General features: G+C 48.9%; 1 long non-coding RNA gene across 1 annotated transcript; it reads left to right on the plus strand.

The window, feature by feature from the left end:
• Nucleotides 1-12,947: 12,947 nt before the first annotated feature.
• Nucleotides 12,948-32,170, plus strand: LOC308187346. Its single transcript, XR_013944622.1, has 3 exons — nt 12,948-13,454; nt 24,324-24,572; nt 31,895-32,170. It is a non-coding gene; the product is annotated as an uncharacterized lncRNA (long non-coding RNA).
• The last annotated feature ends 39,919 nt before the right edge of the window (nt 32,171-72,089 follow it).

Raw genomic sequence — 72,089 nt, forward strand, 5'->3', positions numbered from 1 at the left:
TGAGTCCAGAGAGTGCTCTGGCACCACTGGGGATGCACTGCAGTGAGTCCAGAGAGTACACTGGCACCACTGGGGATGCAGTGCAGTGAGTCCAGAGAGTTCACTGGCACCACTGGGGATGCAGTCCAGTGAGTCCAGTGAGTGCACTGGCACCACTGGGGATGCAGTGCAGTGACTGCAGAGAGTACACTGGCACCACCGGGGATTCACTGCAGTGAGTCCAGAGAGTGCACTGGCACCACCTGTGATGCAGTGCAGTGAGTCCAGTGAGTGCACTGGCACCACTGGGGATGCAGTGCTGTGACTCCAGAGAGCACACTGGCACCACTGGGGATGCAGTGCAGTCAGTCCAGTGAGTGCACTGGTACCACTGGGGGTGCAGTACAGTGAGTCCAGAGAGTGCACTGACACCACTGGGGATGCACTGCAGTGAGTCCAGACAGTGCACTGGCACCACTGGGGATGCAGTGCAGTCAGTCCAGAGACTGCACTGGCACCACTGGGGATGCAGTGCAGTGAGTCAAGAGAGTGCACTGGCACCACTGGGGATGCACTGCAGTGAGTCCAGAGAGCGCACTGGCACCACTGGGGATGCACTGCAGTTAGTCCAGAGAGTGCACTGTCACCACTGGGGATGCAGTACAGTGAGTCCACATAGTGCACTGGCACCAGTGGGGATGCAGTACAGTTAGTCCAGAGAGTGCACTGGCACCACTGGACATGCAGTGCAGTGAGTCCAGAGAGTGCACTGGCACCACTGGGGATGCACTTCAGTGACTCCACAGAGTGCACTGGCACCACTGGGGATGCAGTGCAGTGAGTCCAAAGACTTCACTGGCACCACTGGGGATGCAGTGCAGTGAGTCCAGAGAGTGCACTGGCACCACTGGGGATGCAGTGAAGTGAGTGCAGAGAGTGCACTGGCACCACTGGGGATGCACTGCAGTGAGTCCAGTGAGTGCACTGGCACCACTGGGGATGCACTACAGTGAGTCCAGAGAGTGCACTGGCACCACTGGGGATGCAGTGCAGTGAGTCCAGAGAGTGCACTGGCACCACTGGGGATGCAGTGCAGTGAGTCCAGTGAGTGTACTGGCACCACTGGGGATGCACTTCAGTGAGCCCAGAGAGTACACTGGCACCACTGAGAATGCACTTCAGTGAGTCCAGAGAGTGCACTGGCACCACTGGAGATGCAGTACAGTGAGTCCAGTGAATTCACTGGCACCACTGGTGATGCAGTACAGTGAGTCCAGTGAGTGCACTGGTACCACTGGGCCTGCAGTGCAGTGAGTCCAGAGAGTGCACTGGCACCACTGGGGATGCAGTGAAGTGAGTCCAGAGAGTGCACTGGCACCACCGATGATGCAGTACAGTGAGTCCAGTGAGTGCACTGGCACTACTGGGGATGTAGTGCAGTGACTCGAGAGAGTGCACTGGCACCACTGGGGATGCAGTGCAGTGAGTCCAGAGAGTGCACTGGCACCACTGGGGATGCTCTGCAGTGAGTCCAGAGAGTGCACTGGCAGCAGTGGGGATGCAGTGCAGTGAGTCCAGAGAGTGCACTGGCACCACTGGGGATGCAGTGCAGTGAGTCCAGAGACTTCACTGGCACCACTGGGAATGCAGTGCAGTGAGTGCAGAGAGTGCCCTGGCACCACTGGGGATGCAGTGCAGTGAGTCCAGAGAGTGCACTGGCACCACTGGGGATGCACTGCAGTGAGTCCAGAGAGTGCACTGGCACCACTGGGGATGCACTGCAGTGAGTCCAGAGAGTGCACTGGCACCACTGGGGATGCACTACAGTGAGTCCAGAGATTGCACTGGCACCATTGGGATGCAGTGCAGTGAGTCCAGGGAGTGCACTGGCACCACTGGTGATGCAGTTTAGTGAGTCCAGAGAGTGCACTGGCACCACTGGGGATGCACTTCAGTGAGTCCAGAGAGTGTACTGACACCACTGGGGATGCGGTGCAGTGAGTCCAGACAGTGCACTGGCACCACTGGGGATGCAGTGCAGTGAGTCCAGAGAGTGCACTGGCACCACTGGGGATGCACTGCAGTGAGTCCAGAGAGTGCACTGGCACCACTGGGGATGCACTTCAGTGACTCCAGAGAGTGCACTGGCACCACTGGGCATGCAGTGCAGTGAGTCCAGAGAGTGCACTGGCACCACTGGGGATGCACTTCAGTGACTCCAGAGAGTGCACTGGCACCACTGGGGATGCAGTGCAGTGAGTCCAAAGACTTCACTGGCAAAACTGGGGATGCAGTGCAGTGAGTCCAGAGAGTGCACTGGCACCACTGGGGATGCAGTGCAGTGAGTCCAGAGATTGCACTGGCACCACCGGGGCTGCAGTGCAGTGAGTCCAGAGAGTGCACTGGCACCACTGGGGATGCACTGCAGTGAGTCCAGAGAGTGCACTGGCACCACTGGGGATGCAGTACAGTGAGTCCAGAGAGTGCACTGGCACCACTGGGGATGCACTGCAGTGAGTCCAGAGAGTGCACTGGCACCACTGGGGATGCACTACAGTGAGTCCAGAGATTGCACTGGCACCACTGGGGATGCAGTGCACTGAGTCCAGAGAGTGCACTGGCACCACTGGGGATGCAGTGCATTGAGTCCAGAGAGTGCACTGGCACAACTGGGGATGCACTGCAGTGAGTCCAGAGAGTGCACTGACACCACTGGGGATGCAGTGCAGTGAGTCCAGAGAGTGCACTGGCACCACTGGGGATGCAGTGCAGTGAGTCCAGAGAGTGCTCTGGCACCACTGGGGATGCACTGCAGTGAGTCCAGAGAGTACACTGGCACCACTGGGGATGCAGTGCAGTGAGTCCAGAGAGTTCACTGGCACCACTGGGGATGCAGTCCAGTGAGTCCAGTGAGTGCACTGGCACCACTGGGGATGCAGTGCAGTGACTGCAGAGAGTACACTGGCACCACCGGGGATTCACTGCAGTGAGTCCAGAGAGTGCACTGGCACCACCTGTGATGCAGTGCAGTGAGTCCAGTGAGTGCACTGGCACCACTGGGGATGCAGTGCTGTGACTCCAGAGAGCACACTGGCACCACTGGGGATGCAGTGCAGTCAGTCCAGTGAGTGCACTGGTACCACTGGGGGTGCAGTACAGTGAGTCCAGAGAGTGCACTGACACCACTGGGGATGCACTGCAGTGAGTCCAGACAGTGCACTGGCACCACTGGGGATGCAGTGCAGTCAGTCCAGAGACTGCACTGGCACCACTGGGGATGCAGTGCAGTGAGTCAAGAGAGTGCACTGGCACCACTGGGGATGCACTGCAGTGAGTCCAGAGAGCGCACTGGCACCACTGGGGATGCACTGCAGTTAGTCCAGAGAGTGCACTGTCACCACTGGGGATGCAGTACAGTGAGTCCACATAGTGCACTGGCACCAGTGGGGATGCAGTACAGTTAGTCCAGAGAGTGCACTGGCACCACTGGACATGCAGTGCAGTGAGTCCAGAGAGTGCACTGGCACCACTGGGGATGCACTTCAGTGACTCCACAGAGTGCACTGGCACCACTGGGGATGCAGTGCAGTGAGTCCAAAGACTTCACTGGCACCACTGGGGATGCAGTGCAGTGAGTCCAGAGAGTGCACTGGCACCACTGGGGATGCAGTGAAGTGAGTGCAGAGAGTGCACTGGCACCACTGGGGATGCACTGCAGTGAGTCCAGTGAGTGCACTGGCACCACTGGGGATGCACTACAGTGAGTCCAGAGAGTGCACTGGCACCACTGGGGATGCAGTGCAGTGAGTCCAGAGAGTGCACTGGCACCACTGGGGATGCAGTGCAGTGAGTCCAGTGAGTGTACTGGCACCACTGGGGATGCACTTCAGTGAGCCCAGAGAGTACACTGGCACCACTGAGAATGCACTTCAGTGAGTCCAGAGAGTGCACTGGCACCACTGGAGATGCAGTACAGTGAGTCCAGTGAATTCACTGGCACCACTGGTGATGCAGTACAGTGAGTCCAGTGAGTGCACTGGTACCACTGGGCCTGCAGTGCAGTGAGTCCAGAGAGTGCACTGGCACCACTGGGGATGCAGTGAAGTGAGTCCAGAGAGTGCACTGGCACCACCGATGATGCAGTACAGTGAGTCCAGTGAGTGCACTGGCACTACTGGGGATGTAGTGCAGTGACTCGAGAGAGTGCACTGGCACCACTGGGGATGCAGTGCAGTGAGTCCAGAGAGTGCACTGGCACCACTGGGGATGCTCTGCAGTGAGTCCAGAGAGTGCACTGGCAGCAGTGGGGATGCAGTGCAGTGAGTCCAGAGAGTGCACTGGCACCACTGGGGATGCAGTGCAGTGAGTCCAGAGACTTCACTGGCACCACTGGGAATGCAGTGCAGTGAGTGCAGAGAGTGCCCTGGCACCACTGGGGATGCAGTGCAGTGAGTCCAGAGAGTGCACTGGCACCACTGGGGATGCACTGCAGTGAGTCCAGAGAGTGCACTGGCACCACTGGGGATGCACTGCAGTGAGTCCAGAGAGTGCACTGGCACCACTGGGGATGCACTACAGTGAGTCCAGAGATTGCACTGGCACCATTGGGATGCAGTGCAGTGAGTCCAGGGAGTGCACTGGCACCACTGGTGATGCAGTTTAGTGAGTCCAGAGAGTGCACTGGCACCACTGGGGATGCACTTCAGTGAGTCCAGAGAGTGTACTGACACCACTGGGGATGCGGTGCAGTGAGTCCAGACAGTGCACTGGCACCACTGGGGATGAAGTGCAGTGAGTCCAGAGAGTGCTCTGGCACCACTGGGGATGCAGTGCAGTGAGTCCAGAGACTGCACTGGCACCACTGGGGATGCAGTGCAGTGAGTCCAGAGAGTGCACTGGCACCACTGGGGATGCAGTCCAGTGAGTCCAGTGAATGCACTGGCACCACTGGGGATGCTGTGCAGTGAGTGCAGAGAGTGCACTGGCACCACCTGTGATGCAGTACAGTGTGTCCAGTGAGTGCACTGGCACCACTGGGGATGCAGTGCTGTGACTCCGGAGAGCGCACTGGCACCACTGGGGATGCAGTGCAGTCAGTCCAGTGAGTGCACTGGCACCACTGGGGATGCAGTGCAGTGAGTGCAGAGAGTGCAATGGCACCAATGGGGATGCACTTCAGTGAGTCCAGAGAGTGCACTGGCACCACTGGGGATGCAGTGCAGTGAGTCCAGAGATTGCACTGGCACCACTGGGGATGCAGTGCAGTGAGTGCAGAGAGTGCACTGGCACCACTGGGGATGCAGTGCAGTGAGTCCAGAGAGTGCACTGGCACCACTGGGGATGCAGTGCAGTGAGTCCAGAGAGTGCACTGGCACCACTGGGGATGCAGTGCAGTGAGTCCAGAGAGTGCACTGGCACCACTGGGGATGCACTGCAGTGAGTCCACAGAGTGCACTGGCACCACTGGGGATGCAGTGCAGTGAGTCCAGAGAGTGCACTGGCACCACTGGGGATGCACTTCAGTGAGTCCAGAGAGTGCACGGGCTCCACTGGGGATGCACTGCAGTGAGTCCAGAGAGTGCACTGGCTCCACTGGGGATGCAGTGCAGTGAGTCCAGAGAGTGCACTGGCACCACTGGGGATGCAGTGCAGTGAGTCCAGAGAGTGCACTGGCAAAACTGGGGATGCACTGCAGTGAGTCCAGAGAGTGCACTGGCACCACTGGGGATGCAGTGCAGTGAGTCCAGAGAGTGCACTGGCACCACTGGTAATGCACTGCAGAGAGTCCAGAGATCGCACTGGCACCACGGGGGATGCAGTGCAGTGAGTCCAGAGATTGCACTGGCACCACTGGGGATGCAGTGCTGTGACTCCAGAGAGCGCACTGGCACCACTGGGGATGCAGTGCAGTGAGTCCAGAGAGTGCACTGGCACCACTGGGGATGCAGTGCAGTGAGTCCAGAGAGTGCACTGGCACCACTGGGGATGCAGTGCAGTGAGTCCAGAGAGTGCACTGGCACCACTGGGGATGCACTGCAGTGAGTCCACAGAGTGCACTGGCACCACTGGGGATGCAGTGCAGTGAGTCCAGAGAGTGCACTGGCACCACTGGGGATGCACTTCAGTGAGTCCAGAGAGTGCACGGGCTCCACTGGGGATGCACTGCAGTGAGTCCACAGAGTGCACTTGCACCACTGGGGATGGGTTTCAAGCCAACTGCATTAACCGCTCATGCTTCTTTCTTATGAGACGTTAGTAAACCAATTACATAGCCTTGTCAAGACTAAATCACAGGTAAAAATCCTGTACATCTCATGTGGCCAACCACTCCCAACTAGGATTCCAAGAACCAGGAGGTTCGGTGAAAATAGGGATAGTGCTATTAGAGGGATGATTATTAGGGTAAGCCCTAAGCTGTCTTTAATGGAGAAGTATGGGTGGAATGGGATTTTGTTGCAGTCTGATACGATTCCTAGTGGGTTATTTGAGCCTGATTCGTGTAGGAAGTTTAGGTGGACTAGGGTGATTCCTGCAATTAGGAAGGGCAGTAGGAAGTGGATGGCGAAGAATCGGGTTAAGGTTGGATTGTCTACTGAGAATCCTCCTCAGGCTCATTCTACTAGAGTTTGCCCAATGTACGGGATGGCTGAGAATAGGTTGGTGATTACGGTGGCCCCTCAGAATGACATTTGTCCTCATGGTAGGACATACCCTACGAAGGCAGTTGCTATTAGGGTGAGTAGGAGGATTACTCCTGTGTTTCAGGTTTCTTTGTATAGGTAGGAGCCGTAGTAGAGGCCTCGTCCGATGTGTAAGTAGATGCAGATAAAGAAGAGCGAAGCACCGTTGGCGTGGAGGTTGCGGATGAGCCATCCGTACTGGACGTCGCGGCATGTGTGAGCTACTGAGGAGAAGGCGAGTGAAGTGTCTGCGGTGTAGTGTATGGCTAGTAGCAGGCCTGTTAGGATTTGTGTGGCTAAGCAGATGGCTAGAAGGGAGCCGAAGTTTCATCAGGCAGAGATGTTGGAGGGGGCGGGTAGGTCGATTAGGGAGTTGTTGATTATTTTTAGTAGGGGATGGGTTTGCGGATGTTAGGGGCCATTAGTGAGTCTGTGTGTTATTAGGATTATTACCAGGATGGAGAGGGCGAAGGATCCTAGGTAGGCCTTAATTAGCCCTGTGTGTATTGAGGTTGCGGCTTTGCTTGCGGCTACTTGTAGTTCAGCAAGGCCCTCTGGCCCTATTTTTTTGAGTCAGGAGAGGTCGATCAAGTGTAGGGCAATGTTTTGTCCCTTTTCTAGTAGGTTTTTGGAGAAGAATCGGTGTACTAGGGGGTTGAAGTACCCTAATGCAGAGGAGAAGTTTATGAGGGGGGTTGGTTTGGGGTGAGTGAGGGTGTGTGTTATGTTCGATAGTTCTAGGGCTAGGGTGATTCCTAGGATTGTTATGAGGATGGCAGCGGTTTTGGTGATAAGGGGTATGGTTATTGGGGGGGTTTTGGTTGGTGTGATGAAAGAGGTAATGATTATTCCTGCTGTAATGCTGCCTAGGGCGAGTCGGGTTAGGGGGGCGGTGATTAGTGGGTTGTTTTCGTTTATTGATACTATTGGGGGGATTCGGGTTTGTCCAGCTTGGACTAGGATGGTTATGCGGATGCTGTAGGTTGCGGTGAATGCTGTGGCTATAAGGGTTAGGAGTAGGGCTCAAGTATTTAGGTATGATGTGTTTAAGCTTTCGATGATGAGGTCTTTTGAGTAGAATCCGGCTAGGAATGGGGTTCCTATCAGCGCCAGGTTTCCGATGGTTAGGCAGGAAGTAGTGACTGGGAGTATTTTCTGTAGGCCTCCTATCTTTCGGATATCTTGTTCTCCGTTTAGGTTGTGGATGATAGACCCTGAGCATAGGAATAGTATGGCTTTAAAGAAGGCATGGGTTGAGATGTGTAGGAAGGCTAGTTGTGGGAGGTTTAGTCCGATAGTGACTATTATTAGTCCTAGTTGGCTGGATGTTGAGAAAGCAATGATTTTTTTGATGTCATTTTGGGTTAGGGCGCATGTGGCAGCGAATAGGGTTGATAGAGCACCTAGGCATAGGCAGGCAGTTAGGGCTGTCTGGTTGGTGGCTAGCAGGGGGTGCATGCGGATGAGCAGGAAGATTCCGGCTACTACTATGGTACTGGAGTGCAGTAGGGCTGATACTGGGGTGGGGCCTTCTATTGCTGCGGGCAGTCATGGGTGGAGTCCAAATTGGGCGGATTTTCCTGCGGCTGCGAGGATTAATCCTATGAGGGGGAGGATTGGGGTTTGGTGGGGGTGTACGGCTTGTTGGATCTCTCAGGTGTTGAATGTTGAAGCTAGTCATGCTATGCTCAGGATCAGTCCGATGTCTCCGATTCGGTTGTAGATTACGGCTCGTAGGGCGGCGGTGTTGGCATCTGCTCGGCCTTGTCATCAGCCGATGAGAAGGAAGGACATGATTCCTACTCCTTCCCAGCCTACGAATAGGAGGAATATGTTGTTTGCGGTTGTTAGGAGGAGTATGGCGACTAGGAATGTCAGTAGGTAGGTGAAAAATTTTGTTACGTATGGCTCTGAGGCCATGTATCATATGGCGAATTGTAGGATTGATCATGTTACAAATAGGGCGATTGGAAGAAATGTTATTGAGTATTGGTCTATTTTTAGGCTCAGGGGGATTTTAAAGTTTATAATGAATTTTCACTCCCAGTGGCAGGTGACAGATTCTACTCCCGAGTAGATGAATGCGGTTGTAGGGGCTAGGCTAATTAGGAATGCGGTTTTAACAGCGCGGGTGGTGGCTTGTGGGGTGTTTTTAAAGTTTTTAAATAGAAATGGCAGGATGATTGGGGTTAGGAGGATTGTCAGCGTGAGTAGTGTGAGGGAGTTGATTAGTAGTGTGGGGTTCACTCCTTTTACTTGGATTTGCACCAAGATGGGTGGTTCCTAAGACCAGTGGATTGCTGTTATCCTTTAAAAGTAAGGGGGCTGAGGTTTTAGGCTCAGATGTAAGAGTTAGCAGCTCTTGTTGGTTAAACCCTCCCCTCGGCAGGTAAGAAGGTTTGAACTTCTATTCTTAGAATCACAGTCTAATGTTTGGTTTAAACTATACTTGCATGAGGGGATTCCGGAGATCAGTTCGGGTTTGAGGATTAGGAGGAATATTGGGATAATGTGGAGTGTTATGAGCAGGTGTTCTCGCGTGGTTGAGTTTTGCATAGATGTGATGTGGGAGGGGATTGAGCCTCGTTGGGTCATTAGTAGTATGAATAAGGTGTAGGAGGCGGTTAGTAGGGTTGCGATTCCTGTTAGGATGATCGTGAAGGCAGATCAGTTGAATAAGGTGATTATAATGGTTAGCTCTGCTATGAGGTTTGTTGTTGGGGGTAAGGCTATGTTTGTTAGATTGGCCAGCAATCATCAGGTAGCTATGAGTGGTAGGAGAGGTTGTAGGCCTCGTGTGAGTAGTAGAATTTGGCTGTGCGTACGTTCATAGTTTGTGTTGGCTAGGCAGAATAGTATGGAGGAAGTTAGTCCATGGGAAATTATTAGCATCATTGCCCCTGAGAATGATCAGTGGGTTTGGATTATTCCTGCGGCGATAACTAGGCCTATGTGGCTAACGGATGAATAAGCGATTAGTGATTTTAGGTCTGTCTGTCGTAGGCAGATTGAGCTAGTCATTAGGGCGCCTCATAGGGCCAGGGTTAGGAAGGGGTAGTGCAGGAGGTTGGACAGTGGGCCCATAAATAGAGTGACTCGTATAATTCCGTATCCTCCTAGCTTTAGTAGTAGGGCGGCGAGGAGTATTGAGCCTGCGATGGGTGCTTCTACGTGGGCTTTTGGCAGTCAGAGGTGTAGGCCGTATAGTGGGGCTTTTACTATGAATGCTATGAGCAGTGCTAGACCTGATAGTATTCCTGTCCATGAGGTGGATAGGGTTGGGTGGGTTAGTTGTAGGGTTGGCAGGTGCAGGGTGCCAATTTTCACGTATAGGTGTATGATTGTGATTAGCAGGGGTAGAGAGCTTACTGGCGTGTAGAATAGCAGGTAGATGCCAGCGCTTAGGCGTTCTGGTTGGTTCCCCCATCGGGTGATTAAGATTAGGGTGGGAATGAGGGTTGCTTCAAATGAGATGTAAAATAGTGCTAGTTCTGTGGTGGAAAAGGCTAGTAGGATGAATGGCTGGACTGTGACTAAGGTTGAGATAAAGATTCGTTTGCGTTGTAGGGGTTCTTGTTGCAGGTGGTTTTGGCTTGCTATGATTATGAGTGGGAGTAGTCAGCAGGATAGTACTAGGAGGGGGGATGAGATTTGGTCAATTCCTGTTCAGTTGGATAAAAATTTGTAGGGGTAGTAGGTTGGGATTAATCACTGTAGGCTTAGGGCAGCGATTAGGAGGCTGTATAAGGTGGTGTTAGTCCATAGAAATTTTGGTGGAGACAGCAGGGCTGTTGGAAGAAGTATGATTGTGGGTAGGATGATTTTTAGCATTGCAGGAGGTTTAGGTTGTGTAGATGGTCGGAGCCATGTGTGCGGGTGGAGGCTACTAGGATGGCCAGGCCTGTGCCCGCCTCACACGCTGAGAAGGTTAGCATGAGAATTGGTACCATGGTGAATGAGGAGACTTGGTTTTCGATGGATCATATTGATAGGCCTACGAATATCGATAATATTATGCTTTCAAGGCATAGTAGGGCGGATACTAGGTGGGTTCGGTGGAAGGCTAGTCCTAGTCCGCTGAAAATGAAGGCTGAGTAGAAGCTTAAATGTAGGGGCGACATAAGAAAGTTACAGGGTTGGCTGTAATCTGCTGGGTCGAAACCAGCTATCTTTTTGGTTAGACTAACTTTCTGTTATTCTGCTCATTCTAGGCCCCCTTGAATTCACTCGTAGGCCAGTCCGAGTGTTAGGAGAAGGAGGATCACTACAGTTCAGGTGAGGGTCATTAGGGGGGATTGGAGTTGGACGGCTCATGGCAGGGGGAGTAGGAGGGCGATTTCTAGGTCGAATAGGACGAACAGGATGGCTACTGAGGAAGAATCGGACTGAGAATGGTAATCGAGCAGATCCAAGTGGGTCGAATCCACATTCGTACGGTGAGAGTTTCTCTGAGTCGGGGTTTATTTGGGCGAGTCAGAAGTTTAATGCGGTTAGGGCGGCGCTTAGGATTGATGATAGGGCGAATATGAACATGAGTGCGTTCATTGCTCTCCTCTGGGTTTATACCAGATTCTAGAGATTGGAAGTCAATTGTAATTAATATACTAGAAGAGCAAGATCCTCATCAGTAGATGGTTATGTAGAGGAATAGTCAGATGACGTCTACGAAGTGTCAGTATCAGGCTGCTGCCTCGAATCCGAAGTGGTGGTCTGATGTAAAGTGGAACTTGATCAGTCGGAAGAGGCAGACGGTCAGGAAGGAGGATCCGATGATTACGTGGAGTCCGTGGAATCCAGTGGCAACGAAGAAGGTAGATCCGTAGACGCTATCGGCGATTGAGAATGGGGCTTCGTGGTATTCTATTGCTTGTAGGGCTGTGAAGTAGAATCCCAGGAGGATCGTTAGGGTTAGGGCGTGGATGGCGTGTTTTCGGTTTCCTTCTGTGATGCTGTGATGGGCTCACGTTACGGTAACGCCTGAGGCTAGTAGGATGGCTGTGTTTAGTAGGGGGACTTCTATCGGGTTGAGTGGTTTAATTCCTGTTGGGGGTCATTGGCCTCCTAGTTCTGGGGTTGGGGCCAGGCTCGAGTGGAAGAACGCTCAGAAGAACCCTAAGAAGAAGAATGCTTCGGATGTGATGAAAAGGATTATGCCGTATCGTAGGCCTTTTTGGACTGTGGGAGTGTGATGGCCTTGGAAGGTGCTTTCTCGTACAATGTCTCGTCATCATTGGAGTATTACTAGGAGTATTGAGATGAGGCCTAGGGTTAGTAGTATGGATGAGTTGTAGTGGAATCACATGATTAATCCTGAGGTTGTGAGTAGGGCGGCGGCTGCCCCGAAGATTGGTCAAGGGCTTGGGTCAACTATGTGGTATGAGTGTGCTTGGTGTGCCATTAGATGTTTTCTTGTAAGTATAGGCTTAGAAGGAGCACGAAGACGTAGGCCTGGATTATGGCTACTGCTACTTCTAGGATGGTTAGGAGTAGTAGGATGATTATTGTTAGGATGGATACTGCAGGAAGGGTGGGTATTAATGCAATGGAGGCTGTAGAGATGAGTTGGATGAGTAAGTGTCCTGCTGTAAGGTTGGCTGTAAGGCGGACTCCGAGGGCTAGGGGGCGGATTAGTAGGCTGGTTGTTTCGATCAGGATTAGTGCGGGGATTAGGGGTGTAGGGGTACCTTCGGGTAATAGGTGGGCTAAAGAGGCTGATGGTTGGTTTCGTAGGCCTGTTAGTAGTGTGGCGAGCCATAGTGGGAAGGCTAGGGCTATGTTCATAGATAGTTGGGTGGTTGGGGTGAATGTATATGGAAGGAGGCCTAGAAGGTTGATTGTAAGAAGTATGATTATTAGGGATGTAAATATTATGGCTCATTTGTGGCCATTTTTGTTGAGTGGGACTATTAGTTGTTTTGTGATTAGGTGAAGGAGTCATGTTTGGATAGTAGAAAGGCGGTTGTTGATTCATCGGTTGTTTGGGGACGGGAATAGTAGGGCTGGGAAGAGTAGGGATAGTAGGATTAAGGGGATGCCAAATAGATTGGGGCTGGAAAATTGGTCACAGAAGCTTAGGTTCATGGTCAGGATCATGGTGTGGGTTTGGTAGTGAGGGAGGTCTTATTTGATGGGGGGTTGGTTGTGGTGAAGGCTAGTAGTTTTGGTTGGATGAGGAGTGCTAGGGTTAATCAGGTTATAATTATGATTGAAAATCATGGTGCGGGGTTAAGCTGTGGCATATCATTAAGGAGGGGGAAGTCCCTCTTTGGCTAGCTTAAAAGGCTAGTGCTGTTGCATAGCTTCTTAATGATTAGGATGATGATAGAAGGGACGATCAGGCCTCGAAATGTGGGAGTGGGGTTGATTCTACTACAATGGGTATGTAGCTGTGATTAGCCCCGCAAATTTCTGAGCATTGTCCGTAAAAAATCCCAGGCCGGGTGGTAATGAATGAAGTTTGGTTTAGTCGGCCTGGGATTGCGTCTGTTTTAACTCCGAGCGTTGGGACTGCTCAGGAGTGGAGTACGTCTCCTGCAGTAATGATCACGCGGATGGGGGATTCTATTGGGATAACTACGCGGTGGTCAACTTCTAGCAGTCGGAAGTGGCCGTTGGGTAAGTCTGGGGTGGGCACTATGTAGGAGTCAAATGATAGGTCTTTGAAGTCTGTGTATTCGTAGCTTCAGTATCATTGGTGGCCGATGGCTTTTAGGGTGAGGTCTGGTTCATCGATTTTGTCCATTATGTAGAGGATTTGTAGGGATGGGAGGGCGAGGAGTACCAGGACGATAGCAGGTAGGATTGTCCAGATCAGCTCTACTTCTTGGGCGTCTACAGCATTGGACGAGAGTTTTTCTGTTAGTATGTGGGCTAAAAGGTAGAGAACTAGGCTGCAGATAGCTAGGGCAACGATTAGGGCGTGGTCGTGGAATTCAACGAGTTCTTCTATGATGGGTGATGAGGCGTCTTGGAATCCTAGTTGGGAGTGGTTGGCCACATGAGATGTACAGGATTTTTACCTGTGATTTAGTCTTGACAAGGCTATGTAATTGGTTTACTAACGTCTCATAAGAAAGAAGCATGAGCGGTTAATGCAGTTGGCTTGAAACCAGCATGTGAGGGTTCGATTCCTTCCTTTCTTGTACTTGGACGAAGGCCGGTTCCTCGAAAGTATGGTATGGGGGAGGGCAGCCGTGGATTCATTCAACGTTTGTGGTAGTTAGTTCTGGTTGTAGGACTTTTCGTTTGGCCGGAAAGGCTTCTCAGATGATGAATATTAGTATGATTACGGCTACTATTGAGATTAGGGAGCCGATGGAGGAAATGGTGTTTCATAGTGTGTAGGCGTCGGGATAGTCCGAGTATCGTCGGGGTATTCCTGCTAGGCCTAGGAAGTGCTGGGGGAAGAACGTTAGGTTTACTCCTGTAAATATTACCCCGAAGTGGGCTTTTGCTCATGTTTGGTGTAGGGTAAACGCAGTGAGTAGTGGGAATCAGTGAGTAAATCCTGCTAGAATGGCAAAGACGGCGCCTATGGATAGGACGTAGTGGAAGTGGGCAACTACGTAGTACGTGTCGTGCAGGGCGATGTCTAGGGAAGAGTTTGCAAGAACGATTCCTGTTAATCCTCCGATGGTAAATAGGAAGATAAATCCTAGAGCTCATAGTATTGGGGGGGTCTCATTTGATTGTTCCTCCGTGCAGGGTGGCTAGTCAGCTAAATACTTTGATTCCGGTAGGGATGGCAATGATTATAGTGGCTGATGTAAAGTAGGCTCGGGTATCAACGTCTATTCCTACTGTAAACATGTGGTGAGCTCAGACGATGAATCCTAGGAAGCCGATGGATAGTATGGCTCAGACTATTCCCATGTAGCCGAAGGGCTCCTTTTTGCCTGAGTAGTACGTGACTACGTGTGAGATGATTCCGAACCCCGGTAGGATCAGAATATAGACTTCTGGGTGTCCGAAGAATCAGAATAGGTGTTGGTACAGGATTGGGTCTCCTCCTCCAGCGGGGTCGAAGAATGTGGTGTTTAGGTTTCGATCAGTTAGTAATATTGTAATACCGGCGGCGAGTACGGGGAGTGATAGAAGGAGTAGGATGGCGGTAATTAGTACGGATCAGACAAATAGTGGGGTTTGGTATTGTGAGAGTGCGGGGGGTTTTATGTTGATGGCTGTGGTGATAAAGTTGATGGCCCCAAGGATGGAGGAGATACCGGCTAAGTGGAGTGAGAAGATAGCCAGGTCTACTGAAGCTCCGGCGTGGGCAAGGTTACCTGCTAGGGGAGGGTAGACAGTTCAGCCTGTGCCGGCGCCAGCTTCTACAGTGGATGAGGCTAGTAGGAGGAGGAATGATGGGGGGAGGAGTCAAAAGCTTATGTTGTTTATTCGCGGGAATGCTATGTCGGGGGCACCGATTATGAGGGGGACTAATCAGTTGCCGAATCCTCCGATCATGATGGGTATGACTATAAAGAAGCTTATTACAAAGGCGTGAGCGGTAACGATTACATTGTAAATTTGGTCGTCGCCTAGGAGAGTTCCTGGTTGTCCTAGTTCTGCGCGGATTAATAGGCTGAGTGCGGTGCCGACTATTCCTGCTCATGCCCCGAAGATGAGGTACAGGGTGCCAATATCCTTATGGTTAGTGGAAAATAGTCATCGGTTGATGAAGGTGACGGGTAAGATGGCTGAGTGTTGAAGCGTTAGGCTGTAGTCCTTTTTACAGAGGTTTAATTCCTCTTCTTATCGGCTCTGTAGTGAAATTCATGTTGAGTTGCAAGCTCATCGATGCGCACTAGGGTGCGTCAGGGTCTTTGTAGGCAGAAGCCAATTGGTTTAGGCATTTAGCTGTTAACTAGAGTTTTGTGGGATCGAAGCCCATCTGTCTAGGGAGGCTTTAGCTTAATTAAAGCGTCTGACTTACATTCAGAAGATACAGGTTAATATTCTGTAAGTCTTAATGTGCAGAAACTAAGAGGGTTTAACTCTTATTTAAGGCTTTGAAGGCCTTCGGTTTGGGGTGTTATCCTAAGTTTCTAGACAATGGCATGTATTATTGGGGACAGGGGAAGTAAGAGGATTGATAGTGAGGCAAGGACCGCAGTAGGTGTGCTTGGGGCTTTGCTAGTGTATCATTGTTTTATGTGGTTAGAGGAGTTGGGGGGAAGGGTAATTGTTGAGTGGTATGCGAGGCGTAGGTAGAAGAAGAGGCTGAGCAGTGATAGCATGGCAATTGCCATGGCTGCTGGTGTTATTTCCTGTTTAGTTAGTTCTTGGATGATAAGTCACTTTGGTATAAAGCCTGTTAATGGGGGGAGGCCTGCTAGGGATAAAAGTACTAGTATTAGGGTGGCGTTTAGCACTGGGGTTTTTGTTCATGAGGTTGTGATCATGGATAGGTTAAGGGCTTTGATTTTGTTAAGGGCTAGGAATACGGCTGATGTTATGATTGTGTATAGGTAGAAGGTAAGTAAGGCCAATTTGGGGCTGTAAACTAGGATGATGGCGATTCAGCCTAAGTGGGAGATGGACGAGAAGGCTAGGATTTTGCGTGTTTGTGTTTGGTTCAGTCCTATTCAGCCTCCTAGTGCTGTTGAGGCTAGGGCCATGGCGGTGAGTAGAGCTGGGTCGAGGGATTTGGATGTTAGTAGGAGCAGGGTTAGTGGGGGGAATTTTATGAGGGTCGAGAGTAGCAGGGCTGTTATTAGTGGCGATCCTTGTAGTACTTCTGGGAATCAGAAGTGAAATGGCACTAGGCCCAGTTTAATAGCGATTGCTGCTGTCAGTAGTAGACAGGAGGTTGGGTGGTTTATTTGTGTGATGTCTCATTGGCCGGTGACTCAGGCATTGGTTATGCTAGAGAATAGGACCAGGGCGGAAGCAGCTGCTTGGGTTAGGAAGTATTTCGTTGCGGCTTCTACTGCTCGTGGGTGGTGGGATTTGGCTATATGGGGCTATTGGATGAATGCTCGTTGGACATAGCACAAAACAACAAATCATTAAGCGCAACCCCTGCGCTTCACAAACTAAACCAGTAAACTTTCGCTAACCACCATGTAGCATAAACCTTCATCGCCCAATCCCAGCAAACTACCTCTAAAACTCCATTAATCATCCCTTCCATGACATCATCGGAACGATGTACATATACACACAAACACATACAAAATAACTTAAACTTATTAGAGAAACTCCAGTACTAAAAATAGTAAACACAAGCAATAATTTCATATACTTCACTCTCACTCACCACTCAACTATCAGCTAACCACACCCCCGTCCACATAGCTTAACACAAAGCATGGCACTGAAGTTGCCAAGATGGCATAAAACATGCCTGCGGACAAAAGACTTAGTCCTAACCTTACGGTTGGTTTTTGCTAAATATATACATGCAAGTATCCGCGCCCCAGTGTAAACGCCCTCGACCACCTACCCCCATACAGGCCTTGAGGAGCGGGTATCAGGCACACCCAAGTAGTAGCCCAAGACGCCTCGCTAAGCCACGCCCCCACGGGTATTCAGCAGTAATTAACATTAAGCAATGAGTGCAAACTTGACTTAGTTATAGCAACAGCCTAACTTCAAGGGTTGGTAAATCTTGTGCCAGCCACCGCGGTCATACAAGAAACCCAAATCAACCGTCCTATTGACACGGCGTAAAGAGTGGTAAAATGCCTATCCTAGCTAACTAAGATCAAAATGCAACTGAGCTGTCATAAGCCCAAGATGCACCTAAACACACCATTAAGATGATCTTAGGAACTAACGACTGATTTAAACCCACGAAAGCCAGGGCCCAAACTGGGATTAGATACCCCACTATGCCTGGCCCTAAATCTTGATACTTACTTTACCGAAGTATCCGCCAGAGAACTACGAGCACAAACGCTTAAAACTCTAAGGACTTGGCGGTGCCCCAAACCCACCTAGAGGAGCCTGTTCTACAATCGATAATCCCCGATTAACCCAACCACCCCTTGCCAACACAGCCTACATACCGCCGTCGCCAGCCCACCTCGAATGAGAGCACAACAGTGGACACAATAGCACCCCGCTAATAAGACAGGTCAAGGTATAGCCTATGGAGTGGAAGAAATGGGCTACATTCCCTATTCATAGGGCACACGGAAAGAAGCGTGAAACCACTTCTGGAAGGCGGATTTAGCAGTAAAGTGGGACAATAGAGCCTACTTTAAGCCGGCCCTGGGGCACGTACATACCGCCCGTCACCCTCCTCAAAAGCCACATCCCACATAACTAATACCATAAATACGCTGAAGATGAGGTAAGTCGTAACAAGGTAAGTGTACCGGAAGGTGTACTTAGAATATCAAGACGTAGCTATAACACCAAAGCACTCAGCTTACACCTGAAAGATATCTACTAGACCGGATCGTCTTGAAGCCCCCCCTCTAGCTCAACCACACAAATAGTACACCAAAACTAAAGAATTTACTAAACTAATTAAACTAAAGCATTTTACAGTCTTAGTATAGGCGATAGAAAAGACACTTAGACGCGGTAGAGACCCCAGTACCGTAAGGGAAAGATGAAATAGCAGTGAAACAATCAAAGCGACAGACAGCAAAGATCAACCCTTGTACCTTTTGCATCATGGTTTAGCGAGAACAACCAAGCAAAGTGAACTAAAGTTTGCCCCCCCGAAACCCAAGCGAGCTACTTTCAAGCAGTTAAAGAGAGCGAACCCGTCTCTGTTGCAAAAGAGTGGGATGACTTGTCAGTAGAGGTGAAAAGCCAACCGAGCTGGGTGATAGCTGGTTACCTGTGAAACGAATCTAAGTTCCCCCTTAATCCTCCCTACCGGACATCCTGAACCCTAATGAGATGATTAAGAGCTATTTAATGGAGGGACAGCTCCATTAAAAAAGGACACAACCTCGACTAGCGGATAATTCTTACTACTGATCCTACCGTGGGCCCTAAAGCAGCCATCAAAAAAGAGTGCGTCAAAGCTCCACCACCTAAAAATACCAAAATAAGATGATTCCCTTATCACAAACAGGTCAACCTATGAATATAGGAGAATTAATGCTAAAATAAGTAACTCAGGGCCACACCCCTCTAACGGCGCAAGCTTACATAGAAACATTATTAACAGACCTAGACAGATACAAAAACCCCTACAAGACCACGTATTAACTAACCCTGTTAACCCGACTCAGGAGCGCCTATAAGAGCGATTAAAATCTGTGAAAGGAACTCGGCAAATTAATAAGGCCCGACTGTTTACCAAAAACATAGCCTTCAGCAAATTAAACAAGTATTGAAGGTGATGCCTGCCCGGTGACTTAGGTTTAACGGCCGCGGTATCCTAACCGTGCAAAGGTAGCGCAATCAATTGTCCCATAAATCGAGACTTGTATGAATGGCTAAACGAGGTCTTAACTGTCTCTCACAGATAATCAGTGAAATTGATCTCCCCGTGCAAAAGCGGGGATGTGAACATAAGACGAGAAGACCCTGTGGAACTTAAAAATCAACGACCACCGCGAATCCTCAATCAACCCCACTGGGGCCACTACCATCGCAGAGCCTGGTCGATATTTTTCGGTTGGGGCGACCTTGGAGGAGAACAAATCCTCCAAAAACAAGACCATACCTCTTTACCTAGAGCTACCCCTCAAAGTGCTAACAGTGACCAGACCCAATATAATTGATTAATGGACCAAGCTACCCCAGGGATAACAGCGCAATCCCCCTCAAGAGCCCATATCGACAGGGGGGTTTACGACCTCGATGTTGGATCAGGACATCCTAATGGTGCAGCCGCTATTAAGGGTTCGTTTGTTCAACGATTAACAGTCCTACGTGATCTGAGTTCAGACCGGAGCAATCCAGGTCGGTTTCTATCTATGACACACTCTCCCCAGTACGAAAGGACCGGGAAAGTGGGGCCAATACCACAAGCACGCCCCCCCCCTCTAAGCAGTGAAACCAACTAAACCGTGAAGAGGGCCTTCCCCCACCACTTTCAATCCTAGAAAAGGACCAGCTAGAGTGGCAGAGCCCGGCAAGTGCAGAAGGCTTAAGCCCTTTCCCCAGAGGTTCAAATCCTCTCCCTAGCTTCACCCATGATTCAAATAACAACACTAAGCTGCCTCGTTATATCCCTCCTATACATCATCCCAATCCTGATTGCCGTAGCCTTCCTAACCCTAGTAGAACGGAAAATCCTAAGCTACATACAATCCCGCAAAGGCCCTAACGTTGTCGGGCCTTTTGGCCTACTTCAACCATTTGCGGACGGACTGAAACTATTTACCAAAGAGCCCATCCGACCCTCTACCTCTTCCCCACTTCTATTCATTCTGATACCAATACTAGCCCTTGTCCTAGCCCTCACCACTTGAGCACCACTACCACTCCCATTTCCCCTAGCAGATCTAAACCTCGGAGTTCTCTTCCTAATAGCCATGTCAAGCCTAGCCGTCTACTCAGTCCTATGATCAGGCTGAGCCTCGAACTCAAAATACGCACTAATCGGAGCCCTACGGGCAGTAGCACAGACCATTTCATACGAAGTGACACTGGCCATAATCCTGCTATCAATAATCATACTAAGCGGAAGCTACACACTCAGCTCCTTTGCCGTCGCACAGGAGCCTCTATACTTCATTTTCTCCTCATGACCCCTAGCAATAATATGATACGTATCCACCCTAGCAGAGACAAACCGAGCTCCTTTTGACCTCACAGAGGGTGAATCTGAGCTAGTCTCAGGGTTTAACGTTGAATACGCCGCAGGACCCTTCGCCTTATTCTTCCTAGCTGAATATGCGAACATTATGCTAATAAATACACTTACAGCCATCATATTCCTAAACCCAAGCGCCCTAGGGCCACCCACAGAACTATTCCCCGTCATCCTAGCCACAAAAGTCCTCCTACTATCTTCTGGTTTCTTATGGGTCCGAGCTTCATACCCACGATTCCGATATGACCAACTAATGCACCTACTATGAAAAAACTTCCTACCCCTCACACTAGCTCTGTGCCTCTGACACATCAGCATACCTATCTGCTATGCAGGCCTACCTCCTTACATAAGGAAATGTGCCTGAACTACAAAGGGTCACTATGATAAAGTGAACATAGAGGTATAACAGCCCTCTCATTTCCTGTTGACCTTAGAAAAGTAGGAATTGAACCCACACAAGAGAAATCAAAATTCTCCATACTTCCCTTATATTATTTTCTAGTAGAGTCAGCTAATCAAGCTATCGGGCCCATACCCCGAAAATGATGGTTTAACCCCCTCCTCTACTAATGAACCCTTACGCGACCCCAATCATAACCTTCAGCCTCATCTTGGGCACCACCATCACAATTTCCAGCAACCACTGAGTTCTGGCCTGGACAGGACTGGAGATCAACGCACTAGCCATCATTCCCCTAATTGCCAAATCCCACCACCCACGAGCAGTAGAAGCCGCAACGAAATACTTCCTAACCCAAGCAGCTGCTTCCGCCCTGGTCCTATTCTCTAGCATAACCAATGCCTGAGTCACCGGCCAATGAGACATCACACAAATAAACCACCCAACCTCCTGTCTACTACTGACAGCAGCAATCGCTATTAAACTGGGCCTAGTGCCATTTCACTTCTGATTCCCAGAAGTACTACAAGGATCGCCACTAATAACAGCCCTGCTACTCTCGACCCTCATAAAATTCCCCCCACTAACCCTGCTCCTACTAACATCCAAATCCCTCGACCCAGCTCTACTCACCGCCATGGCCCTAGCCTCAACAGCACTAGGAGGCTGAATAGGACTGAACCAAACACAAACACGCAAAATCCTAGCCTTCTCGTCCATCTCCCACTTAGGCTGAATCGCCATCATCCTAGTTTACAGCCCCAAATTGGCCTTACTTACCTTCTACCTATACACAATCATAACATCAGCCGTATTCCTAGCCCTTAACAAAATCAAAGCCCTTAACCTATCCATGATCACAACCTCATGAACAAAAACCCCAGTGCTAAACGCCACCCTAATACTAGTACTTTTATCCCTAGCAGGCCTCCCCCCATTAACAGGCTTTATACCAAAGTGACTTATCATCCAAGAACTAACTAAACAGGAAATAACACCAGCAGCCATGGCAATTGCCATGCTATCACTGCTCAGCCTCTTCTTCTACCTACGCCTCGCATACCACTCAACAATTACCCTTCCCCCCAACTCCTCTAACCACATAAAACAATGATACACTAGCAAAGCCCCAAGCACACCTACTGCGGTCCTTGCCTCACTATCAATCCTCTTACTTCCCCTGTCCCCAATAATACATGCCATTGTCTAGAAACTTAGGATAACACCCCAAACCGAAGGCCTTCAAAGCCTTAAATAAGAGTTAAACCCTCTTAGTTTCTGCACATTAAGACTTACAGAATATTAACCTGTATCTTCTGAATGCAAGTCAGACGCTTTAATTAAGCTAAAGCCTCCCTAGACAGATGGGCTTCGATCCCACAAAACTCTAGTTAACAGCTAAATGCCTAAACCAATTGGCTTCTGCCTACAAAGACCCTGACGCACCCTAGTGCGCATCGATGAGCTTGCAACTCAACATGAATTTCACTACAGAGCCGATAAGAAGAGGAATTAAACCTCTGTAAAAAGGACTACAGCCTAACGCTTCAACACTCAGCCATCTTACCCGTCACCTTCATCAACCGATGACTATTTTCCACTAACCATAAGGATATTGGCACCCTGTACCTCATCTTCGGGGCATGAGCAGGAATAGTCGGCACCGCACTCAGCCTATTAATCCGCGCAGAACTAGGACAACCAGGAACTCTCCTAGGCGACGACCAAATTTACAATGTAATCGTTACCGCTCACGCCTTTGTAATAAGCTTCTTTATAGTCATACCCATCATGATCGGAGGATTCGGCAACTGATTAGTCCCCCTCATAATCGGTGCCCCCGACATAGCATTCCCGCGAATAAACAACATAAGCTTTTGACTCCTCCCCCCATCATTCCTCCTCCTACTAGCCTCATCCACTGTAGAAGCTGGCGCCGGCACAGGCTGAACTGTCTACCCTCCCCTAGCAGGTGACCTTGCCCACGCCGGAGCTTCAGTAGACCTGGCTATCTTCTCACTCCACTTAGCCGGTATCTCCTCCATCCTTGGGGCCATCAACTTTATCACCACAGCCATCAACATAAAACCCCCCGCACTCTCACAATACCAAACCCCACTATTTGTCTGATCCGTACTAATTACCGCCATCCTACTCCTTCTATCACTCCCCGTACTCGCCGCCGGTATTACAATATTACTAACTGATCGAAACCTAAACACCACATTCTTCGACCCCGCTGGAGGAGGAGACCCAATCCTGTACCAACACCTATTCTGATTCTTCGGACACCCAGAAGTCTATATTCTGATCCTACCGGGGTTCGGAATCATCTCACACGTAGTCACGTACTACTCAGGCAAAAAGGAGCCCTTCGGCTACATGGGAATAGTCTGAGCCATACTATCCATCGGCTTCCTAGGATTCATCGTCTGAGCTCACCACATGTTTACAGTAGGAATAGACGTTGATACCCGAGCCTACTTTACATCAGCCACTATAATCATTGCCATCCCTACCGGAATCAAAGTATTTAGCTGACTAGCCACCCTGCACGGAGGAACAATCAAATGAGACCCCCCCCAATACTATGAGCTCTAGGATTTATCTTCCTATTTACCATCGGAGGATTAACAGGAATCGTTCTTGCAAACTCTTCCCTAGACATCGCCCTGCACGACACGTACTACGTAGTTGCCCACTTCCACTACGTCCTATCCATAGGCGCCGTCTTTGCCATTCTAGCAGGATTTACTCACTGATTCCCACTACTCACTGGGTTTACCCTACACCAAACATGAGCAAAAGCCCACTTCGGGGTAATATTTACAGGAGTAAACCTAACGTTCTTCCCCCAGCACTTCCTAGGCCTAGCAGGAATACCCCGACGATACTCGGACTATCCCGACGCCTACACACTATGAAACACCATTTCCTCCATCGGCTCCCTAATCTCAATAGTAGCCGTAATCATACTAATATTCATCATCTGAGAAGCCTTTTCGGCCAAACGAAAAGTCCTACAACCAGAACTAACTACCACAAACGTTGAATGAATCCACGGCTGCCCTCCCCCATACCATACTTTCGAGGAACCGGCCTTCGTCCAAGTACAAGAAAGGAAGGAATCGAACCCTCACATGCTGGTTTCAAGCCAACTGCATTCACCGCTCATGCTTCTTTCTTATGAGACGTTAGTAAACCAATTACATAGCCTTGTCAAGACTAAATCACAGGTAAAAATCCTGTACATCTCATGTGGCCAACCACTCCCAACTAGGATTCCAAGACGCCTCATCACCCATCATAGAAGAACTCGTTGAATTCCACGACCACGCCCTAATCGTTGCCCTAGCTATCTGCAGCCTAGTTCTCTACCTTTTAGCCCACATACTAACAGAAAAACTCTCGTCCAATGCTGTAGACGCCCAAGAAGTAGAGCTGATCTGGACAATCCTACCTGCTATCGTCCTGGTACTCCTCGCCCTCCCATCCCTACAAATCCTCTACATAATGGACAAAATCGATGAACCAGACCTCACCCTAAAAGCCATCGGCCACCAATGATACTGAAGCTACGAATACACAGACTTCAAAGACCTATCATTCGACTCCTACATAGTGCCCACCCCAGACTTACCCAACGGCCACTTCCGACTGCTAGAAGTTGACCACCGCGTAGTTATCCCAATAGAATCCCCCATCCGCGTGATCATTACTGCAGGAGACGTACTCCACTCCTGAGCAGTCCCAACGCTCGGAGTTAAAACAGACGCAATCCCAGGCCGACTAAACCAAACTTCATTCATTACCACCCAGCCTGGGATTTTTTACGGACAATGCTCAGAAATTTGCGGGGCTAATCACAGCTACATACCCATTGTAGTAGAATCAACCCCACTCCCACATTTCGAGGCCTGATCGTCCCTTCTATCATCATCCTAATCATTAAGAAGCTATGCAACAGCACTCGCCTTTTAAGCTAGCCAAAGAGGGACTTCCCCCTCCTTAATGATATGCCACAGCTTAACCCCGCACCATGATTTTCAATCATAATTATAACCTGATTAACCCTAGCACTCCTCATCCAACCAAAACTACTAGCCTTCACCACAACCAACCCCCCATCAAATAAGACCTCCCTCACTACCAAACCCACACCATGATCCTGACCATGAACCTAAGCTTCTTTGACCAATTTTTCAGCCCCAATCTATTCGGCATCCCCTTAATCCTACTATCCCTACTCTTCCCAGCCCTACTATTCCCGTCCCCAAACAACCGATGAATCAACAACCGCCTTTCTACTATCCAAACATGACTCCTTCACCTAATCACAAAACAACTAATAGTCCCACTCAACAAAAATGGCCACAAATGAGCCATAATATTTACATCCCTAATAATCATACTTCTTACAATCAACCTTCTAGGCCTCCTTCCATATACATTCACCCCAACCACCCAACTATCTATGAACATAGCCCTAGCCTTCCCACTATGGCTCGCCACACTACTAACAGGCCTACGAAACCAACCATCAGCCTCTTTAGCCCACCTATTACCCGAAGGTACCCCTACACCCCTAATCCCCGCACTAATCCTGATCGAAACAACCAGCCTACTAATCCGCCCCCTAGCCCTCGGAGTCCGCCTTACAGCCAACCTTACAGCAGGACACTTACTCATCCAACTCATCTCTACAGCCTCCATTGCATTAATACCCACCCTTCCTGCAGTATCCATCCTAACAATAATCATCCTACTACTCCTAACCATCCTAGAAGTAGCAGTAGCCATAATCCAGGCCTACGTCTTCGTGCTCCTTCTAAGCCTATACTTACAAGAAAACATCTAATGGCACACCAAGCACACTCATACCACATAGTTGACCCAAGCCCTTGACCAATCTTCGGGGCAGCCGCCGCCCTACTCACAACCTCAGGATTAATCATGTGATTCCACTACAACTCATCCATACTACTAACCCTAGGCCTCATCTCAATACTCCTAGTAATACTCCAATGATGACGAGACATTGTACGAGAAAGCACCTTCCAAGGCCATCACACTCCCACAGTCCAAAAAGGCCTACGATACGGCATAATCCTTTTCATCACATCCGAAGCATTCTTCTTCTTAGGGTTCTTCTGAGCGTTCTTCCACTCGAGCCTGGCCCCAACCCCAGAACTAGGAGGCCAATGACCCCCAACAGGAATTAAACCACTCAACCCGATAGAAGTCCCCCTACTAAACACAGCCATCCTACTAGCCTCAGGCGTTACCGTAACGTGAGCCCATCACAGCATCACAGAAGGAAACCGAAAACACGCCATCCACGCCCTAACCCTAACGATCCTCCTGGGATTCTACTTCACAGCCCTACAAGCAATAGAATACCACGAAGCCCCATTCTCAATCGCCGATAGCGTCTACGGATCTACCTTCTTCGTTGCCACTGGATTCCACGGACTCCACGTAATCATCGGATCCTCCTTCCTGACCGTCTGCCTCTTCCGACTGATCAAGTTCCACTTTACATCAGACCACCACTTCGGATTCGAGGCAGCAGCCTGATACTGACACTTCGTAGACGTCATCTGACTATTCCTCTACATAACCATCTACTGATGAGGATCTTGCTCTTCTAGTATATTAATTACAATTGACTTCCAATCTCTAGAATCTGGTATAAACCCAGAGGAGAGCAATGAACGCACTCATGTTCATATTCGCCCTATCATCAATCCTAAGCGCCGCCCTAACCGCATTAAACTTCTGACTCGCCCAAATAAACCCCGACTCAGAGAAACTCTCACCGTACGAATGTGGATTCGACCCACTTGGATCTGCTCGATTACCATTCTCAGTCCGATTCTTCCTCAGTAGCCATCCTGTTCGTCCTATTCGACCTAGAAATCGCCCTCCTACTCCCCCTGCCATGAGCCGTCCAACTCCAATCCCCCCTAATGACCCTCACCTGAACTGTAGTGATCCTCCTTCTCCTAACACTCGGACTGGCCTACGAGTGAATTCAAGGGGGCCTAGAATGAGCAGAATAACAGAAAGTTAGTCTAACCAAAAAGATAGCTGGTTTCGACCCAGCAGATTACAGCCAACCCTGTAACTTTCTTATGTCGCCCCTACATTTAAGCTTCTACTCAGCCTTCATTTTCAGCGGACTAGGACTAGCCTTCCACCGAACCCACCTAGTATCCGCCCTACTATGCCTTGAAAGCATAATATTATCGATATTCGTAGGCCTATCAATATGATCCATCGAAAACCAAGTCTCCTCATTCACCATGGTACCAATTCTCATGCTAACCTTCTCAGCGTGTGAGGCGGGCACAGGCCTGGCCATCCTAGTAGCCTCCACCCGCACACATGGCTCCGACCATCTACACAACCTAAACCTCCTGCAATGCTAAAAATCATCCTACCCACAATCATACTTCTTCCAACAGCCCTGCTGTCTCCACCAAAATTTCTATGGACTAACACCACCTTATACAGCCTCCTAATCGCTGCCCTAAGCCTACAGTGATTAATCCCAACCTACTACCCCTACAAATTTTTATCCAACTGAACAGGAATTGACCAAATCTCATCCCCCCTCCTAGTACTATCCTGCTGACTACTCCCACTCATAATCATAGCAAGCCAAAACCACCTGCAACAAGAACCCCTACAACGCAAACGAATCTTTATCTCAACCTTAGTCGCAGTCCAGCCATTCATCCTACTAGCCTTTTCCACCACAGAACTAGCACTATTTTACATCTCATTTGAAGCAACCCTCATTCCCACCCTAATCTTAATCACCCGATGGGGGAACCAACCAGAACGCCTAAGCGCTGGCATCTACCTGCTATTCTACACGCCAGTAAGCTCTCTACCCCTGCTAATCACAATCATACACCTATACGTGAAAATTGGCACCCTGCACCTGCCAACCCTACAACTAACCCACCCAACCCTATCCACCTCATGGACAGGAATACTATCAGGTCTAGCACTGCTCATAGCATTCATAGTAAAAGCCCCACTATACGGCCTACACCTCTGACTGCCAAAAGCCCACGTAGAAGCACCCATCGCAGGCTCAATACTCCTCGCCGCCCTACTACTAAAGCTAGGAGGATACGGAATTATACGAGTCACTCTATTTATGGGCCCACTGTCCAACCTCCTGCACTACCCCTTCCTAACCCTGGCCCTATGAGGCGCCCTAATGACTAGCTCAATCTGCCTACGACAGACAGACCTAAAATCACTAATCGCTTATTCATCCGTTAGCCACATAGGCCTAGTTATCGCCGCAGGAATAATCCAAACCCACTGATCATTCTCAGGGGCAATGATCCTAATAATTTCCCATGGACTAACTTCCTCCATACTATTCTGCCTAGCCAACACAAACTATGAACGTACGCACAGCCGAATTCTACTACTCACACGAGGCCTACAACCTCTCCTACCACTCATAGCTACCTGATGATTGCTGGCCAATCTAACAAACATAGCCTTACCCCCAACAACAAACCTCATAGCAGAGCTAACCATTATAATCACCTTATTCAACTGATCTGCCTTCACGATCATCCTAACAGGAATCGCAACCCTACTAACCGCCTCCTACACCTTATTCATACTACTAATGACCCAACGAGGCTCAATCCCCTCCCACATCACATCTATGCAAAACTCAACCACGCGAGAACACCTGCTCATAACACTCCACATTATCCCAATATTCCTCCTAATCCTCAAACCCGAACTGATCTCCGGAATCCCCTCATGCAAGTATAGTTTAAACCAAACATTAGACTGTGATTCTAAGAATAGAAGTTCAAACCTTCTTACCTGCCGAGGGGAGGGTTTAACCAACAAGAGCTGCTAACTCTTACATCTGAGCCTAAAACCTCAGCCCCCTTACTTTTAAAGGATAACAGCAATCCACTGGTCTTAGGAACCACCCATCTTGGTGCAAATCCAAGTAAAAGTAGTGAACCCCACACTACTAATCAACTCCCTCACACTACTCACGCTGACAATCCTCCTAACCCCAATCATCCTGCCATTTCTATTTAAAAACTTTAAAAACACCCCACAAGCCACCACCCGCGCTGTTAAAACCGCATTCCTAATTAGCCTAGCCCCTACAACCGCATTCATCTACTCGGGAGTAGAATCTGTCACCTGCCACTGGGAGTGAAAATTCATTATAAACTTTAAAATCCCCCTGAGCCTAAAAATAGACCAATACTCAATAACATTTCTTCCAATCGCCCTATTTGTAACATGATCAATCCTACAATTCGCCATATGATACATGGCCTCAGAGCCATACGTAACAAAATTTTTCACCTACCTACTGACATTCCTAGTCGCCATACTCCTCCTAACAACCGCAAACAACATATTCCTCCTATTCGTAGGCTGGGAAGGAGTACGAATCATGTCCTTCCTTCTCATCGGCTGATGACAAGGCCGAGCAGATGCCAACACCGCCGCCCTACGAGCCGTAATCTACAACCGAATCGGAGACGTCGGACTGATCCTGAGCATAGCATGACTAGCTTCAACATTCAACACCTGAGAGATCCAACAAGCCGTACACCCCCACCAAACCCCAATCCTCCCCCTCATAGGATTAATCCTCGCAGCCGCAGGAAAATCCGCCCAATTTGGACTCCACCCATGACTGCCCGCAGCAATAGAAGGCCCCACCCCAGTATCAGCCCTACTGCACTCCAGTACCATAGTAGTAGCCGGAATCTTCCTGCTCATCCGCATGCACCCCCTGCTAGCCACCAACCAGACAGCCCTAACTGCCTGCCTATGCCTAGGTGCTCTATCAACCCTATTCGCTGCCACATGCGCCCTAACCCAAAATGACATCAAAAAAATCATTGCTTTCTCAACATCCAGCCAACTAGGACTAATAATAGTCACTATCGGACTAAACCTCCCACAACTAGCCTTCCTACACATCTCAACCCATGCCTTCTTTAAAGCCATACTATTCCTATGCTCAGGGTCTATCATCCACAACCTAAACGGAGAACAAGATATCCGAAAGATAGGAGGCCTACAGAAAATACTCCCAGTCACTACTTCCTGCCTAACCATCGGAAACCTGGCGCTGATAGGAACCCCATTCCTAGCCGGATTCTACTCAAAAGACCTCATCATCGAAAGCTTAAACACATCATACCTAAATACTTGAGCCCTACTCCTAACCCTTATAGCCACAGCATTCACCGCAACCTACAGCATCCGCATAACCATCCTAGTCCAAGCTGGACAAACCCGAATCCCCCCAATAGTATCAATAAACGAAAACAACCCACTAATCACCGCCCCCCTAACCCGACTCGCCCTAGGCAGCATTACAGCAGGAATAATCATTACCTCTTTCATCACACCAACCAAAACCCCCCCAATAACCATACCCCTTATCACCAAAACTGCTGCCATCCTCATAACAATCCTAGGAATCATCCTAGCCCTAGAACTATCGAACATAACACACACCCTCACTCACCCCAAACCAACCCCCCTCATAAACTTCTCCTCTGCATTAGGGTGCTTCAACCCCCTAGTACACCGATTCTTCTCCAAAAACCTACTAGAAAAGGGACAAAACATTGCCCTACACTTGATCGACCTCTCCTGACTCAAAAAAATAGGGCCAGAGGGCCTTGCTGAACTACAAGTAGCCGCAAGCAAAGCCGCAACCTCAATACACACAGGGCTAATTAAGGCCTACCTAGGATCCTTCGCCCTCTCCATCCTGGTAATAATCCTAATAACACACAGACTCACTAATGGCCCCTAACATCCGCAAATCCCATCCCCTACTAAAAATAATCAACAACTCCCTAATCGACCTACCTGCTCCCTCCAACATCTCTGCCTGATGAAACTTCGGCTCCCTTCTAGCCATCTGCTTAGCCACACAAATCCTAACAGGCCTGCTACTAGCCATACACTACACCGCAGACACTTCACTCGCCTTCTCCTCAGTAGCTCACACATGCCGAGACGTCCAGTACGGATGGCTCATCCGCAACCTCCACGCCAATGGTGCTTCGCTCTTCTTTATCTGCATCTACTTACACATCGGACGAGGCCTCTACTACGGCTCCTACCTATACAAAGAAACCTGAAACACAGGAGTAATCCTCCTACTCACCCTAATAGCAACTGCCTTCGTAGGGTATGTCCTACCATGAGGACAAATGTCATTCTGAGGGGCCACCGTAATCACCAACCTATTCTCAGCCATCCCGTACATTGGGCAAACTCTAGTAGAATGAGCCTGAGGAGGATTCTCAGTAGACAATCCAACCTTAACCCGATTCTTCGCCATCCACTTCCTACTGCCCTTCCTAATTGCAGGAATCACCCTAGTCCACCTAACCTTTCTACACGAATCAGGCTCAAATAACCCACTAGGAATCGTATCAGACTGCGACAAATGAGGCCTAGAAGGTTGATTGTAAGAAGTATGATTATTAGGGATGTAAATATTATGGCTCATTTGTGGCCATTTTTGTTGAGTGGGACTATTAGTTGTTTTGTGATTAGGTGAAGGAGTCATGTTTGGATAGTAGAAAGGCGGTTGTTGATTCATCGGTTGTTTGGGGACGGGAATAGTAGGGCTGGGAAGAGTAGGGATAGTAGAATTAAGGGGATGCCAAATAGATTGGGGCTGGAAAATTGGTCACAGAAGCTTAGGTTCATGGTCAGGATCATGGTGTGGGTTTGGTAGTGAGGGAGGTCTTATTTGATGGGGGGTTGGTTGTGGTGAAGGCTAGTAGTTTTGGTTGGATGAGGAGTGCTAGGGTTAATCAGGTTATAATTATGATTGAAAATCATGGTGCGGGGTTAAGCTGTGGCATATCATTAAGGAGGGGGAAGTCCCTCTTTGGCTAGCTTAAAAGGCTAGTGCTGTTGCATAGCTTCTTAATGATTAGGATGATGATAGAAGGGACGATCAGGCCTCGAAATGTGGGAGTGGGGTTGATTCTACTACAATGGGTATGTAGCTGTGATTAGCCCCGCAAATTTCTGAGCATTGTCCGTAAAAAATCCCAGGCCGGGTGGTAATGAATGAAGTTTGGTTTAGTCGGCCTGGGATTGCGTCTGTTTTAACTCCGAGCGTTGGGACTGCTCAGGAGTGGAGTACGTCTCCTGCAGTAATGATCACGCGGATGGGGGATTCTATTGGGATAACTACGCGGTGGTCAACTTCTAGCAGTCGGAAGTGGCCGTTGGGTAAGTCTGGGGTGGGCACTATGTAGGAGTCGAATGATAGGTCTTTGAAGTCTGTGTATTCGTAGCTTCAGTATCATTGGTGGCCGATGGCTTTTAGGGTGAGGTCTGGTTCATCGATTTTGTCCATTATGTAGAGGATTTGTAGGGATGGGAGGGCGAGGAGTACCAGGACGATAGCAGGTAGGATTGTCCAGATCAGCTCTACTTCTTGGGCGTCTACAGCATTGGACGAGAGTTTTTCTGTTAGTATGTGGGCTAAAAGGTAGAGAACTAGGCTGCAGATAGCTAGGGCAACGATTAGGGCGTGGTCGTGGAATTCAACGAGTTCTTCTATGATGGGTGATGAGGCGTCTTGGAATCCTAGTTGGGAGTGGTTGGCCACATGAGATGTACAGGATTTTTACCTGTGATTTAGTCTTGACAAGGCTATGTAATTGGTTTACTAACGTCTCATAAGAAAGAAGCATGAGCGGTGAATGCAGTTGGCTTGAAACCAGCATGTGAGGGTTCGATTCCTTCCTTTCTTGTACTTGGACGAAGGCCGGTTCCTCGAAAGTATGGTATGGGGGAGGGCAGCCGTGGATTCATTCAACGTTTGTGGTAGTTAGTTCTGGTTGTAGGACTTTTCGTTTGGCCGAAAAGGCTTCTCAGATGATGAATATTAGTATGATTACGGCTACTATTGAGATTAGGGAGCCGATGGAGGAAATGGTGTTTCATAGTGTGTAGGCGTCGGGATAGTCCGAGTATCGTCGGGGTATTCCTGCTAGGCCTAGGAAGTGCTGGGGGAAGAACGTTAGGTTTACTCCTGTAAATATTACCCCGAAGTGGGCTTTTGCTCATGTTTGGTGTAGGGTAAACCCAGTGAGTAGTGGGAATCAGTGAGTAAATCCTGCTAGAATGGCAAAGACGGCGCCTATGGATAGGACGTAGTGGAAGTGGGCAACTACGTAGTACGTGTCGTGCAGGGCGATGTCTAGGGAAGAGTTTGCAAGAACGATTCCTGTTAATCCTCCGATGGTAAATAGGAAGATAAATCCTAGAGCTCATAGTATTGGGGGGGTCTCATTTGATTGTTCCTCCGTGCAGGGTGGCTAGTCAGCTAAATACTTTGATTCCGGTAGGGATGGCAATGATTATAGTGGCTGATGTAAAGTAGGCTCGGGTATCAACGTCTATTCCTACTGTAAACATGTGGTGAGCTCAGACGATGAATCCTAGGAAGCCGATGGATAGTATGGCTCAGACTATTCCCATGTAGCCGAAGGGCTCCTTTTTGCCTGAGTAGTACGTGACTACGTGTGAGATGATTCCAAACCCCGGTAGGATCAGAATATAGACTTCTGGGTGTCCGAAGAATCAGAATAGGTGTTGGTACAGGATTGGGTCTCCTCCTCCAGCGGGGTCGAAGAATGTGGTGTTTAGGTTTCAATCAGTTAGTAATATTGTAATACCGGCGGCGAGTACGGGGAGTGATAGAAGGAGTAGGATGGCGGTAATTAGTACGGATCAGACAAATAGTGGGGTTTGGTATTGTGAGAGTGCGGGGGGTTTTATGTTGATGGCTGTGGTGATAAAGTTGATGGCCCCAAGGATGGAGGAGATACCGGCTAAGTGGAGTGAGAAGATAGCCAGGTCTACTGAAGCTCCGGCGTGGGCAAGGTTACCTGCTAGGGGAGGGTAGACAGTTCAGCCTGTGCCGGCGCCAGCTTCTACAGTGGATGAGGCTAGTAGGAGGAGGAATGATGGGGGGAGGAGTCAAAAGCTTATGTTGTTTATTCGCGGGAATGCTATGTCGGGGGCACCGATTATGAGGGGGACTAATCAGTTGCCGAATCCTCCGATCATGATGGGTATGACTATAAAGAAGCTTATTACAAAGGCGTGAGCGGTAACGATTACATTGTAAATTTGGTCGTCGCCTAGGAGAGTTCCTGGTTGTCCTAGTTCTGCGCGGATTAATAGGCTGAGTGCGGTGCCGACTATTCCTGCTCATGCCCCGAAGATGAGGTACAGGGTGCCAATATCCTTATGGTTAGTGGAAAATAGTCATCGGTTGATGAAGGTGACGGGTAAGATGGCTGAGTGTTGAAGCGTTAGGCTGTAGTCCTTTTTACAGAGGTTTAATTCCTCTTCTTATCGGCTCTGTAGTGAAATTCATGTTGAGTTGCAAGCTCATCGATGCGCACTAGGGTGCGTCAGGGTCTTTGTAGGCAGAAGCCAATTGGTTTAGGCATTTAGCTGTTAACTAGAGTTTTGTGGGATCGAAGCCCATCTGTCTAGGGAGGCTTTAGCTTAATTAAAGCGTCTGACTTGCATTCAGAAGATACAGGTTAATATTCTGTAAGTCTTAATGTGCAGAAACTAAGAGGGTTTAACTCTTATTTAAGGCTTTGAAGGCCTTCGGTTTGGGGTGTTATCCTAAGTTTCTAGACAATGGCATGTATTATTGGGGACAGGGGAAGTAAGAGGATTGATAGTGAGGCAAGGACCGCAGTAGGTGTGCTTGGGGCTTTGCTAGTGTATCATTGTTTTATGTGGTTAGAGGAGTTGGGGGGAAGGGTAATTGTTGAGTGGTATGCGAGGCGTAGGTAGAAGAAGAGGCTGAGCAGTGATAGCATGGCAATTGCCATGGCTGCTGGTGTTATTTCCTGTTTAGTTAGTTCTTGGATGATAAGTCACTTTGGTATAAAGCCTGTTAATGGGGGGAGGCCTGCTAGGGATAAAAGTACTAGTATTAGGGTGGCGTTTAGCACTGGGGTTTTTGTTCATGAGGTTGTGATCATGGATAGGTTAAGGGCTTTGATTTTGTTAAGGGCTAGGAATACGGCTGATGTTATGATTGTGTATAGGTAGAAGGTAAGTAAGGCCAATTTGGGGCTGTAAACTAGGATGATGGCGATTCAGCCTAAGTGGGAGATGGACGAGAAGGCTAGGATTTTGCGTGTTTGTGTTTGGTTCAGTCCTATTCAGCCTCCTAGTGCTGTTGAGGCTAGGGCCATGGCGGTGAGTAGAGCTGGGTCGAGGGATTTGGATGTTAGTAGGAGCAGGGTTAGTGGGGGGAATTTTATGAGGGTCGAGAGTAGCAGGGCTGTTATTAGTGGCGATCCTTGTAGTACTTCTGGGAATCAGAAGTGAAATGGCACTAGGCCCAGTTTAATAGCGATTGCTGCTGTCAGTAGTAGACAGGAGGTTGGGTGGTTTATTTGTGTGATGTCTCATTGGCCGGTGACTCAGGCATTGGTTATGCTAGAGAATAGGACCAGGGCGGAAGCAGCTGCTTGGGTTAGGAAGTATTTCGTTGCGGCTTCTACTGCTCGTGGGTGGTGGGATTTGGCAATTAGGGGAATGATGGCTAGTGTGTTGATCTCCAGTCCTGTCCAGGCCAGAACTCAGTGGTTGCTGGAAATTGTGATTGTGGTGCCCAAGATGAGGCTGAAGGTTATGATTGGGGTCGCGTAAGGGTTCATTAGTAGAGGAGGGGGTTAAACCATCATTTTCGGGGTATGGGCCCGATAGCTTGATTAGCTGACTCTACTAGAAAATAATATAAGGGAAGTATGGAGAATTTTGATTTCTCTTGTGTGGGTTCAATTCCTACTTTTCTAAGGTCAACAGGAAATGAGAGGGCTGTTATACCTCTATGTTCACTTTATCATAGTGACCCTTTGTAGTTCAGGCACATTTCCTTATGTAAGGAGGTAGGCCTGCATAGCAGATAGGTATGCTGATGTGTCAGAGGCACAGAGCTAGTGTGAGGGGTAGGAAGTTTTTTCATAGTAGGTGCATTAGTTGGTCATATCGGAATCGTGGGTATGAAGCTCGGACCCATAAGAAACCAGAAGATAGTAGGAGGACTTTTGTGGCTAGGATGACGGGGAATAGTTCTGTGGGTGGCCCTAGGGCGCTTGGGTTTAGGAATATGATGGCTGTAAGTGTATTTATTAGCATAATGTTCGCATATTCAGCTAGGAAGAATAAGGCGAAGGGTCCTGCGGCGTATTCAACGTTAAACCCTGAGACTAGCTCAGATTCACCCTCTGTGAGGTCAAAAGGAGCTCGGTTTGTCTCTGCTAGGGTGGATACGTATCATATTATTGCTAGGGGTCATGAGGAGAAAATGAAGTATAGAGGCTCCTGTGCGACGGCAAAGGAGCTGAGTGTGTAGCTTCCGCTTAGTATGATTATTGATAGCAGGATTATGGCCAGTGTCACTTCGTATGAAATGGTCTGTGCTACTGCCCGTAGGGCTCCGATTAGTGCGTATTTTGAGTTCGAGGCTCAGCCTGATCATAGGACTGAGTAGACGGCTAGGCTTGACATGGCTATTAGGAAGAGAACTCCGAGGTTTAGATCTGCTAGGGGAAATGGGAGTGGTAGTGGTGCTCAAGTGGTGAGGGCTAGGACAAGGGCTAGTATTGGTATCAGAATGAATAGAAGTGGGGAAGAGGTAGAGGGTCGGATGGGCTCTTTGGTAAATAGTTTCAGTCCGTCCGCAAATGGTTGAAGTAGGCCAAAAGGCCCGACAACGTTAGGGCCTTTGCGGGATTGTATGTAGCTTAGGATTTTCCGTTCTACTAGGGTTAGGAAGGCTACGGCAATCAGGATTGGGATGATGTATAGGAGGGATATAACGAGGCAGCTTAGTGTTGTTATTTGAATCATGGGTGAAGCTAGGGAGAGGATTTGAACCTCTGGGGAAAGGGCTTAAGCCTTCTGCACTTGCCGGGCTCTGCCACTCTAGCTGGTCCTTTTCTAGGATTGAAAGTGGTGGGGGAAGGCCCTCTTCACGGTTTAGTTGGTTTCACTGCTTAGAGCGGGGGGGGGGGCGTGCTTGTGGTATTGGCCCCACTTTCTCGGTCCTTTCGTACTGGGGAGAGTGTGTCATAGATAGAAACCGACCTGGATTGCTCCGGTCTGAACTCAGATCACGTAGGACTGTTAATCGTTGAACAAACGAACCCTTAATAGCGGCTGCACCATTAGGATGTCCTGATCCAACATCGAGGTCGTAAACCCCCCTGTCGATATGGGCTCTTGAGGGGGATTGCGCTGTTATCCCTGGGGTAGCTTGGTCCATTAATCAATTATATTGGGTCTGGTCACTGTTAGCACTTTGAGGGGTAGCTCTAGGTAAAGAGGTATGGTCTTGTTTTTGGAGGATTTGTTCTCCTCCAAGGTCGCCCCAACCGAAAAATATCGACCAGGCTCTGCGATGGTAGTGGCCCCAGTGGGGTTGATTGAGGATTCGCGGTGGTCGTTGATTTTTAAGTTCCACAGGGTCTTCTCGTCTTATGTTCACATCCCCGCTTTTGCACGGGGAGATCAATTTCACTGATTATCTGTGAGAGACAGTTAAGACCTCGTTTAGCCATTCATACAAGTCTCGATTTATGGGACAATTGATTGCGCTACCTTTGCACGGTTAGGATACCGCGGCCGTTAAACCTAAGTCACCGGGCAGGCATCACCTTCAATACTTGTTTAATTTGCTGAAGGCTATGTTTTTGGTAAACAGTCGGGCCTTATTAATTTGCCGAGTTCCTTTCACAGATTTTAATCGCTCTTATAGGCGCTCCTGAGTCGGGTTAACAGGGTTAGTTAATACGTGGTCTTGTAGGGGTTTTTGTATCTGTCTAGGTCTGTTAATAATGTTTCTATGTAAGCTTGCGCCGTTAGAGGGGTGTGGCCCTGAGTTACTTATTTTAGCATTAATTCTCCTATATTCATAGGTTGACCTGTTTGTGATAAGGGAATCATCTTATTTTGGTATTTTTAGGTGGTGGAGCTTTGACGCACTCTTTTTTGATGGCTGCTTTAGGGCCCACGGTAGGATCAGTAGTAAGAATTATCCGCTAGTCGAGGTTGTGTCCTTTTTTAATGGAGCTGTCCCTCCATTAAATAGCTCTTAATCATCTCATTAGGGTTCAGGATGTCCGGTAGGGAGGATTAAGGGGGAACTTAGATTCGTTTCACAGGTAACCAGCTATCACCCAGCTCGGTTGGCTTTTCACCTCTACTGACAAGTCATCCCACTCTTTTGCAACAGAGACGGGTTCGCTCTCTTTAACTGCTTGAAAGTAGCTCGCTTGGGTTTCGGGGGGGCAAACTTTAGTTCACTTTGCTTGGTTGTTCTCGCTAAACCATGATGCAAAATGTACAAGGGTTGATCTTTGCTGTCTGTCGCTTTGATTGTTTCACTGCTATTTCATCTTTCCCTTACGGTACTGGGGTCTCTACCGCGTCTAAGTGTCTTTTCTATCGCCTATACTAAGACTGTAAAATGCTTTAGTTTAATTAGTTTAGTAAATTCTTTAGTTTTGGTGTACTATTTGTGTGGTTGAGCTAGAGGGGGGGCTTCAAGACGATCCGGTCTAGTAGATATCTTTCAGGTGTAAGCTGAGTGCTTTGGTGTTATAGCTACGTCTTGATATTCTAAGTACACCTTCCGGTACACTTACCTTGTTACGACTTACCTCATCTTCAGCGTATTTATGGTATTAGTTATGTGGGATGTGGCTTTTGAGGAGGGTGACGGGCGGTATGTACGTGCCCCAGGGCCGGCTTAAAGTAGGCTCTATTGTCCCACTTTACTGCTAAATCCGCCTTCCAGAAGTGGTTTCACGCTTCTTTCCGTGTGCCCTATGAATAGGGAATGTAGCCCATTTCTTCCACTCCATAGGCTATACCTTGACCTGTCTTATTAGCGGGGTGCTATTGTGTCCACTGTTGTGCTCTCATTCGAGGTGGGCTGGCGACGGCGGTATGTAGGCTGTGTTGGCAAGGGGTGGTTGGGTTAATCGGGGATTATCGATTGTAGAACAGGCTCCTCTAGGTGGGTTTGGGGCACCGCCAAGTCCTTAGAGTTTTAAGCGTTTGTGCTCGTAGTTCTCTGGCGGATACTTCGGTAAAGTAAGTATCAAGATTTAGGGCCAGGCATAGTGGGGTATCTAATCCCAGTTTGGGCCCTGGCTTTCGTGGGTTTAAATCAGTCGTTAGTTCCTAAGATCATCTTAATGGTGTGTTTAGGTGCATCTTGGGCTTATGACAGCTCAGTTGCATTTTGATCTTAGTTAGCTAGGATAGGCATTTTACCACTCTTTACGCCGTGTCAATAGGACGGTTGATTTGGGTTTCTTGTATGACCGCGGTGGCTGGCACAAGATTTACCAACCCTTGAAGTTAGGCTGTTGCTATAACTAAGTCAAGTTTGCACTCATTGCTTAATGTTAATTACTGCTGAATACCCGTGGGGGCGTGGCTTAGCGAGGCGTCTTGGGCTACTACTTGGGTGTGCCTGATACCCGCTCCTCAAGGCCTGTATGGGGGTAGGTGGTCGAGGGCGTTTACACTGGGGCGCGGATACTTGCATGTATATATTTAGCAAAAACCAACCGTAAGGTTAGGACTAAGTCTTTTGTCCGCAGGCATGTTTTATGCCATCTTGGCAACTTCAGTGCCATGCTTTGTGTTAAGCTATGTGGACGGGGGTGTGGTTAGCTGATAGTTGAGTGGTGAGTGAGAGTGAAGTATATGAAATTATTGCTTGTGTTTACTATTTTTAGTACTGGAGTTTCTCTAATAAGTTTAAGTTATTTTGTATGTGTTTGTGTGTATATGTACATCGTTCCGATGATGTCATGGAAGGGATGATTAATGGAGTTTTAGAGGTAGTTTGCTGGGATTGGGCGATGAAGGTTTATGCTACATGGTGGTTAGAGAAAGTTTACTGGTTTAGTTTGTGAAGCGCAGGGGTTGCGCTTAATGATTTGTTGTTTTGTGCTATGTCCAACGAGCATTCATCCAATAGCCCCATTTAACCCGGAGGGTGGAGGTAACATTAACTGAATGTGGTCAAAGTGCATCAGTGTCAGGATGATTCCCCATATACGCCAACCGTCTCATCGAGGGACCCTTGAAATATAGGATAGGCCGTGAGGCAGGTGTGTCCAGGCTTAGATTGTGGGACCCCCGAGATCACTGGGAATAGCCACCTGTGAGGTAACCCCGGAAAAAATAAGAGGAACCAGAGGCGCCAAAAAGCTGGAACATGCCGCGATTACGCATTGAGAAGGTGAAAGTACTCACAGATGCCACTTTGAAGGGCAAGGAGGGGTGAGTGAACCCAATGGATGGCCCTGACCGAGGAACCAGAGGCGCAAAAATGTGAGGAGGGCGAGGGGTTTAGGGGGAACGTATGGGCCTGAAGCTAGTCATACCGGACATTATGTGCAACGGGTTGCTGATTTCACGTGAGGAGTACGATTAATAAATCCGTCTGATACGAACTGCATGAGATATGTGGTGGAGAGTTGTTGTTGGAGCATGTCCTGTGAGCATTCATTAAAATGGGGTCTTGTTATGCGCTTGAGTGGAGTTGTATTGGGTGTTGTGCGGTATGGTCCTAGAACATTCATGCCGGGTGGTTTGGTAGGAGTGTGTTTAAGGGTTTAATGGCCGTGTACATGTATGGGTTTAGCACCTGCTTATAAGATAGTCCGTATATAATGTATATTACTGGTACTATAGTATGTATGTATATGGGGTATATAAATTTATGCACGAATATGCATAACCAAATACCCCCGCCTCGGGGGGGGAGGGGGGGGGGGTTAAGCATAATGGCATAGATGGGGTAGAATTATTGGGGGCTTGCGGTTAGTTCCTGTAGTTGAGAACAATGGCGGCTTTTCGAGCCGCAGGCCTCGGGTAGTGTCCGGGCAGGAATAATGACTTATTTTATGTTTTTTTTAGGGATTTGCTTTGCGGTGGGTGTTTTGGGTGTGGCGTCGAATCCTTCGCCGTATTATGGGGTTGTTGGTTTGGTGTTAGCGTCTGTGGCGGGGTGCGGGTGGTTGCTGGGCCTTGGGGTTTCGTTCGTGGCTTTAGTGCTGTTTATGGTGTATTTGGGGGGTATGCTGGTGGTGTTTGTTTATTCAGTAGCTTTAGCAGCGGAGCCTTTCCCTGGGGCTTGGGGGGATTGACGGGTGATTGGATGTGCAGTAGCGTTTGTGGCAATTGTTTTTGGGGGGTTGGTGTTTGGGGGGTTTATGGGGGCTTGGAAGTTCGGGGTTTCTACTGTGAATAATGTTGGGGTGTTTGTTGTTCGGTCGGATTTTAGTGGAGTTTCCATGTTTTATTCACATGGGGCAGGGATGTTTTTAGTGGCGGGTTGGGGGCTGTTGTTGACTTTGTTTGTTGTATTGGAGCTTGTGCGGGGGTTGTCGCGGGGTGCTATTCGGGCGGTTTAGGGGTTAGGGTCAGAGAATAGTTTATTGAAAATGCCAGCTTTGGGAGCTGGAGATAAAGGTTTGAGTCCTTTTTTTCTGAGTTTGGGGTACTCTAAGAAGTGGTAAGTCTTCAATCTTTGGTTTACAAGACCAATGTTTTTATAAACTATTAGAGTATTTAGCAGTTGAGTATTTTGTTTTCTAGGGCGCTTGCGGCGGGGAGGAGAAATAGGAGGATAGTGAAGTAGGCGATTGAAGCGAGTTGGCCGATGATGATGAATGGGTGTTCGACGGGTTGGCTTCCTACTCATGTTAGGACGAGGAGGTCGGCGACTAGTACTCAGAATAGGAGCTGGGAGAGTGGTCGGAATGTTATTGCTCGTTGTTTTGATTTGTGCAGGAATGGGATTAGGAATAGGATCAGTACGGAGGCGGCCAGTGCTAATACGCCTCCTAGTTTATTTGGGATTGAACGTAGGATGGCGTAGGCGAATAGGAAGTATCATTCTGGCTTGATGTGTGGTGGGGTTACTAGTGGGTTTGCTGGGGTGAAGTTTTCTGGGTCTCCCAGGAGGTTAACCGCTCATGCTTCTTTCTTATGAGACGTTAGTAAACCAATTACATAGCCTTGTCAAGACTAAATCACAGGTAAAAATCCTGTACATCTCATGTGGCCAACCACTCCCAACTAGGATTCCAAGACGCCTCATCACCCATCATAGAAGAACTCGTTGAATTCCACGACCACGCCCTAATCGTTGCCCTAGCTATCTGCAGCCTAGTTCTCTACCTTTTAGCCCACATACTAACAGAAAAACTCTCGTCCAATGCTGTAGACGCCCAAGAAGTAGAGCTGATCTGGACAATCCTACCTGCTATCGTCCTGGTACTCCTCGCCCTCCCATCCCTACAAATCCTCTACATAATGGACAAAATCGATGAACCAGACCTCACCCTAAAAGCCATCGGCCACCAATGATACTGAAGCTACGAATACACAGACTTCAAAGACCTATCCTTCGACTCCTACATAGTGCCCACCCCAGACTTACCCAACGGCCACTTCCGACTGCTAGAAGTTGACCACCGCGTAGTTATCCCAATAGAATCCCCCATCCGCGTGATCATTACTGCAGGAGACGTACTCCACTCCTGAGCAGTCCCAACGCTCGGAGTTAAAACAGACGCAATCCCAGGCCGACTAAACCAAACTTCATTCATTACCACCCGGCCTGGGAATTTTTACGGACAATGCTCAGAAATTTGCGGGGCTAATCACAGCTACATACCCATTGTAGTAGAATCAACCCCACTCCCACATTTCGAGGCCTGATCGTCCCTTCTATCATCATCCTAATCATTAAGAAGCTATGCAACAGCACTAGCCTTTTAAGCTAGCCAAAGAGGGACTTCCCCCTCCTTAATGATATGCCACAGCTTAACCCCGCACCATGATTTTCAATCATAATTATAACCTGATTAACCCTAGCACTCCTCATCCAACCAAAACTACTAGCCTTCACCACAACCAACCCCCCATCAAATAAGACCTCCCTCACTACCAAACCCACACCATGATCCTGACCATGAACCTAAGCTTCTGTGACCAATTTTCCAGCCCCAATCTATTTGGCATCCCCTTAATCCTACTATCCCTACTCTTCCCAGCCCTACTATTCCCGTCCCCAAACAACCGATGAATCAACAACCGCCTTTCTACTATCCAAACATGACTCCTTCACCTAATCACAAAACAACTAATAGTCCCACTCAACAAAAATGGCCACAAATGAGCCATAATATTTACATCCCTAATAATCATACTTCTTACAATCAACCTTCTAGGCCTCCTTCCATATACATTCACCCCAACCACCCAACTATCTATGAACATAGCCCTAGCCTTCCCACTATGGCTCGCCACACTACTAACAGGCCTACGAAACCAACCATCAGCCTCTTTAGCCCACCTATTACCCGAAGGTACCCCTACACCCCTAATCCCCGCACTAATCCTGATCGAAACAACCAGCCTACTAATCCGCCCCCTAGCCCTCGGAGTCCGCCTTACAGCCAACCTTACAGCAGGACACTTACTCATCCAACTCATCTCTACAGCCTCCATTGCATTAATACCCACCCTTCCTGCAGTATCCATCCTAACAATAATCATCCTACTACTCCTAACCATCCTAGAAGTAGCAGTAGCCATAATCCAGGCCTACGTCTTCGTGCTCCTTCTAAGCCTATACTTACAAGAAAACATCTAATGGCACACCAAGCACACTCATACCACATAGTTGACCCAAGCCCTTGACCAATCTTCGGGGCAGCCGCCGCCCTACTCACAACCTCAGGATTAATCATGTGATTCCACTACAACTCATCCATACTACTAACCCTAGGCCTCATCTCAATACTCCTAGTAATACTCCAATGATGACGAGACATTGTACGAGAAAGCACCTTCCAAGGCCATCACACTCCCACAGTCCAAAAAGGCCTACGATACGGCATAATCCTTTTCATCACATCCGAAGCATTCTTCTTCTTAGGGTTCTTCTGAGCGTTCTTCCACTCGAGCCTGGCCCCAACCCCAGAACTAGGAGGCCAATGACCCCCAACAGGAATTAAACCACTCAACCCGATAGAAGTCCCCCTACTAAACACAGCCATCCTACTAGCCTCAGGCGTTACCGTAACGTGAGCCCATCACAGCATCACAGAAGGAAACCGAAAACACGCCATCCACGCCCTAACCCTAACGATCCTCCTGGGATTCTACTTCACAGCCCTACAAGCAATAGAATACCACGAAGCCCCATTCTCAATCGCCGATAGCGTCTACGGATCTACCTTCTTCGTTGCCACTGGATTCCACGGACTCCACGTAATCATCGGATCCTCCTTCCTGACCGTCTGCCTCTTCCGACTGATCAAGTTCCACTTTACATCAGACCACCACTTCGGATTCGAGGCAGCAGCCTGATACTGACACTTCGTAGACATCATCTGACTATTCCTCTACATAACCATCTACTGATGAGGATCTTGCTCTTCTAGTATATTAATTACAATTGACTTCCAATCTCTAGAATCTGGTATAAACCCAGAGGAGAGCAATGAACGCACTCATGTTCATATTCGCCCTATCATCAATCCTAAGCGCCGCCCTAACCGCATTAAACTTCTGACTCGCCCAAATAAACCCCGACTCAGAGAAACTCTCACCGTACGAATGTGGATTCAACCCACTTGGATCTGCTCGATTACCATTCTCAGTCCGATTCTTCCTCAGTAGCCATCCTGTTCGTCCTATTCGACCTAGAAATCGCCCTCCTACTCCCCCTGCCATGAGCCGTCCAACTCTAATCCCCCCTAATGACCCTCACCTGAACTGTAGTGATCCTCCTTCTCCTAACACTCGGACTGGCCTACGAGTGAATTCAAGGGGGCCTAGAATGAGCAGAATAACAGAAAGTTAGTCTAACCAAAAAGATAGCTGGTTTCGACCCAGCAGATTACAGCCAACCCTGTAACTTTCTTATGTCGCCCCTACATTTAAGCTTCTACTCAGCCTTCATTTTCAGCGGACTAGGACTAGCCTTCCACCGAACCCACCTAGTATCCGCCCTACTATGCCTTGAAAGCATAATATTATCGATATTCGTAGGCCTATCAATATGATCCATCGAAAACCAAGTCTCCTCATTCACCATGGTACCAATTCTCATGCTAACCTTCTCAGCGTGTGAGGCGGGCACAGGCCTGGCCATCCTAGTAGCCTCCACCCGCACACATGGCTCCGACCATCTACACAACCTAAACCTCCTGCAATGCTAAAAATCATCCTACCCACAATCATACTTCTTCCAACAGCCCTGCTGTCTCCACCAAAATTTCTATGGACTAACACCACCTTATACAGCCTCCTAATCGCTGCCCTAAGCCTACAGTGATTAATCCCAACCTACTACCCCTACAAATTTTTATCCAACTGAACAGGAATTGACCAAATCTCATCCCCCCTCCTAGTACTATCCTGCTGACTACTCCCACTCATAATCATAGCAAGCCAAAACCACCTGCAACAAGAACCCCTACAACGCAAACGAATCTTTATCTCAACCTTAGTCGCAGTCCAGCCATTCATCCTACTAGCCTTTTCCACCACAGAACTAGCACTATTTTACATCTCATTTGAAGCAACCCTCATTCCCACCCTAATCTTAATCACCCGATGGGGGAACCAACCAGAACGCCTAAGCGCTGGCATCTACCTGCTATTCTACACGCCAGTAAGCTCTCTACCCCTGCTAATCACAATCATACACCTATACGTGAAAATTGGCACCCTGCACCTGCCAACCCTACAACTAACCCACCCAACCCTATCCACCTCATGGACAGGAATACTATCAGGTCTAGCACTGCTCATAGCATTCATAGTAAAAGCCCCACTATACGGCCTACACCTCTGACTGCCAAAAGCCCACGTAGAAGCACCCATCGCAGGCTCAATACTCCTCGCCGCCCTACTACTAAAGCTAGGAGGATACGGAATTATACGAGTCACTCTATTTATGGGCCCACTGTCCAACCTCCTGCACTACCCCTTCCTAACCCTGGCCCTATGAGGCGCCCTAATGACTAGCTCAATCTGCCTACGACAGACAGACCTAAAATCACTAATCGCTTATTCATCCGTTAGCCACATAGGCCTAGTTATCGCCGCAGGAATAATCCAAACCCACTGATCATTCTCAGGGGCAATGATCCTAATAATTTCCCATGGACTAACTTCCTCCATACTATTCTGCCTAGCCAACACAAACTATGAACGTACGCACAGCCGAATTCTACTACTCACACGAGGCCTACAACCTCTCCTACCACTCATAGCTACCTGATGATTGCTGGCCAATCTAACAAACATAGCCTTACCCCCAACAACAAACCTCATAGCAGAGCTAACCATTATAATCACCTTATTCAACTGATCTGCCTTCACGATCATCCTAACAGGAATCGCAACCCTACTAACCGCCTCCTACACCTTATTCATACTACTAATGACCCAACGAGGCTCAATCCCCTCCCACATCACATCTATGCAAAACTCAACCACGCGAGAACACCTGCTCATAACACTCCACATTATCCCAATATTCCTCCTAATCCTCAAACCCGAACTGATCTCCGGAATCCCCTCATGCAAGTATAGTTTAAACCAAACATTAGACTGTGATTCTAAGAATAGAAGTTCAAACCTTCTTACCTGCCGAGGGGAGGGTTTAACCAACAAGAGCTGCTAACTCTTACATCTGAGCCTAAAACCTCAGCCCCCTTACTTTTAAAGGATAACAGCAATCCACTGGTCTTAGGAACCACCCATCTTGGTGCAAATCCAAGTAAAAGTAGTGAACCCCACACTACTAATCAACTCCCTCACACTACTCACGCTGACAATCCTCCTAACCCCAATCATCCTGCCATTTCTATTTAAAAACTTTAAAAACACCCCACAAGCCACCACCCGCGCTGTTAAAACCGCATTCCTAATTAGCCTAGCCCCTACAACCGCATTCATCTACTCGGGAGTAGAATCTGTCACCTGCCACTGGGAGTGAAAATTCATTATAAACTTTAAAATCCCCCTGAGCCTAAAAATAGACCAATACTCAATAACATTTCTTCCAATCGCCCTATTTGTAACATGATCAATCCTACAATTCGCCATATGATACATGGCCTCAGAGCCATACGTAACAAAATTTTTCACCTACCTACTGACATTCCTAGTCGCCATACTCCTCCTAACAACCGCAAACAACATATTCCTCCTATTCGTAGGCTGGGAAGGAGTACGAATCATGTCCTTCCTTCTCATCGGCTGATGACAAGGCCGAGCAGATGCCAACACCGCCGCCCTACGAGCCGTAATCTACAACCGAATCGGAGACATCGGACTGATCCTGAGCATAGCATGACTAGCTTCAACATTCAACACCTGAGAGATCCAACAAGCCGTACACCCCCACCAAACCCCAATCCTCCCCCTCATAGGATTAATCCTCGCAGCCGCAGGAAAATCCGCCCAATTTGGACTCCACCCATGACTGCCCGCAGCAATAGAAGGCCCCACCCCAGTATCAGCCCTACTGCACTCCAGTACCATAGTAGTAGCCGGAATCTTCCTGCTCATCCGCATGCACCCCCTGCTAGCCACCAACCAGACAGCCCTAACTGCCTGCCTATGCCTAGGTGCTCTATCAACCCTATTCGCTGCCACATGCGCCCTAACCCAAAATGACATCAAAAAAATCATTGCTTTCTCAACATCCAGCCAACTAGGACTAATAATAGTCACTATCGGACTAAACCTCCCACAACTAGCCTTCCTACACATCTCAACCCATGCCTTCTTTAAAGCCATACTATTCCTATGCTCAGGGTCTATCATCCACAACCTAAACGGAGAACAAGATATCCGAAAGATAGGAGGCCTACAGAAAATACTCCCAGTCACTACTTCCTGCCTAACCATCGGAAACCTGGCGCTGATAGGAACCCCATTCCTAGCCGGATTCTACTCAAAAGACCTCATCATCGAAAGCTTAAACACATCATACCTAAATACTTGAGCCCTACTCCTAACCCTTATAGCCACAGCATTCACCGCAACCTACAGCATCCGCATAACCATCCTAGTCCAAGCTGGACAAACCCGAATCCCCCCAATAGTATCAATAAACGAAAACAACCCACTAATCACCGCCCCCCTAACCCGACTCGCCCTAGGCAGCATTACAGCAGGAATAATCATTACCTCTTTCATCACACCAACCAAAACCCCCCCAATAACCATACCCCTTATCACCAAAACCGCTGCCACCCTCATAACAATCCTAGGAATCATCCTAGGCCCCTCATGTACAGGGCCACACCCCTCTAACGGCGCAAGCTTACATAGAAACATTATTAACAGACCTAGACAGATACAAAAACCCCTACAAGACCACGTATTAACTAACCCTGTTAACCCGACTCAGGAGCGCCTATAAGAGCGATTAAAATCTGTGAAAGGAACTCGGCAAATTAATAAGGCCCGACTGTTTACCAAAAACATAGCCTTCAGCAAATTAAACAAATATTGAAGGTGATGCCTGCCCGGTGACTTAGGTTTAACGGCCGCGGTATCCTAACCGTGCAAAGATAGCGCAATCAATTGTCCCATAAATCGAGACTTGTATGAATGGCTAAACGAGGTCTTAACTGTCTCTCACAGATAATCAGTGAAATTGATCTCCCCGTGCAAAAGCGGGGATGTGAACATAAGACGAGAAGACCCTGTGGAACTTAAAAATCAACGACCACCGCGAATCCTCAATCAACCCCACTGGGGCCACTACCATCGCAGAGCCTGGTCGATATTTTTCGGTTGGGGCGACCTTGGAGGAGAACAAATCCTCCAAAAACAAGACCATACCTCTTTACCTAGAGCTACCCCTCAAAGTGCTAACAGTGACCAGACCCAATATAATTGATTAATGGACCAAGCTACCCCAGGGATAACAGCGCAATCCCCCTCAAGAGCCCATATCGACAGGGGGGTTTACGACCTCGATGTTGGATCAGGACATCCTAATGGTGCAGCCGCTATTAAGGGTTCGTTTGTTCAACGATTAACAGTCCTACGTGATCTGAGTTCAGACCGGAGCAATCCAGGTCGGTTTCTATCTATGACACACTCTCCCCAGTACGAAAGGACCGGGAAAGTGGGGCCAATACCACAAGCACGCCCCCCCCCCGCTCTAAGCAGTGAAACCAACTAAACCGTGAAGAGGGCCTTCCCCCACCACTTTCAATCCTAGAAAAGGACCAGCTAGAGTGGCAGAGCCCGGCAAGTGCAGAAGGCTTAAGCCCTTTCCCCAGAGGTTCAAATCCTCTCCCTAGCTTCACCCATGATTCAAGTAACAACACTAAGCTGCCTCCTTATATCCCTCCTATACATCATCCCAATCCTGATTGCCGTAGCCTTCCTAACCCTAGTAGAACGGAAAATCCTAAGCTACATACAATCCCGCAAAGGCCCTAACGTTGTCGGGCCTTTTGGCCTACTTCAACCATTTGCGGACGGACTGAAACTATTTACCAAAGAGCCCATCCGACCCTCTACCTCTTCCCCACTTCTATTCATTCTGATACCAATACTAGCCCTTGTCCTAGCCCTCACCACTTGAGCACCACTACCACTCCCATTTCCCCTAGCAGATCTAAACCTCGGAGTTCTCTTCCTAATAGCCATGTCAAGCCTAGCCGTCTACTCAGTCCTATGATCAGGCTGAGCCTCGAACTCAAAATACGCACTAATCGGAGCCCTACGGGCAGTAGCACAGACCATTTCATACGAAGTGACACTGGCCATAATCCTGCTATCAATAATCATACTAAGCGGAAGCTACACACTCAGCTCCTTTGCCGTCGCACAGGAGCCTCTATACTTCATTTTCTCCTCATGACCCCTAGCAATAATATGATACGTATCCACCCTAGCAGAGACAAACCGAGCTCCTTTTGACCTCACAGAGGGTGAATCTGAGCTAGTCTCAGGGTTTAACGTTGAATACGCCGCAGGACCCTTCGCCTTATTCTTCCTAGCTGAATATGCGAACATTATGCTAATAAATACACTTACAGCCATCATATTCCTAAACCCAAGCGCCCTAGGGCCACCCACAGAACTATTCCCCGTCATCCTAGCCACAAAAGTCCTCCTACTATCTTCTGGTTTCTTATGGGTCCGAGCTTCATACCCACGATTCCGATATGACCAACTAATGCACCTACTATGAAAAAACTTCCTACCCCTCACACTAGCTCTGTGCCTCTGACACATCAGCATACCTATCTGCTATGCAGGCCTACCTCCTTACATAAGGAAATGTGCCTGAACTACAAAGGGTCACTATGATAAAGTGAACATAGAGGTATAACAGCCCTCTCATTTCCTGTTGACCTTAGAAAAGTAGGAATTGAACCCACACAAGAGAAATCAAAATTCTCCATACTTCCCTTATATTATTTTCTAGTAGAGTCAGCTAATCAAGCTATCGGGCCCATACCCCGAAAATGATGGTTTAACCCCCTCCTCTACTAATGAACCCTTACGCGACCCCAATCATAACCTTCAGCCTCATCTTGGGCACCACCATCACAATTTCCAGCAACCACTGAGTTCTGGCCTGGACAGGACTGGAGATCAACGCACTAGCCATCATTCCCCTAATTGCCAAATCCCACCACCCACGAGCAGTAGAAGCCGCAACGAAATACTTCCTAACCCAAGCAGCTGCTTCCGCCCTGGTCCTATTCTCTAGCATAACCAATGCCTGAGTCACCGGCCAATGAGACATCACACAAATAAACCACCCAACCTCCTGTCTACTACTGACAGCAGCAATCGCTATTAAACTGGGCCTAGTGCCATTTCACTTCTGATTCCCAGAAGTACTACAAGGATCGCCACTAATAACAGCCCTGCTACTCTCGACCCTCATAAAATTCCCCCCACTAACCCTGCTCCTACTAACATCCAAATCCCTCGACCCAGCTCTACTCACCGCCATGGCCCTAGCCTCAACAGCACTAGGAGGCTGAATAGGACTGAACCAAACACAAACACGCAAAATCCTAGCCTTCTCGTCCATCTCCCACTTAGGCTGAATCGCCATCATCCTAGTTTACAGCCCCAAATTGGCCTTACTTACCTTCTACCTATACACAATCATAACATCAGCCGTATTCCTAGCCCTTAACAAAATCAAAGCCCTTAACCTATCCATGATCACAACCTCATGAACAAAAACCCCAGTGCTAAACGCCACCCTAATACTAGTACTTTTATCCCTAGCAGGCCTCCCCCCATTAACAGGCTTTATACCAAAGTGACTTATCATCCAAGAACTAACTAAACAGGAAATAACACCAGCAGCCATGGCAATTGCCATGCTATCACTGCTCAGCCTCTTCTTCTACCTACGCCTCGCATACCACTCAACAATTACCCTTCCCCCCAACTCCTCTAACCACATAAAACAATGATACACTAGCAAAGCCCCAAGCACACCTACTGCGGTCCTTGCCTCACTATCAATCCTCTTACTTCCCCTGTCCCCAATAATACATGCCATTGTCTAGAAACTTAGGATAACACCCCAAACCGAAGGCCTTCAAAGCCTTAAATAAGAGTTAAACCCTCTTAGTTTCTGCACATTAAGACTTACAGAATATTAACCTGTATCTTCTGAATGCAAGTCAGACGCTTTAATTAAGCTAAAGCCTCCCTAGACAGATGGGCTTCGATCCCACAAAACTCTAGTTAACAGCTAAATGCCTAAACCAATTGGCTTCTGCCTACAAAGACCCTGACGCACCCTAGTGCGCATCGATGAGCTTGCAACTCAACATGAATTTCACTACAGAGCCGATAAGAAGAGGAATTAAACCTCTGTAAAAAGGACTACAGCCTAACGCTTCAACACTCAGCCATCTTACCCGTCACCTTCATCAACCGATGACTATTTTCCACTAACCATAAGGATATTGGCACCCTGTACCTCATCTTCGGGGCATGAGCAGGAATAGTCGGCACCGCACTCAGCCTATTAATCCGCGCAGAACTAGGACAACCAGGAACTCTCCTAGGCGACGACCAAATTTACAATTGAAGGTGATGCCTGCCCGGTGACTTAGGTTTAACGGCCGCGGTATCCTAACCGTGCAAAGGTAGCGCAATCAATTGTCCCATAAATCGAGACTTGTATGAATGGCTAAACGAGGTCTTAACTGTCTCTCACATATAATCAGTGAAATTGATCTCCCCGTGCAAAAGCGGGGATGTGAACATAAGACGAGAAGACCCTGTGGAACTTAAAAATCAACGACCACCGCGAATCCTCAATCAACCCCACTGGGGCCACTACCATCGCAGAGCCTGGTCGATATTTTTCGGTTGGGGCGACCTTGGAGGAGAACAAATCCTCCAAAAACAAGACCATACCTCTTTACCTAGAGCTACCCCTCAAAGTGCTAACAGTGACCAGACCCAATATAATTGATTAATGGACCAAGCTACCCCAGGGATAACAGCGCAATCCCCCTCAAGAGCCCATATCGACAGGGGGGTTTACGACCTCGATGTTGGATCAGGACATCCTAATGGTGCAGCCGCTATTAAGGGTTCGTTTGTTCAACGATTAACAGTCCTACGTGATCTGAGTTCAGACCGGAGCAATCCAGGTCGGTTTCTATCTATGACACACTCTCCCCAGTACGAAAGGACCGGGAAAGTGGGGCCAATACCACAAGCACGCCCCCCCCCTCTAAGCAGTGAAACCAACTAAACCGTGAAGAGGGCCTTCCCCCACCACTTTCAATCCTAGAAAAGGACCAGCTAGAGTGGCAGAGCCCGGCAAGTGCAGAAGGCTTAAGCCCTTTCCCCAGAGGTTCAAATCCTCTCCCTAGCTTCACCCATGATTCAAATAACAACACTAAGCTGCCTCGTTATATCCCTCCTATACATCATCCCAATCCTGATTGCCGTAGCCTTCCTAACCCTAGTAGAACGGAAAATCCTAAGCTACATACAATCCCGCAAAGGCCCTAACGTTGTCGGGCCTTTTGGCCTACTTCAACCATTTGCGGACGGACTGAAACTATTTACCAAAGAGCCCATCCGACCCTCTACCTCTTCCCCACTTCTATTCATTCTGATACCAATACTAGCCCTTGTCCTAGCCCTCACCACTTGAGCACCACTACCACTCCCATTTCCCCTAGCAGATCTAAACCTCGGAGTTCTCTTCCTAATAGCCATGTCAAGCCTAGCCGTCTACTCAGTCCTATGATCAGGCTGAGCCTCGAACTCAAAATACGCACTAATCGGAGCCCTACGGGCAGTAGCACAGACCATTTCATACGAAGTGACACTGGCCATAATCCTGCTATCAATAATCATACTAAGCGGAAGCTACACACTCAGCTCCTTTGCCGTCGCACAGGAGCCTCTATACTTCATTTTCTCCTCATGACCCCTAGCAATAATATGATACGTATCCACCCTAGCAGAGACAAACCGAGCTCCTTTTGACCTCACAGAGGGTGAATCTGAGCTAGTCTCAGGGTTTAACGTTGAATACGCCGCAGGACCCTTCGCCTTATTCTTCCTAGCTGAATATGCGAACATTATGCTAATAAATACACTTACAGCCATCATATTCCTAAACCCAAGCGCCCTAGGGCCACCCACAGAACTATTCCCCGTCATCCTAGCCACAAAAGTCCTCCTACTATCTTCTGGTTTCTTATGGGTCCGAGCTTCATACCCACGATTCCGATATGACCAACTAATGCACCTACTATGAAAAAACTTCCTACCCCTCACACTAGCTCTGTGCCTCTGACACATCAGCATACCTATCTGCTATGCAGGCCTACCTCCTTACATAAGGAAATGTGCCTGAACTACAAAGGGTCACTATGATAAAGTGAACATAGAGGTATAACAGCCCTCTCATTTCCTGTTGACCTTAGAAAAGTAGGAATTGAACCCACACAAGAGAAATCAAAATTCTCCATACTTCCCTTATATTATTTTCTAGTAGAGTCAGCTAATCAAGCTATCGGGCCCATACCCCGAAAATGATGGTTTAACCCCCTCCTCTACTAATGAACCCTTACGCGACCCCAATCATAACCTTCAGCCTCATCTTGGGCACCACCATCACAATTTCCAGCAACCACTGAGTTCTGGCCTGGACAGGACTGGAGATCAACGCACTAGCCATCATTCCCCTAATTGCCAAATCCCACCACCCACGAGCAGTAGAAGCCGCAACGAAATACTTCCTAACCCAAGCAGCTGCTTCCGCCCTGGTCCTATTCTCTAGCATAACCAATGCCTGAGTCACCGGCCAATGAGACATCACACAAATAAACCACCCAACCTCCTGTCTACTACTGACAGCAGCAATCGCTATTAAACTGGGCCTAGTGCCATTTCACTTCTGATTCCCAGAAGTACTACAAGGATCGCCACTAATAACAGCCCTGCTACTCTCGACCCTCATAAAATTCCCCCCACTAACCCTGCTCCTACTAACATCCAAATCCCTCGACCCAGCTCTACTCACCGCCATGGCCCTAGCCTCAACAGCACTAGGAGGCTGAATAGGACTGAACCAAACACAAACACGCAAAATCCTAGCCTTCTCGTCCATCTCCCACTTAGGCTGAATCGCCATCATCCTAGTTTACAGCCCCAAATTGGCCTTACTTACCTTCTACCTATACACAATCATAACATCAGCCGTATTCCTAGCCCTTAACAAAATCAAAGCCCTTAACCTATCCATGATCACAACCTCATGAACAAAAACCCCAGTGCTAAACGCCACCCTAATACTAGTACTTTTATCCCTAGCAGGCCTCCCCCCATTAACAGGCTTTATACCAAAGTGACTTATCATCCAAGAACTAACTAAACAGGAAATAACACCAGCAGCCATGGCAATTGCCATGCTATCACTGCTCAGCCTCTTCTTCTACCTACGCCTCGCATACCACTCAACAATTACCCTTCCCCCCAACTCCTCTAACCACATAAAACAATGATACACTAGCAAAGCCCCAAGCACACCTACTGCGGTCCTTGCCTCACTATCAATCCTCTTACTTCCCCTGTCCCCAATAATACATGCCATTGTCTAGAAACTTAGGATAACACCCCAAACCGAAGGCCTTCAAAGCCTTAAATAAGAGTTAAACCCTCTTAGTTTCTGCACATTAAGACTTACAGAATATTAACCTGTATCTTCTGAATGCAAGTCAGACGCTTTAATTAAGCTAAAGCCTCCCTAGACAGATGGGCTTCGATCCCACAAAACTCTAGTTAACAGCTAAATGCCTAAACCAATTGGCTTCTGCCTACAAAGACCCTGACGCACCCTAGTGCGCATCGATGAGCTTGCAACTCAACATGAATTTCACTACAGAGCCGATAAGAAGAGGAATTAAACCTCTGTAAAAAGGACTACAGCCTAACGCTTCAACACTCAGCCATCTTACCCGTCACCTTCATCAACCGATGACTATTTTCCACTAACCATAAGGATATTGGCACCCTGTACCTCATCTTCGGGGCATGAGCAGGAATAGTCGGCACCGCACTCAGCCTATTAATCCGCGCAGAACTAGGACAACCAGGAACTCTCCTAGGCGACGACCAAATTTACAATTGAAGGTGATGCCTGCCCGGTGACTTAGGTTTAACGGCCGCGGTATCCTAACCGTGCAAAGGTAGCGCAATCAATTGTCCCATAAATCGAGACTTGTATGAATGGCTAAACGAGGTCTTAACTGTCTCTCACATATAATCAGTGAAATTGATCTCCCCGTGCAAAAGCGGGGATGTGAACATAAGACGAGAAGACCCTGTGGAACTTAAAAATCAACGACCACCGCGAATCCTCAATCAACCCCACTGGGGCCACTACCATCGCAGAGCCTGGTCGATATTTTTCGGTTGGGGCGACCTTGGAGGAGAACAAATCCTCCAAAAACAAGACCATACCTCTTTACCTAGAGCTACCCCTCAAAGTGCTAACAGTGACCAGACCCAATATAATTGATTAATGGACCAAGCTACCCCAGGGATAACAGCGCAATCCCCCTCAAGAGCCCATATCGACAGGGGGGTTTACGACCTCGATGTTGGATCAGGACATCCTAATGGTGCAGCCGCTATTAAGGGTTCGTTTGTTCAACGATTAACAGTCCTACGTGATCTGAGTTCAGACCGGAGCAATCCAGGTCGGTTTCTATCTATGACACACTCTCCCCAGTACGAAAGGACCGGGAAAGTGGGGCCAATACCACAAGCACGCCCCCCCCCCTCTAAGCAGTGAAACCAACTAAACCGTGAAGAGGGCCTTCCCCCACCACTTTCAATCCTAGAAAAGGACCAGCTAGAGTGGCAGAGCCCGGCAAGTGCAGAAGGCTTAAGCCCTTTCCCCAGAGGTTCAAATCCTCTCCCTAGCTTCACCCATGATTCAAATAACAACACTAAGCTGCCTCGTTATATCCCTCCTATACATCATCCCAATCCTGATTGCCGTAGCCTTCCTAACCCTAGTAGAACGGAAAATCCTAAGCTACATACAATCCCGCAAAGGCCCTAATGTTGTCGGGCCTTTTGGCCTACTTCAACCATTTGCGGACGGACTGAAACTATTTACCAAAGAGCCCATCCGACCCTCTACCTCTTCCCCACTTCTATTCATTCTGATACCAATACTAGCCCTTGTCCTAGCCCTCACCACTTGAGCACCACTACCACTCCCATTTCCCCTAGCAGATCTAAACCTCGGAGTTCTCTTCCTAATAGCCATGTCAAGCCTAGCCGTCTACTCAGTCCTATGATCAGGCTGAGCCTCGAACTCAAAATACGCACTAATCGGAGCCCTACGGGCAGTAGCACAGACCATTTCATACGAAGTGACACTGGCCATAATCCTGCTATCAATAATCATACTAAGCGGAAGCTACACACTCAGCTCCTTTGCCGTCGCACAGGAGCCTCTATACTTCATTTTCTCCTCATGACCCCTAGCAATAATATGATACGTATCCACCCTAGCAGAGACAAACCGAGCTCCTTTTGACCTCACAGAGGGTGAATCTGAGCTAGTCTCAGGGTTTAACGTTGAATACGCCGCAGGACCCTTCGCCTTATTCTTCCTAGCTGAATATGCGAACATTATGCTAATAAATACACTTACAGCCATCATATTCCTAAACCCAAGCGCCCTAGGGCCACCCACAGAACTATTCCCCGTCATCCTAGCCACAAAAGTCCTCCTACTATCTTCTGGTTTCTTATGGGTCCGAGCTTCATACCCACGATTCCGATATGACCAACTAATGCACCTACTATGAAAAAACTTCCTACCCCTCACACTAGCTCTGTGCCTCTGACACATCAGCATACCTATCTGCTATGCAGGCCTACCTCCTTACATAAGGAAATGTGCCTGAACTACAAAGGGTCACTATGATAAAGTGAACATAGAGGTATAACAGCCCTCTCATTTCCTGTTGACCTTAGAAAAGTAGGAATTGAACCCACACAAGAGAAATCAAAATTCTCCATACTTCCCTTATATTATTTTCTAGTAGAGTCAGCTAATCAAGCTATCGGGCCCATACCCCGAAAATGATGGTTTAACCCCCTCCTCTACTAATGAACCCTTACGCGACCCCAATCATAACCTTCAGCCTCATCTTGGGCACCACCATCACAATTTCCAGCAACCACTGAGTTCTGGCCTGGACAGGACTGGAGATCAACGCACTAGCCATCATTCCCCTAATTGCCAAATCCCACCACCCACGAGCAGTAGAAGCCGCAACGAAATACTTCCTAACCCAAGCAGCTGCTTCCGCCCTGATCCTATTCTCTAGCATAACCAATGCCTGAGTCACCGGCCAATGAGACATCACACAAATAAACCACCCAACCTCCTGTCTACTACTGACAGCAGCAATCACTATTAAACTGGGCCTAGTGCCATTTCACTTCTGATTCCCAGAAGTACTACAAGGATCGCCACTAATAACAGCCCTGCTACTCTCGACCCTCATAAAATTCCCCCCACTAACCCTGCTCCTACTAACATCCAAATCCCTCGACCCAGCTCTACTCACCGCCATGGCCCTAGCCTCAACAGCACTAGGAGGCTGAATAGGACTGAACCAAACACAAACACGCAAAATCCTAGCCTTCTCGTCCATCTCCCACTTAGGCTGAATCGCCATCATCCTAGTTTACAGCCCCAAATTGGCCTTACTTACCTTCTACCTATACACAATCATAACATCAGCCGTATTCCTAGCCCTTAACAAAATCAAAGCCCTTAACCTATCCATGATCACAACCTCATGAACAAAAACCCCAGTGCTAAACGCCACCCTAATACTAGTACTTTTATCCCTAGCAGGCCTCCCCCCATTAACAGGCTTTATACCAAAGTGACTTATCATCCAAGAACTAACTAAACAGGAAATAACACCAGCAGCCATGGCAATTGCCATGCTATCACTGCTCAGCCTCTTCTTCTACCTACGCCTCGCATACCACTCAACAATTACCCTTCCCCCCAACTCCTCTAACCACATAAAACAATGATACACTAGCAAAGCCCCAAGCACACCTACTGCGGTCCTTGCCTCACTATCAATCCTCTTACTTCCCCTGTCCCCAATAATACATGCCATTGTCTAGAAACTTAGGATAACACCCCAAACCGAAGGCCTTCAAAGCCTTAAATAAGAGTTAAACCCTCTTAGTTTCTGCACATTAAGACTTACAGAATATTAACCTGTATCTTCTGAATGCAAGTCAGACGCTTTAATTAAGCTAAAGCCTCCCTAGACAGATGGGCTTCGATCCCACAAAACTCTAGTTAACAGCTAAATGCCTAAACCAATTGGCTTCTGCCTACAAAGACCCTGACGCACCCTAGTGCGCATCGATGAGCTTGCAACTCAACATGAATTTCACTACAGAGCCGATAAGAAGAGGAATTAAACCTCTGTAAAAAGGACTACAGCCTAACGCTTCAACACTCAGCCATCTTACCCGTCACCTTCATCAACCGATGACTATTTTCCACTAACCATAAGGATATTGGCACCCTGTACCTCATCTTCGGGGCATGAGCAGGAATAGTCGGCACCGCACTCAGCCTATTAATCCGCGCAGAACTAGGACAACCAGGAACTCTCCTAGGCGACGACCAAATTTACAATGTAATCGTTACCGCTCACGCCTTTGTAATAATCTTCTTTATAGTCATACCCATCATGATCGGAGGATTCGGCAACTGATTAGTCCCCCTCATAATCGGTGCCCCCGACATAGCATTCCCGCGAATAAACAACATAAGCTTTTGACTCCTCCCCCCATCATTCCTCCTCCTACTAGCCTCATCCACTGTAGAAGCTGGCGCCGGCACAGGCTGAACTGTCTACCCTCCCCTAGCAGGTAACCTTGCCCACGCCGGAGCTTCAGTAGACCTGGCTATCTTCTCACTCCACTTAGCCGGTATCTCCTCCATCCTTGGGGCCATCAACTTTATCACCACAGCCATCAACATAAAACCCCCCGCACTCTCACAATACCAAACCCCACTATTTGTCTGATCCGTACTAATTACCGCCATCCTACTCCTTCTATCACTCCCCGTACTCGCCGCCGGTATTACAATATTACTAACTGATCGAAACCTAAACACCACATTCTTCGACCCCGCTGGAGGAGGAGACCCAATCCTGTACCAACACCTATTCTGATTCTTCGGACACCCAGAAGTCTATATTCTGATCCTACCGGGGTTTGGAATCATCTCACACGTAGTCACGTACTACTCAGGCAAAAAGGAGCCCTTCGGCTACATGGGAATAGTCTGAGCCATACTATCCATCGGCTTCCTAGGATTCATCGTCTGAGCTCACCACATGTTTACAGTAGGAATAGACGTTGATACCCGAGCCTACTTTACATCAGCCACTATAATCATTGCCATCCCTACCGGAATCAAAGTATTTAGCTGACTAGCCACCCTGCACGGAGGAACAATCAAATGAGACCCCCCCAATACTATGAGCTCTAGGATTTATCTTCCTATTTACCATCGGAGGATTAACAGGAATCGTTCTTGCAAACTCTTCCCTAGACATCGCCCTGCACGACACGTACTACGTAGTTGCCCACTTCCACTACGTCCTATCCATAGGCGCCGTCTTTGCCATTCTAGCAGGATTTACTCACTGATTCCCACTACTCACTGGGTTTACCCTACACCAAACATGAGCAAAAGCCCACTTCGGGGTAATATTTACAGGAGTAAACCTAACGTTCTTCCCCCAGCACTTCCTAGGCCTAGCAGGAATACCCCGACGATACTCGGACTATCCCGACGCCTACACACTATGAAACACCATTTCCTCCATCGGCTCCCTAATCTCAATAGTAGCCGTAATCATACTAATATTCATCATCTGAGAAGCCTTTTCGGCCAAACGAAAAGTCCTACAACCAGAACTAACTACCACAAACGTTGAATGAATCCACGGCTGCCCTCCCCCATACCATACTTTCGAGGAACCGGCCTTCGTCCAAGTACAAGAAAGGAAGGAATCGAACCCTCACATGCTGGTTTCAAGCCAACTGCATTCACCGCTCATGCTTCTTTCTTATGAGACGTTAGTAAACCAATTACATAGCCTTGTCAAGACTAAATCACAGGTAAAAATCCTGTACATCTCATGTGGCCAACCACTCCCAACTAGGATTCCAAGACGCCTCATCACCCATCATAGAAGAACTCGTTGAATTCCACGACCACGCCCTAATCGTTGCCCTAGCTATCTGCAGCCTAGTTCTCTACCTTTTAGCCCACATACTAACAGAAAAACTCTCGTCCAATGCTGTAGACGCCCAAGAAGTAGAGCTGATCTGGACAATCCTACCTGCTATCGTCCTGGTACTCCTCGCCCTCCCATCCCTACAAATCCTCTACATAATGGACAAAATCGATGAACCAGACCTCACCCTAAAAGCCATCGGCCACCAATGATACTGAAGCTACGAATACACAGACTTCAAAGACCTATCATTCGACTCCTACATAGTGCCCACCCCAGACTTACCCAACGGCCACTTCCGACTGCTAGAAGTTGACCACCGCGTAGTTATCCCAATAGAATCCCCCATCCGCGTGATCATTACTGCAGGAGACGTACTCCACTCCTGAGCAGTCCCAACGCTCGGAGTTAAAACAGACGCAATCCCAGGCCGACTAAACCAAACTTCATTCATTACCACCCAGCCTGGGATTTTTTACGGACAATGCTCAGAAATTTGCGGGGCTAATCACAGCTACATACCCATTGTAGTAGAATCAACCCCACTCCCACATTTCGAGGCCTGATCGTCCCTTCTATCATCATCCTAATCATTAAGAAGCTATGCAACAGCACTCGCCTTTTAAGCTAGCCAAAGAGGGACTTCCCCCTCCTTAATGATATGCCACAGCTTAACCCCGCACCATGATTTTCAATCATAATTATAACCTGATTAACCCTAGCACTCCTCATCCAACCAAAACTACTAGCCTTCACCACAACCAACCCCCCATCAAATAAGACCTCCCTCACTACCAAACCCACACCATGATCCTGACCATGAACCTAAGCTTCTTTGACCAATTTTCCAGCCCCAATCTATTCGGCATCCCCTTAATCCTACTATCCCTACTCTTCCCAGCCCTACTATTCCCGTCCCCAAACAACCGATGAATCAACAACCGCCTTTCTACTATCCAAACATGACTCCTTCACCTAATCACAAAACAACTAATAGTCCCACTCAACAAAAATGGCCACAAATGAGCCATAATATTTACATCCCTAATAATCATACTTCTTACAATCAACCTTCTAGGCCTCCTTCCATATACATTCACCCCAACCACCCAACTATCTATGAACATAGCCCTAGCCTTCCCACTATGGCTCGCCACACTACTAACAGGCCTACGAAACCAACCATCAGCCTCTTTAGCCCACCTATTACCCGAAGGTACCCCTACACCCCTAATCCCCGCACTAATCCTGATCGAAACAACCAGCCTACTAATCCGCCCCCTAGCCCTCGGAGTCCGCCTTACAGCCAACCTTACAGCAGGACACTTACTCATCCAACTCATCTCTACAGCCTCCATTGCATTAATACCCACCCTTCCTGCAGTATCCATCCTAACAATAATCATCCTACTACTCCTAACCATCCTAGAAGTAGCAGTAGCCATAATCCAGGCCTACGTCTTCGTGCTCCTTCTAAGCCTATACTTACAAGAAAACATCTAATGGCACACCAAGCACACTCATACCACATAGTTGACCCAAGCCCTTGACCAATCTTCGGGGCAGCCGCCGCCCTACTCACAACCTCAGGATTAATCATGTGATTCCACTACAACTCATCCATACTACTAACCCTAGGCCTCATCTCAATACTCCTAGTAATACTCCAATGATGACGAGACATTGTACGAGAAAGCACCTTCCAAGGCCATCACACTCCCACAGTCCAAAAAGGCCTACGATACGGCATAATCCTTTTCATCACATCCGAAGCATTCTTCTTCTTAGGGTTCTTCTGAGCGTTCTTCCACTCGAGCCTGGCCCCAACCCCAGAACTAGGAGGCCAATGACCCCCAACAGGAATTAAACCACTCAACCCGATAGAAGTCCCCCTACTAAACACAGCCATCCTACTAGCCTCAGGCGTTACCGTAACGTGAGCCCATCACAGCATCACAGAAGGAAACCGAAAACACGCCATCCACGCCCTAACCCTAACGATCCTCCTGGGATTCTACTTCACAGCCCTACAAGCAATAGAATACCACGAAGCCCCATTCTCAATCGCCGATAGCGTCTACGGATCTACCTTCTTCGTTGCCACTGGATTCCACGGACTCCACGTAATCATCGGATCCTCCTTCCTGACCGTCTGCCTCTTCCGACTGATCAAGTTCCACTTTACATCAGACCACCACTTCGGATTCGAGGCAGCAGCCTGATACTGACACTTCGTAGACGTCATCTGACTATTCCTCTACATAACCATCTACTGATGAGGATCTTGCTCTTCTAGTATATTAATTACAATTGACTTCCAATCTCTAGAATCTGGTATAAACCCAGAGGAGAGCAATGAACGCACTCATGTTCATATTCGCCCTATCATCAATCCTAAGCGCCGCCCTAACCGCATTAAACTTCTGACTCGCCCAAATAAACCCCGACTCAGAGAAACTCTCACCGTACGAATGTGGATTCGACCCACTTGGATCTGCTCGATTACCATTCTCAGTCCGATTCTTCCTCAGTAGCCATCCTGTTCGTCCTATTCGACCTAGAAATCGCCCTCCTACTCCCCCTGCCATGAGCCGTCCAACTCCAATCCCCCCTAATGACCCTCACCTGAACTGTAGTGATCCTCCTTCTCCTAACACTCGGACTGGCCTACGAGTGAATTCAAGGGGGCCTAGAATGAGCAGAATAACAGAAAGTTAGTCTAACCAAAAAGATAGCTGGTTTCGACCCAGCAGATTACAGCCAACCCTGTAACTTTCTTATGTCGCCCCTACATTTAAGCTTCTACTCAGCCTTCATTTTCAGCGGACTAGGACTAGCCTTCCACCGAACCCACCTAGTATCCGCCCTACTATGCCTTGAAAGCATAATATTATCGATATTCGTAGGCCTATCAATATGATCCATCGAAAACCAAGTCTCCTCATTCACCATGGTACCAATTCTCATGCTAACCTTCTCAGCGTGTGAGGCGGGCACAGGCCTGGCCATCCTAGTAGCCTCCACCCGCACACATGGCTCCGACCATCTACACAACCTAAACCTCCTGCAATGCTAAAAATCATCCTACCCACAATCATACTTCTTCCAACAGCCCTGCTGTCTCCACCAAAATTTCTATGGACTAACACCACCTTATACAGCCTCCTAATCGCTGCCCTAAGCCTACAGTGATTAATCCCAACCTACTACCCCTACAAATTTTTATCCAACTGAACAGGAATTGACCAAATCTCATCCCCCCTCCTAGTACTATCCTGCTGACTACTCCCACTCATAATCATAGCAAGCCAAAACCACCTGCAACAAGAACCCCTACAACGCAAACGAATCTTTATCTCAACCTTAGTCGCAGTCCAGCCATTCATCCTACTAGCCTTTTCCACCACAGAACTAGCACTATTTTACATCTCATTTGAAGCAACCCTCATTCCCACCCTAATCTTAATCACCCGATGGGGGAACCAACCAGAACGCCTAAGCGCTGGCATCTACCTGCTATTCTACACGCCAGTAAGCTCTCTACCCCTGCTAATCACAATCATACACCTATACGTGAAAATTGGCACCCTGCACCTGCCAACCCTACAACTAACCCACCCAACCCTATCCACCTCATGGACAGGAATACTATCAGGTCTAGCACTGCTCATAGCATTCATAGTAAAAGCCCCACTATACGGCCTACACCTCTGACCGCCAAAAGCCCACGTAGAAGCACCCATCGCAGGCTCAATACTCCTCGCCGCCCTACTACTAAAGCTAGGAGGATACGGAATTATACGAGTCACTCTATTTATGGGCCCACTGTCCAACCTCCTGCACTACCCCTTCCTAACCCTGGCCCTATGAGGCGCCCTAATGACTAGCTCAATCTGCCTACGACAGACAGACCTAAAATCACTAATCGCTTATTCATCCGTTAGCCACATAGGCCTAGTTATCGCCGCAGGAATAATCCAAACCCACTGATCATTCTCAGGGGCAATGATCCTAATAATTTCCCATGGACTAACTTCCTCCATACTATTCTGCCTAGCCAACACAAACTATGAACGTACGCACAGCCGAATTCTACTACTCACACGAGGCCTACAACCTCTCCTACCACTCATAGCTACCTGATGATTGCTGGCCAATCTAACAAACATAGCCTTACCCCCAACAACAAACCTCATAGCAGAGCTAACCATTATAATCACCTTATTCAACTGATCTGCCTTCACGATCATCCTAACAGGAATCGCAACCCTACTAACCGCCTCCTACACCTTATTCATACTACTAATGACCCAACGAGGCTCAATCCCCTCCCACATCACATCTATGCAAAACTCAACCACGCGAGAACACCTGCTCATAACACTCCACATTATCCCAATATTCCTCCTAATCCTCAAACCCGAACTGATCTCCGGAATCCCCTCATGCAAGTATAGTTTAAACCAAACATTAGACTGTGATTCTAAGAATAGAAGTTCAAACCTTCTTACCTGCCGAGGGGAGGGTTTAACCAACAACAGCTGCTAACTCTTACATCTGAGCCTAAAACCTCAGCCCCTTTACTTTTAAAGGATAACAGCAATCCACTGGTCTTAGGAACCACCCATCTTGGTGCAAATCCAAGTAAAAGTAGTGAACCCCACACTACTAATCAACTCCCTCACACTACTCACGCTGACAATCCTCCTAACCCCAATCATCCTGCCATTTCTATTTAAAAACTTTAAAAACACCCCACAAGCCACCACCCGCGCTGTTAAAACCGCATTCCTAATTAGCCTAGCCCCTACAACCGCATTCATCTACTCGGGAGTAGAATCTGTCACCTGCCACTGGGAGTGAAAATTCATTATAAACTTTAAAATCCCCCTGAGCCTAAAAATAGACCAATACTCAATAACATTTCTTCCAATCGCCCTATTTGTAACATGATCAATCCTACAATTCGCCATATGATACATGGCCTCAGAGCCATACGTAACAAAATTTTTCACCTACCTACTGACATTCCTAGTCGCCATACTCCTCCTAACAACCGCAAACAACATATTCCTCCTATTCGTAGGCTGGGAAGGAGTACGAATCATGTCCTTCCTTCTCATCGGCTGATGACAAGGCCGAGCAGATGCCAACACCGCCGCCCTACGAGCCGTAATCTACAACCGAATCGGAGACATCGGACTGATCCTGAGCATAGCATGACTAGCTTCAACATTCAACACCTGAGAGATCCAACAAGCCGTACACCCCCACCAAACCCCAATCCTCCCCCTCATAGGATTAATCCTCGCAGCCGCAGGAAAATCCGCCCAATTTGGACTCCACCCATGACTGCCCGCAGCAATAGAAGGCCCCACCCCAGTATCAGCCCTACTGCACTCCAGTACCATAGTAGTAGCCGGAATCTTCCTGCTCATCCGCATGCACCCCCTGCTAGCCACCAACCAGACAGCCCTAACTGCCTGCCTATGCCTAGGTGCTCTATCAACCCTATTCGCTGCCACATGCGCCCTAACCCAAAATGACATCAAAAAAATCATTGCTTTCTCAACATCCAGCCAACTAGGACTAATAATAGTCACTATCGGACTAAACCTCCCACAACTAGCCTTCCTACACATCTCAACCCATGCCTTCTTTAAAGCCATACTATTCCTATGCTCAGGGTCTATCATCCACAACCTAAACGGAGAACAAGATATCCGAAAGATAGGAGGCCTACAGAAAATACTCCCAGTCACTACTTCCTGCCTAACCATCGGAAACCTGGCGCTGATAGGAACCCCATTCCTAGCCGGATTCTACTCAAAAGACCTCATCATCGAAAGCTTAAACACATCATACCTAAATACTTGAGCCCTACTCCTAACCCTTATAGCCACAGCATTCACCACAACCTACAGCATCCGCATAACCATCCTAGTCCAAGCTGGACAAACCCGAATCCCCCCAATAGTATCAATAAACGAAAACAACCCACTAATCACCGCCCCCCTAACCCGACTCGCCCTAGGCAGCATTACAGCAGGAATAATCATTACCTCTTTCATCACACCAACCAAAACCCCCCCAATAACCATACCCCTTATCACCAAAACTGCTGCCATCCTCATAACAATCCTAGGAATCATCCTAGCCCTAGAACTATCGAACATAACACACACCCTCACTCACCCCAAACCAACCCCCCTCATAAACTTCTCCTCTGCATTAGGGTACTTCAACCCCCTAGTACACCGATTCTTCTCCAAAAACCTACTAGAAAAGGGACAAAACATTGCCCTACACTTGATCGACCTCTCCTGACTCAAAAAAATAGGGCCAGAGGGCCTTGCTGAACTACAAGTAGCCGCAAGCAAAGCCGCAACCTCAATACACACAGGGCTAATTAAGGCCTACCTAGGATCCTTCGCCCTCTCCATCCTGGTAATAATCCTAATAACACACAGACTCACTAATGGCCCCTAACATCCGCAAATCCCATCCCCTACTAAAAATAATCAACAACTCCCTAATCGACCTACCCGCCCCCTCCAACATCTCTGCCTGATGAAACTTCGGCTCCCTTCTAGCCATCTGCTTAGCCACACAAATCCTAACAGGCCTGCTACTAGCCATACACTACACCGCAGACACTTCACTCGCCTTCTCCTCAGTAGCTCACACATGCCGAGACGTCCAGTACGGATGGCTCATCCGCAACCTCCACGCCAATGGTGCTTCGCTCTTCTTTATCTGCATCTACTTACACATCGGACGAGGTCTCTACTACGGCTCCTACCTATACAAAGAAACCTGAAACACAGGAGTAATCCTCCTACTCACCCTAATAGCAACTGCCTTCGTAGGGTATGTCCTACCATGAGGACAAATGTCATTCTGAGGGGCCACTGTAATCACCAACCTATTCTCAGCCATCCCGTACATTGGGCAAACTCTAGTAGAATGAGCCTGAGGAGGATTCTCAGTAGACAATCCAACCTTAACCCGATTCTTCGCCATCCACTTCCTACTGCCCTTCCTAATTGCAGGAATCACCCTAGTCCACCTAACCTTCCTACACGAATCAGGCTCAAATAACCCACTAGGAATCGTATCAGACTGCGACAAAATCCCATTCCACCCACACTTCTCCATGAAAGACAGCTTAGGGCTTATCCTAATAATCACCCCTCTAATAGCACTAGCCTTATTTTCACCGAATCTCCTGGTTCTTGGAATCCTAGTTGGGAGTGGTTGGCCACATGAGATGTACAGGATTTTTACCTGTGATTTAGTCTTGACAAGGCTATGTAATTGGTTTACTAACGTCTCATAAGAAAGAAGCATGAGCGGTTAATGCAGTTGGCTTGAAACCCATCACCAGTGGTGCCAGTGCGCTCTCTGGAGTCACAGCACTGCATCCCCAGTGGTGCCAGTGCAGTCTCTGGACTCACTAAACTGCATCCCCAGTGGTGCCAGTGCACTCTGTGGACTCACTGTAGTGCATCCCCAGTGGTGCCAGTGCTCTCTCTGGACTCACTGTACTGCATCCACAGTGGTGCCAGTGCACACGCTGGACTCACTGCAGTGCATCCCCAGTGGTGCCAGTGCACTCTCTGGACTCACTGCACTGCATCCCCAGTGGTGCCAGTGCACTCTCTGGACTCACTGCAGGGCATCCCCAGTGGTGCCAGTGCACTCTCTGGACTCACTGCACTGCATCCCCAGTGGTGCCAGTGCACTCTCTGGACTCACTGAAGTGCATCCCCATTGGTGCCATTGCACTCTCTGCACTCACTGCACTGCATCCCCAGTGGTGCCAGTGCACTCTCTGGACTCACTGCAGTGCATCCCCAGTGGTGCCAGTGCAGTCTCTGGACTCACTGCAGTGCATCGCCAGTGGTGCCAGTGCACTCTCTCGAGTCACTGAAGTGCATCCCCAGTGGTGTCAGTGCACTCACTGGACTGACTGCACTGCATCCCCAGTGGTGCCAGTGCGCTCTCCGGAGTCACAGCACTGCATCACCAGTGGTGCCAGTGCACTCACTGGACTCACTACAGTGAATCCCCGGTGGTGCCAGTGCACTCTCTGCACTCACTGCACAGCATCCCCAGTGGTGCCAGTGCACTCTCTGGACTCACTGCACTGCATCCCCAGTGGTGCCAGTGCACTCTCTGGACTCACTGAACTGCATCCCCAGTGGTGCCAGTGCACTCTCTGGACTCACTGCACTGCATCCCCAGTGGTGTCAGTGCACTCTCTGGACTCACTGCACTGCATCCCCAGTGGTGCCAGTGCACTCTCTGGACTCACTGCAGTGCATCCTCAGTGGTGCCAGTGCACTCTCTGGACTCACTGCACTGCATCCCCAGTGGTGATGGTACAATCTCTGGACTCACTGTAGTGCATCCCCAGTGGTGATGGTACAATCTCTGGACTCACTGTAGTGCATCCCCAGTGGTGCCAGTGCACTCTCTGGACTCACTGCACTGCATCCCCGGTGGTGCCAGTGCACTCTCTGGAGTCACAGCACTGCATCCCCAGTGGTGCCAGTGCACTCTCTGGACTCACTGCACTGCATCCCCAGTGGTGCCAGTGCACTCTCTGGACTCACTGAAGTGCATCCCCAGTGGTGCCAGTGCACTCTCTGGACTAACTGAAGTGCATTCTCAGTGGTGCCAGTGCACTCTCTGGACTCACTGCAGTGCATCCCCAGTGGTGCCAGTACACTCACTGGACTCACTGCACTGCATCCCCAGTGGTGCCAGTGCACTCTCTGGACTCACTAAACTGCATCACCAGTGGTGCCTCTGCACTCTCTGGACTCACTGCACTGCTTCCCCAGTGGTGCCAGTGCACTCACTGGACTCACTGCAGTGCATCCCCACTGGTGCCAGTGCACTCTCTGGGCTCACTACAGTGCATCCCGAGTGGTGCCAGTGCACTCTCTGGACTCACTGCACTGCATCCCCAGTGGTGCCTGTGCGCTCTCTGGAGTCACAGCACTGCATCCCCAGTGGTGCCAGTGCACTCTCTGGACTCACTGCACTGCATCCCCAGTGGTGCCAGTGCACTCTCTGGACTCACTGAAGTGCATCCCCAGTGGTGCCGGTGCACTCTCTGGACTCACTGCCCTGCATCCCCAGTGCTGCCAGTGCACTCTCTGGACTCACTGCACTGCATCACTAGTGGTGCCACTGCACTCTCTGGACTCACTGCACTGCTTCCCCAGTGGTGCCAGTGCACTCTCTGGACTCACTGCACTGCATCCCCAGTGGTGCCAGTGCACTCACTGGACTCACTGTAGTGCATCCCCACTGGTGCCAGTGCACTCTCTGGACTCACTGCACTGCATCCCCAGTGGTGCCAGTGCACTCTCTGAACTCACTGCACTGCATCCCCAGTGGTTCCAGCGCACTCTCTGGACTCACTGCACTGCATCCCCAGTGGTGCTAGTGCACTCTGTGGACTCACTGCAGTGCATCCCCAGTGGTGCCAGTGCACTCTCTGGACTCACTGAAGTGCATTCTCAGTGGTGCCAGTGCACTCTCTGGACTCACTTCAGTGCATCCCCAGTGGTGCCACTGCACTCTCTGGACTCACCGCAGTGCATCCCCAGTGGAGCTAGTGCACTCTCTGGACTCACTGCAGTGCATCCCCAGTGGTGCCAGTGCACTCTCTGGACTCACTGCACTGCATCCCCAGTGCTGCCAGTGCACTCTCTTGAGTCACTGCACTGCATCCCCTGTGGTGCAAGAGCACTCTCTGGACTCACAGCAGTGCATCACCCGTGGTGCCAGTGCACTCTCTGGACTCACTGCACTGCATCCCCAGTGGTGCCAGTGCACTCTCTGGACTCACTGCACTGCATCCCCAGTAGTGCTAGTGCACTGTGTGGACTCACTGTACTGCATCCCCAGTGGTGCCAGTGCAATCTCTGGACTCACTGCAGTGCATCCCCAGTGGTGCCAGTGCACTCTCAGGACTCACTGCACTGCATCCCCAGTGGTGCCAGTGCACTCACTGGATTCACTGCACTGCATCCCCAGTGGTGCCAGTGCACTCTCTGGACTCACTGCACTGCATCCCCAGTGGTGCCAGTGCACTCTCTGGACTCACTGCAGTGCATCCCCACTGGTGCCAGTGCACTCTCTGCACTCACTGCACTGCATCCCCAGTGGTGACAGTGCAGTCTCTGGAGTAACTGCAGTGCATCCCCACTGGTGCCAAAGCACTCTCTGGACTCACTGCAGTGCATCCCCAGTGGTGCCAGTGCACTCTCTGGACTCATTGAAGTGCATTCTCAGTGGTGCCAGTGCACTCTCTGGACTCACTGCAGTGCATCCCCAGTGGTGCCAGTACACTCACTGGACTCACTGCACTGCATCCCCACTGGTGCCAGTGCACTCTCTGGACTCACTAAACTGCATCCCCAGTGGTGCCACTGCACTCTCTGGACTCACTGCACTGCTTCCCCAGTGGTGCCAGTGCACTCACTGGACTCACTGCAGTGCATCCCCACTGGTGCCAGTGCACTCTCTGGACTCACTTCAGTGCATCCCGAGTGGTGCCAGTGCACTCTCTGGACTCACTGCACTGCATCCCCAGTGGTGCCTGTGCGCTCTCTGGAGTCACAGCACTGCATCCCCAGTGGTGCCAGTGCAATCTCTGGACTCACTGCACTGCATCCCCAGTGGTGCCAGTGCACTCTCTGGACTCACTGAAGTGCATTCTCAGTGGTGCCAGTGCACTCTCTGGACTCACTGCACTGCATCCCCAGTGGTGCCAGTGCACTCTCTGGACTCACTGAAGTGCATCCCCAGTGGTGCCAGTGCACTCTCTGGACTCACTGCACTGCATCCCCAGTGCTGCCAGTGCACTCTCTGGACTCACTGCACTGCATCCCTAGTGGTGCCACTGCAATCTCTGGACTCACTGCACTGCTTCCCCAGTGGTGCCAGTGCACTCTCTGGACTCACTGCACTGCATCCCCAGTGGTGCCAGTGCACTCACTGGACTCACTGCAGTGCATCCCCAGTGGTGCCAGTGCACTCTCTGGACTCACTGCACTGCATCCCCAGTGGTGCCAGTGCACTCTCTGGACTCACTGCACTGCATCCCCAGTGGTTCCAGCGCACTCTCTGGACTCACTGCACTGCATCCCCAGTGGTGCTAGTGCACTCTGTGGACTCACTGCAGTGCATCCCCAGTGGTGCCAGTGCACTCTCTGGACTCACTGAAGTGCATTCTCAGTGGTGCCAGTGCACTCTCTGGACTCACTTCAGTGCATCCCCAG

Source organism: Anser brachyrhynchus, assembly GCF_964034855.1.
Source record: "Anser brachyrhynchus genome assembly, contig: SCAFFOLD_345, whole genome shotgun sequence".
NCBI classification, from domain to species: Eukaryota; Metazoa; Chordata; class Aves; order Anseriformes; family Anatidae; genus Anser; species Anser brachyrhynchus.